At 32.4% G+C, this 72,089-nt stretch overlaps 5 protein-coding genes across 14 annotated transcripts; 3 read left to right on the top strand and 2 right to left on the bottom strand.

Annotated features, from left to right (window-relative positions):
* Positions 1 to 19,585: 19,585 nt before the first annotated feature.
* LOC112279119 ((S)-1-hydroxy-N-methylcanadine 13-hydroxylase CYP82X2) lies at positions 19,586 to 21,950 on the bottom strand. The gene is made up of 2 exons (XM_024513255.3): positions 20,871 to 21,950; positions 19,586 to 20,756 (listed from the first exon to the last, which is right to left on the bottom strand). The coding sequence occupies exons 1-2, from the start codon at positions 21,354 to 21,356 to the stop codon at positions 20,655 to 20,657; spliced, it is 588 nt and encodes a 195-aa protein (XP_024369023.1). The 5' UTR covers positions 21,357 to 21,950; the 3' UTR covers positions 19,586 to 20,654.
* Positions 21,951 to 26,830: 4,880 nt separating this feature from the next.
* On the top strand, positions 26,831 to 27,759 carry LOC112288991 (uncharacterized). Its single transcript, XM_024533884.3, has 2 exons — positions 26,831 to 27,181; positions 27,409 to 27,759. Exons 1-2 carry the CDS (start codon positions 26,967 to 26,969, stop codon positions 27,623 to 27,625), a joined length of 432 nt encoding a protein of 143 aa, XP_024389652.1. The 5' UTR covers positions 26,831 to 26,966; the 3' UTR covers positions 27,626 to 27,759.
* A 909-nt stretch (positions 27,760 to 28,668) lies between these two features.
* Positions 28,669 to 32,959, bottom strand: LOC112288808 (protein phosphatase 1 regulatory inhibitor subunit PPP1R7 homolog). Of its 10 annotated transcripts, none has more exons than XR_012218797.1 (10): positions 32,821 to 32,959; positions 32,156 to 32,334; positions 31,842 to 32,023; positions 31,453 to 31,533; positions 30,991 to 31,221; positions 30,500 to 30,646; positions 29,857 to 29,999; positions 29,462 to 29,576; positions 29,131 to 29,302; positions 28,669 to 28,820 (listed from the first exon to the last, which is right to left on the bottom strand). XR_012218797.1 is itself a non-coding variant. In XM_024533448.2 (9 exons), the coding sequence occupies exons 2-9, from the start codon at positions 32,250 to 32,252 to the stop codon at positions 29,219 to 29,221; spliced, it is 1,080 nt and encodes a 359-aa protein (XP_024389216.1). In that variant the 5' UTR covers positions 32,253 to 32,334; positions 32,821 to 32,959; the 3' UTR covers positions 28,669 to 29,218. The 10 variants fall into 10 exon arrangements, 8 of the variants coding, with proteins under 8 accessions (XP_024389216.1, XP_024389521.1, XP_090111285.1 ...); XR_016505954.1 differs by having other exon boundaries at positions 31,842 to 32,020; XM_024533448.2 differs by having other exon boundaries at positions 28,669 to 29,302.
* Positions 32,960 to 41,562: 8,603 nt separating this feature from the next.
* Positions 41,563 to 43,789, top strand: LOC112286063 (elongation factor Tu, chloroplastic-like). Its single transcript, XM_090255143.1, has 2 exons — positions 41,563 to 42,481; positions 42,735 to 43,789. The coding sequence occupies exons 1-2, from the start codon at positions 41,870 to 41,872 to the stop codon at positions 43,548 to 43,550; spliced, it is 1,428 nt and encodes a 475-aa protein (XP_090111269.1). The 5' UTR covers positions 41,563 to 41,869; the 3' UTR covers positions 43,551 to 43,789.
* A 20,427-nt stretch (positions 43,790 to 64,216) lies between these two features.
* On the top strand, positions 64,217 to 66,263 carry LOC112294237 (elongation factor Tu, chloroplastic). Its single transcript, XM_024544544.3, has 2 exons — positions 64,217 to 64,955; positions 65,209 to 66,263. The coding sequence occupies exons 1-2, from the start codon at positions 64,344 to 64,346 to the stop codon at positions 66,022 to 66,024; spliced, it is 1,428 nt and encodes a 475-aa protein (XP_024400312.1). The 5' UTR covers positions 64,217 to 64,343; the 3' UTR covers positions 66,025 to 66,263.
* Positions 66,264 to 72,089: the final 5,826 nt, after the last annotated feature.

Here is a 72,089-nt window from a genome sequence, read left to right as displayed (position 1 = left end):
CACATTTTACCGCAAAATCGATTGCTTGACTCAAAGTTTGAGGATCAGGTAAGTTGAGCATCAATTTCTTTACTTCGTATTGCAATCCATAAAGAAATTGACTGATGAGTGCAGCATCATCCCACTTGATGTCAATTGCAAGTTGTCGAAATTGTGAAGCATATACTGTTACTGAGCGATTTCCTTGTCGCAGAATTCGGATCTTATTTGTTGCAACACGAGTTGCATCGTGTTCACCATACATAGATCGAAACTCCGCCAAAAAAGCTTCCAAATTGTCCAATATTGGATTTCGTTGTTCAAGAAAAGACGAAAACCATGATAATGCAGAACCAGAAAGTAGAGTGCCAATAAACCTGACTTGTGATCCTGGAGTTGGATAGCTTTGCGATTGAAGTTCAATTGCCAATTGTACTTGATTGATGAACCCTCGAAACTTTGATCTCGTACCATCAAATTTCTCAGGTAAGGCAATTCTTGGTTCTCTAGTGCTTATAGGGTGTTGTACAATTGGAGAAGGAACGTGATTTGTTGTAGATGTTGAAGCAGCTCCGATCATCTCTATATCTCCACTTTCTGCTATTCTTGTTCTTTCCTGTGTTGGTGAATTGAGTTGATGCATCGCAAGCATTAACTCCCTCATTTGCTCTTGCATTTGTGCCATTGCACTCTTTATTTCAACAAGCTCTGCCATAATGACACTAAGAAGAAAAATTTGTCTGATATTGCTCAAGACAAAAGAAAAGAAAGACTTGATAACAAAGAAGATACTAAGAACAATATCAGTTTAGAAGTGGGTAATCCGCAAACTTCTAATACGCTTATGTCTTGTCAAGAGAAAGGGGTAATCCACTCTTACTCAAGAAAAAACAAAGCTCTGATATTGTAAGTATACTCTTGTCAATCTGTCAAGGACAAAGATTCAATGAGGAAAAATATACACCAAAAGGCTATCTCGATATAAAATATAAACAAGTAGGTATATTAAAAGGAAACTAGAATGGCTATTGCCACAAGACAAGAAACTAAAGACTCTTGAACCTGGACTAGAAGCAAGAAAGGAGTTGACAAGAGTGAAGAAGCCTTCACTCTTGTCTCTATATATACTATCTAACTAGGGGCTACGTGGCGACGTTCTATAGGACCTCCAATATGTGTTGACTTTGTAGGACACATGCCTTGACTTATAAGGCAAGTTTTTCTACGTGTGGGCCACATAGTTAGCTTGATCTTCAAGCTAACAACATGTGTGGTACATGGCCAACTTGTTGACCACGTTTCTAATCCAAAAAGTCAATTAAAGACACCTATGAAGTCAAAGCAGTATCTAGGAAGTTTCTAGGAAGCTTCTATATTAAATATTATACAATTAACTTACTTTTATCTACTTTTACTTACTTCTACCTATTTCTATATGTAATTATTAGCTTACATGATTATGGCCGTGACAGTGAATGGGTTTAGGTTTTTGTACTAAAAGAATCTTGTGATGCTTAATAAATTCTTTGTCTAAAAAGCAAGTAGATGCTCTTAAATCTAATAACGCTAAGGTTTTTAGTTTATGAGGGCCAAAAGATAGAAGAATGGTAAAGCAATGGGTAGGTTGAGTGGAAAGAGAGGAACTTGATTGTTGTTGTGGTATTGAATTTTTGAACCGCACGGTCCCTATTGTGGCTAGGCATCTTTGTTTTCCTGAACAAACATGCCTCTAGTCCTGACAATGCATCGATTTTGCTTCTTGGGGCAGTTTTCAGCTCTGTGGATTTTTTCACAGTAATACAAGCATAGTCCTTCCTCCATATGTCACTTTTTTTCTTCTAGAGTTAGGGATTTGACACGTACCGCATCAATTTATATGTCTATTACCTGTGAATGTGAATTCAGGCTACTTGTTGACATAGTTGGAGCATTATGAGCCATATATTATCTTGAGCATTGGTCTTAGTGACATTGGAACAGGCAGTTATCGTACTTCAGAGCTTGACTAATTACTTTGTAGAGCGTTTGCGGATCAAAAAGAGATAATAACAAATCCTTCATGTTGTCCCTCAAGCCCCAATAAAATTGACTCATCAATGCTTCCTCATCCTAATTGATGTCACACGCTAATTATCTCTAATTTGATGCGTAGACTGATGCGGAGCGTACCCCTTGTCATAGCAATCGGATCTTTGTTGTAGCCCATCACGCCTTGTCATATTTGCCAAATGCTTCCATAAACGCCTCCAAAAAAGTTTCAAAGTTGTTCAAAATTGACAATCTTTTCTCAAACAAAGGAGCAAACCATGATAGAGCTTGCCCCGTGAGCAAAGCTCCAACCAGTCCAACATGTGACTTCTCCATCGAAAAGCGTTCAAGCTGTAAAGCTGCTATCAATCTAATTTGATTGATAAAACCTCAAAATTTAGAATGCATACCATCAAACTTATTTAGAAGGCTAATTTGGGGCTCCTTTCATTGTATGACCAACGGTCCTTGTTGAATTAGAGGCAAAGCTGCTTCTCTTGATGTTGAAGCTTGAGGCTGGTGAATCCTCAATTGTGCCATCCATTATGCTCCATCATTATGAAGTCTTACAATGATTCCTTCAATCTCTATAGTTCTCTGTGATAACGTAGCAAGACCATTCATAATGGCATCCAACTTGGACTCCGAACTTTCAGTCATACTAATATCTTAACCTCTGGCCATTCTAAGAGAAGGAAAGAAATGACTCTATAAGAAAGCAGTATTGGTTTAGAAGAGGGTACTCCGCAACCTCTAAAATACCTTAAAACCTTCAAAAAGAGGCGTAATCCACTTTCTCCAAGAAAGATAAGACTCCAAGAAATATCAGTTTAGAAGAGGGTAATCTGCAACCTCTAAAATGTCAACACCTTCAAGCAAAGGGATAATCCACACTCTAACAAGAAGGAATTAGCTTTGATATGAAAGATGAGTGTAGTCTCAACAAACTGTCATGAATTTAGAATACTGACTGGAAATCTAAACAAGAAGCTTAAGAAGAATCAGCAACAACTAGATTAATCAGATGAGTACAAGAACAACACTAGAGATGTGAACTAGAGCTATAAGTTTGAAAGATCCCCTTAGTCTCGGCTCCTATATATACTACAAGCTAGGAAGCTTCTCAAGCAGCTTCTATGAATTAAGAAGCTTCTCAAGCAGCTTCCACGAGCTTGAAAACTTCTCAAGTAGCTTCTAGAAACTACAAAGCTTCTCTAGAACCTTCTAGAATCTTCTATAACTTTCTAGTGTATGTCCTTGATAAGTGTCTATAAAGCTTCTTAGAAGCTTCATAGAAGATATTATAGAATTAACTTACTTTTATCTACTTTTACTTAATTCTACTTATTTATACATGTAATTATTGGCTTACATGCATATGTCCATGACATTACCCTTTCTTCTAGGGACGAGTTCGACAAAGAGCGGTCATCATATGTTGAGGAAATCTATGATGCGATAAATTATATTTGCCACATACTTAGATCTTTGTTCTCTTCGAAGATGGTTGATAAGGCTACTCAACCATTGATAGTATCCCATAACAAGGTGAGAAGACCATTCTGTTATCTGATCATTATTGAAGCCTTCATAACTTCCTTCAAATAAAATATTTAAAACACCGTCAATAGTTGTTCCTACTTCTAATAAAATTACCAAACATCAAGAATCTCTTTTAAGGTGGTGATAACAAACGAGTTGTATCTCGCCATCTATTTGAAGAAAAACATGTGGTTTATGAGGATCTTCATCTCGATTACGTTATCTTGAAGGTTGTGACAATTGTAATGTCTTGTCTAGCAGGTCAACAAACAAAGGCTCTTCAATCGAATCCACTGATTATTGGTTTTCCATCTCTCAACATCACAACTACAAAGAAGCTACAAAAAAGGATTGAAAGTAGAATGTTATCTTGTCTAGATCTTATTTTTTTTTATAAAGAAGATTTTCATCTTGATTTTGATGGATGTTGTTGATAAAAAGCCTTTATCACCTTTGTTGCATTTGCAAGATTTTTTACTAGCTTCCATGTGCGTTCACTAATATCATATCTATGCAAATGGATAAGATATTCTAATTTATTTTGGTGCCACTGTCGTGATATAATACGACTATATAGTGAAATTAAAATCAAAATTGAATTTCTAATTAATTTTTAATTATCTTAGTTCAATTATAATTTGAGATATCTAAAAATAGCTTTTATAAAAGCCTCTTAGTTTATTTTTTATCTTAATAGTTAGTAGGTTGAAGGTTAGTTAGTAATTTTACCTTTTAGGTTGTAGAGACTTTAAATTGATAAAATCATATTAGAATAGGTAAATAATTAGTATAGTTGGTACTAAGATTAAGTTAAGATTAAGATTAGACTAAAGAATCTTTAGGATACTCGTAGGTCGACTGTTTGTGAGACAAGGTCGAAATTAGACCTCTAGCTACTAAAACAACGGCCTAGGACAAAATAGGATTTCATTTAAAGATTAGAAATTAGGATTTGAGAGCCAGCTTGAAGTTCTTTTCAGAGGCATAAGGGTGATTTTTTGAAAATTTTTGGAGACTTAGCAATTGTTGTTTAAAGTTAAGGTTTGAATTGGTGATTTGGGTTTTATACAATATAATTAGGGCTAGCAATTTTGGCTAGTTTGTGCAATAGGTGTAGCAACTACAGTTCAAAATTTGATATTATTTGGATTATTGAGTGTGCTAAATGTATACAAAATTTTGTAATAATCTAATAGTGTGGTTTAGAAATGTCTGGTTTTTAGCACAAGAGAGTTTCGGAAATTGGCAGTTTGTGGTTAAGTAGATTTTCTATGATATCTAGACATCTACTAGTCGGATCAAGCTGAAATTTGGCATGGTATTCAAGGACTTAAAGATCAAGTTGTACACCAATTTTGAGTCAAAGTTAATAGTTGGAGAAAGAGAAATCACTACTGGGATTTTTGCTTCACTTTTTAAGTTTGTGGCTAAGTGATATCAATGCAATTTTTAGAGGTTTCTTCATAATCTGTAAGTTGGATTGGGCTGAAAATTCTCAAGCATATAGAAGACTTACATTGACAATTGCATGCAAAATTATGAATCAAGTGGATAGTCAGATTAGATGTTACAGCTTGTTAAAGCTCACTGATTAGAATATGGCCTTATAAGAAAAATCTAAATTGCTTAAATGTAAAAGTAATAAGGTAATCACGATTTATGTATGATTAAGACTACTAAGAAGAGTATTTTTTAGCACTTTTGGATTGAAATTCAGATTATAATCTTCTCATATGGGTGAAACCTATTAGGATTTCTTAGATACTTGTGAAATACAACCTCACCTTCCACAACTAGGTGTCCGGTGCATTCCTAAACAAGACAATATATAATACGACACCACCTTAAATCAAGGACTTTTTTCACTTTGAACTCTTCATTATTGTCTACTTCTACAGGATGAGATGAAGCTTGTCTTCTTTTTGGTATAACCATTATCTTGTATGATTCAAGAAGAGACACATGGATTTTTAGATGGATTTTCATTGAATTTTGTAGGTGTAAACGATATGCAATTAGATTGATTTGTATAAAAATCAAAAATGGTCCAAACCTTCAATAGTCCAACTTGTCACAAGGACAAGTGGTTCTGATATTGTGACAAAATAACCATACTTTGTCACCTATGTCGAATGGTAGTTGTTCTTATCGATAGACATCCACATTGATCTTTCGTTATTTTTGAGCTTCTTTTAAGTGTGCCTTCATTGTTGCATATAGCTTTGATAAATGATTTGTCAAATCTTCCGTTGCATGACTATCAATTTTTCAAAAGTAAAAAGTATGAAGTTGTAGATGATAACCATAATTAGCAAACAAAGGTGTTTATTTTGTAGAAAAATATACCGTCTTATTATAAGTAAACTCTACTAATGGCAAAAGAATTGTCCAATCATCTTGTTGGTAGTTAATGGTACATCTTAAATACTACTCCAAAACTTGATTAACGCACTCCATTTGTCCATCAATTTAAAGATGGAATGATGAAGATAGTTTTATATCCACTTTTAGAATCTTAAAAAGAATCTACCAAAATCTTGATACAAACTAAGTTTTTCTATTTGATAAAATATCCTTCAGTAATCCATGATAGCAATAGATATTGCCTAGAAAGAGCTTGGCTATTTCTTGACCTGTGATAGATTTTGTACATGATACAAAATAAGCCATCTTGGTAAAATGATCTACTATCACAAATATAGAGTTATAAAAACCTAAGATTGAAAGATCAGTAATATAATGCATAGAAATAGAAGACCATGGTTAAATTAGAATAGGTAATAGTTGAAGAAGTTTGTAAGATAAATGATGACGAGTTTTTGATCTTGAACAAATGTTACATGATTGAACAAAGTCTTTCATACCCTTCTACATTTAACGCCACCAAAAATCTTTGGATATAAGCTCACAAAGTCTTGTTGTATCCAAAATGTCTTGTTATTGAAAAGTCGTGACGTGCTTGAAGAATACATAATCGTGCTTTTCTTTTTGGAATATGTAATTGACCTTCAAAATAGAGTAGGTTGTTTTTGCACTCAAACTTAGAAGTATCTTGAGGCTTAGAAAAATGATTCTTAATATTATGAATAAGAGGATCAAAAGACATACTTGATTGGATTTGTTTCATAAGGATTGAATCAATAATCAATGTTGATTTCATTACTTGAAGATGAAAATACTCTAGCTTCAAGAAAATTGTTCTTTGTTGATTATAAGATGCATCTCTTTCTTTTGATGCAAGATAAGAACATCTAGAAATGACGTTTGACAAACCTTGTTGTTTTTCAGGTCAATATGTGATCTTAAAATCAAAACTTAATAAAGACATGTTCCAACAAGCTTGGTGATAATTTAAAATACATGCTAACATAAAGTAATCGAGATTCTTGTCATTCATATATATGGTGATTGGATTAGAAGTACTTTCGAGATGATGACATCATTCTTAAAATGAATCCACAATTGCAAGAAGCTCTTTGTTGTGGATTTTATAGTTAATCTGAGCTACTAAAAATTTTTTGGAATAAAAAGCTACTAGATGAAGTTTATCATCTACTCCTATTTGTGATAATACAACACCCAAAGTAAAGTTTGATGCATCTGTTCTCATAAAAAATGCCTTAAAATAATTGATGCAATATAAGATTAGTGTAAAAATATAGGCTGAGTTCAAAGTTTCAAAAGATGCTTCAACTTCTTTACTCTACTCAAGTTTGTCTTTGTAAGTCAAACATATAAGTGGAGTTGAACACGAGAAAAGTTTTTGATGAACATCTGATAATAGTTCGCAAAACTCAAAAAAGATTAAACATCTCTTTCCGTTTTTAAAATCTTTTAATCCATAATCATTTGAACTTTTTTAGGATCCATTATAAGTCCATCATTTGAAATGATGTATCCTAAGAAGTTGCCTTGAGTAGTGTGGAATACATGCTTTATTATCTTGGTATAGAGTCTCACATCTTTAAATCTTTGTAAGATACAATGAACATGAAGTTTATGTTCATCTGTGTTTTAAGAATAGATCAAAATATTATCCAGATAATAAACAAAAAAATCCTCTAAAAACTCTCAAAAAAACATCATTCATTACATGTTGAAATGTTGCAAGTGCATTTGTAAGTCGAAAAGGCATGACATTGTATTTAAAATGTCCATACCTAGTTTCAAACGTAGTCTTCCATTCATCTCTTTTTTTCATATGTATTAGATTAAATGCTCCTTGTTGTCATATTATGTGTTGTTTTGCTTAGAAATGTAGCAGGCACTTAGTTGTAGAAGGTGAGATTATCTTTTACAAGTTGCCAAGAAATCCTAATAGGTTTTATCCATGCGAGAAGAATACAATCTAAATTTCAATTCAAAAGTGCTTAAAACACTCTTCTTAGTAGTCTTAACCATACATAAATCCCAATTATCTTATTACTTTCATATTTAAGCAATTTAGATTTCTCTTATAAATCCTAATCCTAATCAGTGAGCTTTAACAAGCTGTAACATCTAATCTGACTGTCTTCTTGATGTGGAATTATGCATGAAATTTTCAATGTAAGTCTTCTAAATGCTCAAGAATTTTTAGCCCAATCCAATGTACAGATTGTGAAAAAACCTCCAAAAATTGTACCAATGTCACTCGGCCGCCAACTTGAAAAGTGAAGCAGAAATCCCAGCAATGATTTCTCCTTTTTCAATCATTAACATTGTCTCAAAATTGATGTGTAGCTTGATCTTTAAGTCTTCCAACACTATGCCAATTTTCACCTTAATTCGATTGATAGATATTCAGATATCATAGAAATCCTAGCCAACCTCAAATTGCCACCTTCTGAGACCTTCTTGTGCTAAAAACTAGATATCACTAAACCCTGCCGTTAGATTATTACGAAATTTTGTATATACTTAGCACACCAAATAATCCAAACAACATCAAATTTTTAACCGTAGATGTCATGCCAATTGCACGAACTAGCTAAAATTTTCTAGCCCTAATTATATTATATAAAACCCATATCACTGATATAAACCCTAACTTTAAACAATAATTGCTAAGTCCTCAAAAACCCTCTCAAAACAATTCTTATATCTCTAGAAAGAACTTTTAGCTAGCTCTCAAATCCTAACCTCCAAACTCCGAATGAAACCCTATTTTTTCCTAAGCCATTGTTTTAATGGCTAGAGATTTGATTTCGACCCTGTCTCACAAACGGTCAACCATCGTGTATCAATCTATCCTATCCTAAGGATTTTTTAGCCCAACCCTACTCTCAACTTAACTTTAGTACCAACTATACTAATTATTTACCTCTTCTAACCTGATTTCATCAATTTATGGTCTTTCTAAGATAGTAGAAGAGTCTTTACAACCTAGAAGGTAAAATTACTAACTAACCTTCAACCTACTAATTATTAAGATAAGAAAATAATCTAAGAGGCTTTAATAAAAAGCCATTTTTAGATATCCTAAATTATAATTAAATTAAGATAATTAGATATTAATTAGAAATTCAATTTTGATTATAATTTTACTATATAGTCGTATTATATCACGACATCGTGGATCTATTTTTGTGTAGATCTTAGCTTCATTCAATTGATCAAGAAGTCTAGATATCAAAGGTAAAGAATACTTATTCTTGATGGTGATCTTATTAAGTCCTCGATAATCAACACACATCCACAATGATCCATCTTTCTTCTTCACAAATAAGATTGGAGCTCCAGCTGGTGATTTGGAATGGCATATGAAATCCTTGGCTATATTTTTTTTAATATATTCCTTGAGTTCAGCCAATTCATTTTGTGATAAACTATAGATTGGTCCAAATGGCGATTGTGCTCCTTCTTGAAGGTTAATTGAGTAGTCATAGGAACAATATTTTGGAAGATTATCTACATTCTTCTTTTCAAATATATCTTGAAATTCTTGATATTGGCTAGAAATGCCACTTGAAGTCTTCGCATCATTAGAAAAAGGTGTTGCATAAATAACTCAAGGTGATCATTTTTTTACAGCATGTAAGAAAGTTCTTGCAGATACAAACATAGGTTGAATTGCACTAGACTTATTACTTCCTACTGGATTAATTTCACTCTTAATCATGCTTTTAGAAAAGTCAAGGATACGAGAAATCCAATCTATGCAAGGATTATACTTTTCTAACTATAACATACCTAAAATGACTGGATTAGAGAGAGATCTAATTATATTAAAGATTATGTAACTACTATGAATATTTATTGCTACATCTATAGGAACTATTGCATGAGTAACATCTCCAGAAGACAATGAAGAATCATCTATAACTTCTATATGAATAGGTTTGGTTTTTTGTACTAACGATCTTTTATGATTTTTAACAAATTGTATGTCTAAGAAAAGAAGCTAAGACTCTTGAATCTATCAAGGTGGAGGCTTTATAATTATTAGGTCATAAATGAACATTTATTATAAAACAAGGAGAGTATAGAACCTTCATTAGAAATTGTATGAAATTTTTGCCGCACAATCCTTGTTGTTGTTAGACAAATTTATTTATCGACACATTGTCTTCTTTGACAGATGTGATTTCATTGCTTCTTTAGATAATATTAAGTAGTGTGTTTAGGTTTTCTATAATATAAGTATAATTCTTCTTAATGGCGACGAGTCTTTTCTTGCTTAGTAAGAGGTTTTAAAGGTATTGTATCAATTTACAAATCCTCTACTTTTGAATGTATGTGTTGAAGTGATGTTGGTATTGCCATCGAATTATAGTAATATTGATGCCCATTTGTGTGAACCTCAAATCAAAATTCAAAAAGTCAATTATTATATTTTACAGTAAATTTAATTACTTGACTCAATGTTTGAGGATCAGGTAAGTTGAGCATCAATTTCTTTAACTCATATTTTAATCCATAGAGAAATTGGCTAATAAGTGCAGCATCATCACACTTGATTTTACTTATAAGTTGTCAAAAATTTGAAGCTTATAATATTACAAATCGATTGTCTTGTCACAAAATATGGATCTTATTAGTTGCAACACAAGTTACATCATATTTTTCATACATAGACTAGAATTTCACCAAAAATACCTCTTGATTATCTAATATTGGATCTTGTCGTTCAAGAAAAGATAAAAACCATGATAATGTTGAACCTAAAAGAAGTATAGCAATGAATCTAACTTGTGATCTTGAAGTTAGATAGCTTTGAGGTTGAAGTTTAATCACAAGTTTTACTTGATTGATAAATCTTCAAAATTTGGATCATGTACCATCAAACTTCTCGAGTATGGCAACTCTTGGTTCTCTAACACTTGAAGCATGTTCCATCGTTGGTGGAGGGACATGATTTGGTACAAATGTTGAAGCAGCTCTAATCATCTCTATATCCTCACTTCCTACTATTCTTGTTGATCCTTGTGGTGATAAGCTAAGTTGATGCATTGTAAGCATCAACTCTCTTAATTGCTCTTGCATTTGTGCCATTGCACACTTCATTTCAATAAGCTCTGCTATAATAATATTCAAAAAAATATCTTATATTACTAAAGATAAGTAGAAGAAATGGACTCGGGGATTAAAAAAAATACTAAAAACAATATCAGTTTAGAAGAAGGTAATCTGTAACTTCTAATATGTTTATGTCTTATCATGAGAATGGAGTAATCCATTCTTAATCAAAACAAGACAAAGCTCAGATATTATAAGTGTACTCTTGTCAATCTATCAAAGACATGAAATAAAAGATGATGTATAAACCTATGAAATCAGTATCAAAGAAAGAGTGACAAAATAGAAATAAGGATGTACATATATTAAAAGAAATTAAAATGAATTATTACCAAAAGATAAAAAAAACTTGAGACTCTTGAAACTAGACTAGAACCAAGAAAGGAGTTGACAAGAGTGAAGAGGGCTTTACTCTTATCTCTATATGTACTATCTAACTAGGGGCTATAAGGCGATATTCTATAGGACCTCCAATATATGTTGACTTTTTAGGACACATGCCTTGACTTACAAGGCAAATTTTTCTATATGTAGGCCACATAGTTAGCTTGGTCTTCAAGCTAACAACATGTGTGGCACATGGCCAACTTGTTGACTACGTTTCTAATCCAAAAAGTCAATTAAAGACACCTATAAAGTCAAAGTAGTATCTACAAAGCTTCTAAAAAGCTTTTATAGAAGATATTATAGAATTAACTTATTTTTATCTATTTTTACTTTCTTCTACTTATTTTTATAAGTAATTATTGGATTATATGCATATATCTATGATAAAATCAAGATAAAGAGTAGTAAAATTATGTTATTAAAGAAATAAGATAAAAGGAAGATAACTTTCTACCTTTTATTTTTCTATGTAGTTTTTGTGTATTTATGATTCTAAAGTAATAAAGAAGCAAAAACTAGCAAATTCAACTCAAGAGCTTTCATTTACTGACTTAGTAGATAAGACATTGCAAGTTAATGGTCAGATACAATGTGTTTGGTATCATGACCTTGGAAGAGATTTATGATATTTGGTGATTTTATTAGAAGTAACAAAAATTCTTGACGGTATTTGAAATATTTTATTTTAAAGAAGTTACAAAGGCATCAATAATAATCAAATAACAAGGTGGTCTTTTTGCCCTGGTATGAAACACTATCAATGGCTAAGAAGACCTATTAACCATCTTTAAAGAAAACAAATATCAAAGAATATGACAAATATAATTTGCTACATCTTAGATATCATCAACATATGTTGACAGCTCATTATAGAACTTATCCCTAGAAGAGGGAATAATGTTACAATTATATATATTTATTCTAATAATTACCTATATGATTAGATAGAAATAGATTAAAATAGATAAAAATGAATTAATTTTATAATACCTTTTAAAAAACTTTTTAGAAGCTTCTTAAAGTCTACTTTGACTCTACATGTGTTTGTAATTGATTGGTAGATTAGAAACTTAGTTAATAAATTAATCATATATTGATAGCTTAAGGAGCAAGCTAATTATATGGCCCACATGTAAAAAATTTGCCTTATAAGTTAAAATCTGTGTCTTGCAATGTCAATACGTTTTGGAGGTCCTATAGGACATTACTACATAGCTCCTAGTTAAGAATATATACAAAAGCAAAAATGAAGCCTTCTTTATTTTTATCAAGGCCTTTCTAGTCTTTAGACTTCTTTCAAGACTTTCTATTTTTCTTATGTTTAGTAATAGCCATTCTAGTTTAATACCATATCATCTTTAAGTGACTTTTTAGTTCTTTTGAGTGACACAAGAGTGTATTAAGAATTTCTTTCTTCAAAATACATATCCTTGATATATATTAGGATTGTCACAACCTTCAAGATAATATAATCAACATAAAGACCTTCTAGAATGACATGTTCTTATTCAAATAGATGGCAAGATACAACGTATTTGGTATCACCACTTTAAAAGAGACTCTTAATTTTTGGTGATTTTATTAAGGGTGAAAAATAACTTCATGCAATGTTCAAAATATTTTATTTGAAAGAAGTTATAAAGACCTCAACAATATTCAAATAATAAGGTGGTTTTTTTGCCCTGATATAGGATACTATCAATGGCTAAAAAGATCTATCAACCATCTTTGAAGAAAATAAAGATCAAAATATGTGACAAATACAGTTCACTGTATCTTGGATTTCTTCAACATATGATGACCAGTCCTCATAGAACTTCTTCCTAATAAAAAAGTAGTATCACAGACATACATATTTATTCTAATATTTACCTATATGATTAAATAGAAGTAGGTAAAAATTAATTTGTTTCATAATATTTTCTAAAGTAGCTTCTTAAAAGCTTCATAAATACTACATTGACTTTACATGTATTTGAAGTTGATTAGTAGGTTAGAAACTTGGTCAACAAGTTAACTATGTGTTGATAGCTTATATAACAAGCTAACCATGTGGCTCATATTTAAAAAACTTATCTTATAAGTTAAGATACATATCTTGCAAAGTCAACACGTTTTATAGGTCCTGTAGGACATTGCCATATAGCTCCTAGTTAAGAGTATATATAGAGGCAAGAGTGAAGCCTTCTTCACTCTTATCAATGCCTTTCTAGTCCTTAGTCTTATTTCAAGATTTTCTATGTCTTTTTATCTTTAGCAATAGCCATTCTACTTTAATACTATATCATCTTTGAGTGATTTTTTAATCTTTTTGAGTGAGACTAGAGTGTATTGATAATTTCATTTTTTGAGATTCATGTCCTTGATTCCATTGATACTATTTTTAAAAATATTATGTGTTAAGATGACTTGATGGCTAATAAAATGTATTTACACATTCTACTTTATTTTTATTTTAAATAATTTTCTGGTGCTTAGAAATAATAAGTCTGAAAAATAATTTGTAATTTGTCTAAATTTAATAGTATTATTTTTATTATTAAAAAAAAATATTTTTTATTATTTTTAATTTATTTTAATAATTTTTAATTTATCCAAATACTTAAATATAAATTTTTTATAAGAATTAAAATTTATAGATTAATAAAATAAATAATTTTTTTTTTATTTTAATCATAATTAAATTTAGAAATAATTTATATTAAATAAATAATATTTATTATTAATATATTTTATTTTTAAAATATATTTATAATATATAGTTTGTATTTAAAAGAAATTTAAATATTCATTGAAAATTATTAGATTTTTTTAAGAAACATAGAAATTAAAAATTAAAAAAATAAAATAAAAATTAAATCTATTAATCTATTGAATTTTCTTTAAAAATTATAAATTAATAAAAATATATTAAGATTATACTAAGTATCTTTTCAAAAAATTATGTATTAGCAAGATAGCAATAAAAACATCTTCCAAAAAATAAAACTATAGAAAGTTATGTAGAAATTTTTTATTGATTTTAAAATTAAAACTACTAAATATAAATATATTTATATTTATATATATAAACTATATGAAAATTTATTATACACACTAATATTATGATAATTTCTAAAAAAATAATAATAAAATACTATAACTAAACTTAGGTAAAGAATAATTAAACAAATAAATAATAAATAAATAAAATACTATTTTATTTAATACCAATATAATAATTTAATCTAAGTATGTCTATATTTTAAGAATTTAAGCAAATTATCAGAAATTTTTGAAATTTTATCTTTTAAATCATATATTATATTTTTTTACTTTAAATTTTTAAATTTTTTCAAAAAAAATAATTTATTATATTAACTTTTTTTTGAATTATTCAAGAATATTTTTAATTTATTTTGAAATAAATAAATAAAAATAATTAGATACTTTTAAAAAAATAATTATAAAATAATATTATAGAAAAAATAATAATAATGTATTATAGAATAAATATTAAATTATATAAAATTATAATAAATATATATTAGAAAAAATATCATATATTCTTCTAGAATCTTTTGAAATATCAAGAATATTCTTATATTATTGATAATAATAAATATATTCTTAAATATGATAAAGTATCACCAAATTGACAAAATTACAACAATTGTTATAAATTCTGTTATTTTTTTTTTTTATCTTCTTATGGAGCCAAGCAATGATTCTTTGGAATATATAATTTGTTATACAAGCCTTCTCAACATTTCATCTAATTAGACATAAACACAACTACCTAGTCACTATTAAAAAGAACCAAATGCTATTTAAGCCACTAACTATGAATTTGACAAATTAATCTTATCAAGCTTAGAAACTTGCACTCTTAGATCTCTTTTATCACTTGGAAAGAGTTAATACAACCAAACATAGGCAGCTTTCATATAGTGTAGTAGTGCCTATCATTATTAACTCAAGGAATTCAAGCCAAAGAAGTTGGTGTAGCTTATGGATCCAACTAGATCCAATACATAGTTGTGCCATATTAGTATGATTAGCATATAATATAATTGATTTATGCTTCTTCAAGAGACAAATTGCCAATAATGTATTGAAGATTTGGAAATAATTTTTGACATAATGAAATTAGTCTTGGAAGTGCCGACAATCAATAGTCTCATAAAAAGAAGATATCTTGCTATATGCAGGATTAAGCAAAACATATATTTACTATATTGAATTTGGTGCAAAGAATCAATTTTTGCTGGATCATATAATCAACAAGAGATGACTATAGAAGACAAGAAGAGGCTAAAGATATAAGAAGAAGAAGTATAATTTGAACCGGACCTCAAACTTACCTAGTGCTTCACTACTTGCACCAAAAGAATCTTACCATCTTAGAGCATACAATTCAAAAGATGCAAGCACAACAATATAGAAAGCAATGTTTCAACCTAGCATTGGAATGATATTTAAAAAAAATAAAAAAATAAAAAAATAAATAGATGCCAAAAATCTACAAGGCAAAATCTATGAGGCAAAATGCTAAAAAGGCAAGTCAAGATTTAATTGCTTGTAACATCATAAAGGCACGTAATTTGGACTCCATGTAAAGGCAAAAGAAAGTAATGTAGTCCATAAGAATTATTATGCCTTTGTCATATTGGTAATACATTATCATATTCAAAGGTGTATTTGCTATTATAAAAAATGTAAGAATATTCTTAATATTTTAGCAAACTCAAGGGATATATATGATATTTTTTATTTTTTATTTTTTTATTAGTTGAGTATTAGAAATCAAAAACATATTTTATTTTTTATATCAAGAAAATTGAATTTAAAACTCTTATTATTAATACTTAATTTATATTTAATTTTTAGACATTTAAAAAATATTATATTATGTTAATAAATAAAATTTGTTTTTATAAGTAAACGAAGAGTAATAAAAAGAAGAAAATTAAACAAAGATACAACATCTTTGACAAGGTATCTATTATAAATACAATAGTTTGATAAATTAATTTAAAGATTACACAATTTTCATGTCTTTTGATTTTATATCAGGTTAGATTTAAATCTCATATATGGCTTGTACAAAATAAATTAAATAACCACCTGATAGATTATGTTATTATTATTATTATTATTTTTTTAATATTTAACAAAGAAATTAAGTTGGTATTTCTTTTCTACTATATGGAATTATACTGTTGCCTATGCTTTTTTCTTAAAGCCTTAGAATAAACCCTACATTTTAGAAGAAAATTTTGCTACCACTTCTAAGTAAAAACAGTAATAACATAAACTTTATAAATTGCTTAAGTTTTATTCTAATAATAGACTTCTGAATTATATTATTCATTAAAAGAACCGAATATTTAGTAACATAGTTTTAGAACCTTTATTTAATATTATTCATATATTTGAAATAATTCGTAATGTTTTTTAAATAACTTCATAAAAAAAAAGCTTAATAATGTGAATTATGTAAAATTAATGTTATAATTTAAGGAATTATAATATTTTTTAGAGGAAAAATGATAAGAGAAAATTAGAATAAATAATTCATTAATTTTCCACTATTTTATATCAAATAAAAAAAATTGTACTTTTCAAAATCTAACTTCTTATATTTATTTTTTTCTCTCACAGAATTATTTCTAAATTTAATTATAATTTCTCAACACAATAGTAAGGTCCCAAGCTTTGTTATTCATAATTAAAAATGTAAATCAATCACAATATTATCTACAATATTTCTTACATGCTGATTTTGAAAAATAAAATGAGAATCTTTGAATGCTACATAATATCTCAATACAAACCAATTTTGGTATTTAAATCAACAAAAAGACATACAACATTGAGAATCTTATTGCAAATTGCTAGTATAAAACCTAGTAAAATTAAATCATTTTCTAAAGATGTTACAAATAATTGAGATTTAATTAAGGTATAAAAACTAATTACTACTAAAAAAGAAGTTGTAGTTATAAGTAATGATTGAATAAAAGCATCTATTTTTTGAGCATGAATTAAAAAATAGTCTATATATTAGATCAATACTTTTACAAATCCTGAAATCATTTCATACAAAAAATAACTCATTACTAATACTTCTTGTGAAACTTTTTGTAAAAGAAAAACAAATTCAATAATGGCTTGTAAGATTTTTTTAAAAAAAACTTCGTAAATCATCTAATATATTTTGTACAATTTGTAAAAACCTTTATTATCATTTTTAAAACAATTGTAGAATTTTTTGTATTCTTCCAAAGGCTTCTATGTTTTGTTAAAAAATATATATGAGTTTCAAAAAAATATCATAATTTCTAGAAAGTTTTCAAAGTTTTTTCAAAGCTTCCTTAAAAAGCTATTTTGCACTTGTATAATTTCCATGATCTCTTCCAACTTTTTGTAAATGGTTCTATAAGGCTTTTATCTCATAATATAAAATTATACTATATTACGATACAATCAATCTGAAAATATAATTTATAGATAATTTTATTGTAATATTTTATTTCTTATTTGTATATTCATTTCAACAGTAATCTATTTTTTTTATTATTTATTTACTTATCTTGTAATAAAATTTTAAATTATTATATTCTTCAAAAAATATTCTTTGTATATTTTAACTATTTATGAGTAAGAAATATTCTAAGACATATAAATAATACATTAGATACAAAATATACTATGATTTGATGCTTTTATATGTGATAATTACCTTAAAATCCTAAATCCTACATATATAAAATATTTTTTAAAAGATAAAAATACAGACTTCTAAGAAATGTAATAAAATAACTGTTTAGTCCAAAAATATACAAGCCAAAATCAAATATTATTTTTTCAAAATGCAACTAGTTAAAAACCCATAAGTTTAGAAACTTGAGGAATGGATGACAATATGTCATTATGAGACCTTCTTATTTTTGGTTAAGGCAGCAAAATTTTCAAAAAAACTAAATCTAATTTTTATCCAAAAATAAGACGAACTATGTTTTTATTTATTAAAACAATTCCTTGTAGACTTGCTTAACTATCTGTGTATCTATATATATATATATATATACAACAAAAATCCATGCCATTGGATACTACAATTTTTGGCATATCCATCCATTTTCTCATTTATCCATTCTCTCTCATTTACATGTTCTATAGTTCTCATGGTCCCTTGTACCCATATTTCCCAAGTATCCCTTCACAACCAACCAAAAGACTTCTCTGTCTTTTGTATTGTACTTGAGCTCTCTTATATAATAGATATTTATTTATTTAGAATACATTAAAGAAAAAATCCAAAAAATCAAAAAAATATCTTTTAAAAATTTAGAGAAGTTTAGCCATGTCCTTAACAATAGTCTTCAACCAATATATAATTACATATGTATTGTACTACTATTTGTTTCCAAATAATCACCAAATTTATTATCCAAACATATTTCTTAGAATATTTAGGAGCAAAATTACAAAATAGTAAGTTGGGATAGGTTAGTATCCAGAACACAAAGTTACTAAAAACTGATTCTTTTATAAACAATAAATTATTGGAAAATCTCATTGTTTACAATGTTTAAGATTGACACTATAAAAAATATACCATATTTTCAACAATTGTTTGAAATGTAAAAGTTCAGAAACTGGAACTAAAATGACAAGTGGCATTGTAATATCAAAATATAATTGTTACATTTTCCAAAATTTTAGGAAACAATTCGGTACCAATTAAGTTTGTTGAAATTATGATAATTTAGTTTAAGATATATTCTAAAAAGAAAAAAATGAAAGTAATATTTCCATGATAAATATGCTTGTAAATTCCTCTCCTTTTGTAAATTACAAAAATTCCAGAAATTAACTCACGTTTTGATCTGAAAATAAGCAAATTTCGGTAAGTTCGGCAATTATAAAAAAATAACGAGGCATGGTCATGATCCATTGGTAGAAATATAATATATTTTTTATATTTCTTTTTCAAGGGTAGTTGACATCTTCCATCAATTAACTCAAAAAACCTTTAATAAAAGCAAGATCCAAACACACGACAACACCAAAACTTTCTGTGACAAATCATTAGTTCACAACATCGTTTCTTCTTTTTCTTCTTCCTCCACCTGTTTCAAAAAATATATATTATCTACAATTCGCATAAAAAAAAAAGAGATAATTTATAATTGAAATTTCACAAAAATGAACATGGAGAGGGAAGCTGCGTCAGAACATTCTGAAAAAATGAGAAATAAGAATTGAGAAATGGAGGAATCCTGAGATGGACTTTCATTACAAAGCCTTATCAATCAAGGACCCCACAAAAAGGGCTAATAAGAAAAAAGGAGCGTCAAATGCGCTGCACCAGTGCCGTCAACACGAAGAAAACTTCGAAAAGCCTCAAGCTCGGCATCGCAGCCACGACGCAACCAGCCCCATTCTCCGATGGATTGAAATGGATTTGGAAAAATAAGTCTCCGCCGCGACGTTGCCAAGGATTACCGCAACATCGATGCAGCTATCTGCTCATGCCATCGATGTGTGAGCTTCGCTGTGCCGAAGCAAACTAGTGTATGGGAAACGAGCTAACATCATCCCCGGAAGTGCTGTGTCCTACTCCTACACGATACTTCACTTTTAATCTCCATAACTTAGTCTGCTGATAATCGGAGGCCGGTGAGGGAGTTGATGTATTTTACTCCAGTTGGATGTCTCGTTGCAGGGGTGAGACTAGTTTTTTAACTTTTGGGGTATAGAAAAAAAACGAACCTTGCTTTTAGAGGTCGTCTTCTAGACATGTTGAATGCGGAATCATGTGCGAGCTGCGAGCGTCGTGAAAGTAACGAGCAAGGCCGGATTGCACGTACCGGATCGCTAGCTTCGTGGCGGGACATTGCCGTCGACCGCCTCCGAATGGCAGAAGCTGGTAGTGCTGGCCGTGCATGTCGATCCCTGGATGGGTGATGAATCGGGTTGGGTTGAACTCATTGGGGTTAGTCCAGACGGCAGGGTCTCGCTGTATAGTGTAGATGTTGATTAGCACCTGCGTTCGGGGGGAAACCTCATATCCAAAGATGTGGCAGTACTCGTCGAAGGATTCGTGGGGGAAGGAAAATGCGCAAGGTGGATAGAGCCGGAAAAGTTCTTTCACTACTGCTTGAAGGTAGGGCAGCTTCGCTAAGTCGGAGTCTTCTATGTGAGATCGGGAGCCTAGGCTACGTTCGACTTCCTCAGACACCTGCCACAATGCTGGGGTGGTGATGCAGAGCCTCCAACGCCCACTCGAACCCGCATATTGTGCCCTTGTCGAAAGGCGTCGAGGTTGTCATGTCCTGCAGTCAGATAGCAATCACTCAACGATCGTTATTTTCTAGAATTTATTAGTAGACAAACATTCTGAAGAACGCAAATGAAGAAGAAAAAGAGGGGATCGTACTTGCGCTTACCAGAACAAAACGGAGGTGCTTCCAGTAGGTTGCAAGAGGCGGAAAGCACGAGGAGTTGATGCTATTCGACAGAGTCACTCTGTTCATGGAGGAAGGTCTATCTCCGAATTCCATATCATGGAGTTTGTAAAATTCCTCAACTGCTGCAACCGAGGAAAGCACGAGCAAGTCTTGAGACCACAACTTCACATGCGTCACAGGTCCATACCGCTTCACTAGATTGTGTAACACTACGGTTGGGTTTCGCCGCAGGACGTGAGTTTGACACAAAAAATTCCACGCAGATAGCCTTGGCGGTATCAAGCTCGGCTCGTGTAGCCTTTGAAACACAAGGTTGAAGACGGTGAAAACAATCGCGCTTAGGAAGAACTCCACCACGAAATACTGCGATCCAGACACAGAATCTACCCGCACTCCGGGTCCAAACGATGAGTTGCCTAAAAGTTGCGAGCCTGCCCAGTAATCGCTCAACTGAGACGTCTCCATCTGTACAAATTGATTGAAACTCTGATAATGCGGCACGCAAGCTGTGGCAACACGCACCAACTCAATTGCCACACTCTAAATTCTCCATTTTTTCCTACTCAATGCTTTCATCCCAATCAGCAATCAGGACTAGAATCTCTCCGCTCAACGATCGCGCTGGACAGCTCAATTCGACATTATAGTGCTATGGCTCACACTGTGCATGGAATCAATCGCAATCGTTAACTCTATACCCCACAATTCCGAGACAAAACTACTGTTTTACGAATCATGCATACACTCTCCTCCTGTTTATCGCATCGCTCAGCGATCTCTCACTCTCTCAATACGACCCGTTACAAGATGCCATTTATTTCGTCCGCTTCCGAAGTCAACATGAATCTAAGCTCTCACCGTCCACCACTGCCCACCCAGTCCCCAACAGATAAAAGCTTCAGAAGGTTAGAATCTATTTGTAAAGCATCAAGAATGCCCCATAGAACAGGGACCTCCACCGCTTGACCATGATTGACCAGCTTGACGGCAAAAGCACCGACGCCACCTGAAGCCCTATATTTCACTGTTGCAAGTCATTGGTCATATCCGTCCAGCCACAACTTCCCAACTGACTCACAAACAATCTTTAGAGTTACTTGCCGTTAGAGGGCAATCACTTCTTACGATAACTCTCGAGAAGGACTTCGAAAGCAACAGTTTCCTACAACCCCACAAGCTCCAATGCTGAGAATCTGGGCTGGAATAACATTCCAGCAACAATTGCAGCTTCACACGTTAAGTCATGTATTGCATTTAGTGTGTTTCCATCTTTTTACAACTTTAAATCTGTACCAGAGACTTGTGGAAACTGTGTCACGAAAAGGGAGTAAGTTTAAATTGCAGAATAATTTAATCTAATTCATTAGATAAGTTTTGTAAATGTTTAATCTGCAGAATAATTGCACCCCTAGTGATCTTGCAATGCTACTCTTGACAATTTGCTTAACATTCAGATTTTGATCAAAAGTTGAGTTATTGCTTCACTTTTGATAAAAACAATCAGATTTGTAGCCAATTAGAGATGGTTTTTGTCTCCTATGGTTTATCTCATTGGTTTATCCCCTAAGATGTTTTATATAAGAGGTTACAACACTAATAATACAATGCATTTTCCAAGTTCATTGTCCATTGAGATTGCAAAAGCTTAATTAACATTGTATTTAGTAATTTATTGTAGGGCTTGTGCATCCAAATGTGAATATGGTATAGGTTTTAAGGTTACAATAAACCAATGGCATCCACAAGATGTCTTATGTCAAACAAGTTTGTAATTGTATAAAAAAAATCACTATTATGCTTTCTAAGACATCAATGTAATGGAGATATATTTGAATTGTTTAAACAAATATATGTTGGTATAATCATTTTCACTTCACCAAAAGATTAAAAGGTCATATTTGGTCTTATCATGTCTAGGTGATTGCTCGCTTGAAGGCTTTTAAAGAAATTAAATATATATATACATATTATATTTTATTTCAAACCAAATTTAAAGTTGTAGATATTTATAAGATGTGGTAAAAACATAAATAGAATACTTATTCAATAATATTATTATCTCTTATAATGTAAAAAATAAATCTTGATTAATTTTTTTTAATAATTATTTCAATTAGCTAAAACAATTAATAATACTTTGAAACAAGATAAAAATCCATGAAAAGAATTCTTCTACTTAAAATACTAAGATGAAGGAAATAATATATTTTTTCTATTATTCTTGTTTTATAAAATCATAATAAGTATATGTGTCTTCTAAAAAGAACAATTTTTATGCAATGAATATATATAATTAACATACAACAAGAAGAATTGGCTCTATTGAAACTTCTATATAGATCTTTATTAAGAAACTCTTTAAAAAAAACTCTTCAAAGTTTTTTTTAGTGTAGTGACTAACATGATTTAGCTTTTAAAAGAAAATGCATAAAAATTATGTCTTTGAACTAAGATTTTGTGTTCTATTTAATTTAAGAGAATGATACAAAATAAGAAAAGGAGTTACAAATCCAATCACAAATCAAAAAATATATATATATATATATATATATATATATATACTTATTGAGTATAAAAACTTAATAATCAAATTTAAATTTTATCTAGCAACATTTCATAAGTTAAGAATAATAAAAGATTCAAAAATAAATTGAGACAATAAAGAACCAGAATTTATAAATTCAGATTTTGTAAAAACAATTCTTGACATTCAAATTTTAAGTTTACAAACAAATCAAACTAAATATGACATTTTAAGGTATGAAAATTTTTCTATCATAACATGGACAATAATGGTTATATTTTGGTAGTAGAATGAAAAAAATAAAACAACCAATGATATATCATTAAACAACAATACATCATATGGAAAATCGTTAATCAACCTTTGAATTACACAAAATAAGGTAAAAACAACAAAGAATTGATATAATTTAAAATTCACATCTATATATATATATATATATATATATATATATGTATTCATCTAAAAACATGTAGTAGTATCAAATAAGAAGAATAAAAAAAATAGGATTAACCACTCTTTGATTTGAATTAGCTTATGTTAATGTTCTTAAATGCTATAAGCTTTGAATAATATGGTGTGCTAAATATTGAGCCTTCACTAATGTTAGAGCCATGTTTAATGAAATATGCTATCTAAGAAATTACATGCTTTGTATTTAAAAAGTACATATATTATTTTGCAACAAAAACAACTCCAATCTTACCTACAAGAAGGCCTAGATGTTGGCTAAATTAGTAGGGAGTAAAAAATATAACTAAAAAAATCTTTATAAACACAAAATATTTAGTAATAGAAATGATTGCAAATAAAATTTAAGAATAATGTAAAAAATATATATTTCAGTATTAGAAAAAATAATATATTATACCTTAAAATAAATCAAGAATAAAAAATTCAAATATAGTCTTTTAAAATCAAATAAACTAACTATGATGTTATAGAAAATTCCAAGCTAGAGTATAAGCAAAATAATTATAAGTAATTGTAATATTTAATTTATAAGGTATCTAATAAGGTATTTATTTAGTCCATTGATTAACACAATATTTTAGCAAACTACAAGAACTTAGCTAAACATAAAAGACTAAAATTATTACAAAGTAGATACCAAATAATATAATTGGAATTTAAAGCATGAACATTGAAAATATTTTGTTTAAGATCTAATAAAACAAGAAATTTTCTTTCTTAACTTATATAAAAGAAGCAAAGAATTGCCACAAAAGAATGTTAATATCAAATAGTTATAGGTTTTTATTCTTGTATGTTGTTTTTTTATTAAAAAAAAAAAAAAAAAAAAAAAAAAAAAACTTATTTAAATATCTATTAATTTTAATAAAATTATGATACAAAATTATCTTAAGAGAAGTTAAAAAATAATAAAAGAACAATAGTTTCTTATATTACTTTGTTCAATAGATAATCAAATAGTCACTTATAAAAGACATAATCTCAAAGTCAATTATAAGAGAATAAAAATAGATTCTATAAGCTCTATTCTCATTTTTACTTAAAATCATATATACTCTTATATAATATTAGCAGATTGAGTTATTATAAAAAAAAGGTTTTTCATTCAGAAATAATATCAAAAGCTTGTAATTAAGATATAATTAAACAATCTAACAAGAGAATAAACTTTGTAGCACAAAAGCACATGAATTAAATAGAATATTTTAGTTCAATGCATGTTATTATTACTCTTATCTATATATATAAATATAATATGACATAATTTTTTAATTTTAATTTTATTTTATTCAATTGGTCTTTTATCTCAAATTTTCAATTGATAATGTTAATTCTCTAATAAAAAAATCAAATCAAATAATTTATTTTTAAACATATGCTTCTATAAAATTTAGTTATTTGAACATTATTTTCATTCAATATCTACTATATAAGATATCTTGGATATAACACAAAGAAACAAAGAAGTCTTTTGATTGGCTATGAAGAAAGGAATATAAGAAATGTGGAGAACATGGGAATTAAAGAACATAGGAACATGGAAACATGAGAATAAGGGATTGTAGGAACAAGAAAACATTGCAGTTAGGCAGCACAAAGAACAAAGGAATAGTTGGATTTGCCAAAGATTGCAATGTCCAATGACACGGGTTTCTATTAGCATTGAGATAAAGAAGGTTAGGTATAAGACAAATGGACAAAGAAGCTTTCTATTGACCAAAATTGTTCTTATAACCAATAATATAAAGCCCTACATAACTTGCAAAAATACCTCTAGCTATCATTTGTAGATAGTTTTTTTGTACTCAACAAGACAGGTTTCCACTAGTAATGTATATATATTAAGAACACAACATTTTATAGACAAATTCTACAAACCACTTTTCTACTAATATCATAACAATTTGTAGAGGAGATTGAAATATGACTAAAAACAAAAAAAGACAAAACAATATGTTATGGCCAAAAAATTGGCTCGTGATAAAGCAAAAAATTGGTTAAATTTTAAATCCAGCTTCTAACTTATTAGTGTTTTAGAAAGAAATAATCACATAAAAGCATCATAGAATAATAAGCGCAATAAGATGCAAGTTCAAACAAGATAAGATAGATTTTATGTAAGATTTCACATCTTTTTCCCATTTCACTAAAGTTCTCACATTAAAAAAGTGCTTTCAGTGTCAGTGGGACAATACCCAATTTCACTAAAGTTCTCACATTAAAAAAGTGCTTTCAGTGTCAGTGGGACAATACCCAATTTCACGCGTTACACAATTTCACCTCATTGTCAATGACTATGCCGTGCTCGATCTTTGCAGACTCAGCCTGCTGATTGTCAAAAGGTGGATTGGGTGAGAGACATTGTGAAATGCAGCATTGCATCATTTACTACCAGCAGATGATTCAGTGGGATTTGTATGAAGCTTGTGTGTGTGTGCTTCGGGTATGGAGGGTAAGATCCACTGATCAAACTTTAACTTGGTGGATAAAAGAGTGGCCATGAAAATTCCATCTGTTGATTCGTAGCTGCTGTCGAACTTGTCGCCGTGGAAAGCACATGTCATGCTACGGTTTTGGACGACAGGACTGCTTGAGGATCTTGCGGTTTCATTATGAAATTGAGAAATGTGGAGTTGGAACACGAAAATTCAGTCGAAACAGCTTCAAAACCACCTCATCAGGCTAGAATGTAAACAATGAAGGGTATTAGGACCTAGGAAGCACGCAACCGTGGCTGGGGCGGCAAATAAACGACGGGGATGAATTCGGAAAAAAATAGCCTCAATTGACCATGACTCAAGAATGTGACGAATTGTCAATTGAGGCAATTTTTTTGTCAGCTCGTCACATCCTTGCAGCCATTACTGACGGGGAAGTCCACTCTGTTGCTTCCCTTTCTCTAAGCATGATCCATCATCCATACTGACAACGAACTCTCGAAAAACCCTAAGATTTGTCAGGATCTAGCAGCGATATGTAAAACATTAATGCCACTCACTCGAAACACTTCTAGACCTTATTCGTCTCTCACCACCGGACACCAAGTTTGATCCAAGAAAATCAGATACATTACTGGGATGCGTGTGTTGGTAGCTTGTAATTTGACGAGCTGGTTAACCTGCTCTCACCCAGTACACATGTTTTATAAAATCGCTCAAGTCGACAAGGGGATTATCAGCACTGCGTCACTCTGCTACTACAAATTCACAAGCCCAGCTAACATGCGTCCCAAATTCTCGTCTCCAATAACTGTGAATCTTCTCCACGTGCTCACCTCCCCCCTGTCGACATGGTAAGCAACAACGCAACGCACATATCACTAGCGAAGACGCAACTCACATCATAATTAGTTTGTACATGGAATTAACCTCAAGGTAGACTCAGGCCGATTGCCGCAAGTGTCCTCGTTCAGACGAATTGTCAATTGCCATTTCAAGCAAACCCTGCACCCAGAATCGATTCTGACCAAAATCGTAGCATGATATCCTAAAAACCACGCGGTGTACATGAATCAACTAGGTGGAGAAAAGAGCCTTCACTATGGGTCATGCTAGCTTCAATGGCATCGTCACCATTCTCCATGGAGCTCCCACCTGATGCTGAAGAGGATATTGTGCCCTACTTCGCAACTGCTGTTGCAAGCAGTGTGCTAACTATGGCGGTGCCGAGATGGCTTCACTGCACGGGCACTGGGGCGCGCACATGGGCAGCTTTTCTCAGTTCGAAGTCACTCTAATTATCATCGAGCGTTTCAAGCTTAGGAATGATTTGTCTGCCTTCTCTAGCTTCTTCGTTGTCTTTACTTCTGCCATCTCTTAGGAAAGTTTGAGACGAGGTAGTAAGCAGCATCCACTACCTGCGTATAATTGATGTCCCAGTTTACGCAAATTCATTTTCCTGCAACTCGTGGAATGAGATTTTGAGGTGCTTGGGTTGAAGTATCAGGAAAGGAAAGAAGAAGATGAAGATCGAGGGGAGAATTGCGGGAGTTCCTTTCCTGTCCAGGATGCCACAAATTTTGTAAGCAACCTGGGACGTTGTTACACTTGTGCATTTGTGTTGTGATACATCCAGAAAACAGTCGATGTATTTGAAAGTAGACAAACTCTGAGGTTTGCCACAGGATTTAGACAGTAAGACTGTAGATTGAAAAGTGTGATCCTCCCTCGTAATTGTGTGATTAAGTGTTTATCGCCTGCATCAAGTGTTTTTCATGAACACTTCAGGACATCATGTTTTAAATAAGAAGCGCAAGTACTTTGGTCTTCACCATGAAGTTTCATAAATGATTCACAATTAAAGCTTGGGATGAGGCATGAGACACGCACACTTATAAAGTTGCAACAGAAGACAGCTAGCAGTAGCCGATCAAATGGCAGCTAATGGAATTCCAATGAAGGTAAGTTGAATTGATTGAGGGAGATGGAGGTACTTTACCTTCAACAAACATGTAGTCGAACCCTTCGCAAATTTTATTGAGCTAACATGTAAAATTCATTTCCGGCAATTAGATTTGGCTCCCAATTTACACACAATAGCTTCATACAGCACTCGCATCCTTGTTTGTAGTTATTTGAGCAAGTTCACCATAAGCTAATTTTACACTGAATGATAGGTTTTGTCACCAGCTCAAATGGAAATTATTCGAGGACCGTCGGGGAACACAGACGCACGCATTACGATAATGAATAATCTAAAAATGCTAGGCAAGAAGTCTGAGATTACAGTTGAATGCGAGGATGCTGCTAATTGGGAAACAGATAGTGTTTCAGAGACGGCTTTAAATCACACAGGCACAATAGCGTGTTTATATAATTAAAAAAATGGACACAGTCCGCTGTCAGCAGTTAACTGTGTGAGTAGCCTTGGGTGCATGAAGTGGTAGCGGGGGGAAGGGCCCTTCAGAGCAGCATCTCAAATAGGTCCTGGCACTTCATTACAACATGCTTTTTAATAAGAAGCAGATTCAAAGGCCATACTATCCCCCTTTGATAGACCATGGTAAATCCCATGATGAAAATCTGTCACTTGATATTGACATGTATGAGATCCTGCTCTGTGCGACATCACAATGACCTGATATTACAGCACTACCAATATCTGTTTCATCCTAATTATTATTCAACCAAATTCTTATAAATTCCAACACAGAAGAGTTAATAATCTCAAGCCTGATACATGGTACACGAATAATGTAATTAGTGCGATATTCGAAGCTGCATGAATCACAGGCTGACCTACCGAAGTAATATTACTCAGGTGTCAATCTTGACCTAAATCGTTTAGGCGACGAAGAAACCTTTGCAAAAGATGCTTAACTTGTGACGTTCTAGTGTAGAAGCAAGTGGGAGTCCAACTGCTGCAGCTTGGGAAGAATGGCTCTCATTGTGCGCATGTACTTGGGATCAAGGGCCTGAAATTTTCAAAAAAAAAAAAACAGTACCAAATCAAAAACTGAAAATGGGGGGATAAGAAAGGACGTAATTTTGAAACTGGATGTAGCACAACTACGACATATGCCATAGAGATCACGACGGTAGGTACTAAGAGAGCGAAGTTTTGAAGTGCGCACACAGGGGTTTCGCTCCAGGTAGATTGTGGTTAGAGAGTTTTTACACCCTGCCAACTTCATTTCAATGTCATCCAATGAAGAAATACTGTTGTCGTTTAGCCACAGGTCTTCCAGCCTATTGCCAACACAAAATTCATAAAGTTAATGTGAACAAGAAGACTTCTGATGCAAGCCTACACTAATTTCAGAAACAGTGGAAAGAATCAAAACACGATGGCATCAGAAATTTCCAGCGTAAATGTCAATGTACGACTTCCACACTCTCCACTAAACCAGCCAAGGGATCAGAGTAAAAAATAACAAGAAGTTGATGGATAGGCCCCTTGTATGTAAATACACAAACTGACAGCCATCGTACATTGAATTTTAATGGTATGCCAAAGTAGTTAACACACCTGATGAGCTCTTCAAGATTGGAAATTTCTGTAATTTTGTTTGACGATAAATCCAGCACACGAAGATTCTGGAGCGTAGAGAGTCCTTCCATTACGGAAATGTGATTATGGCTCAAATATAATTCTGTCAAATTCACACAGTCCTGCAACAAAAGAATTCCAAAGAAATAAGTTGCCCGATGCCAGCAAAATTAATTTGTGTGGTCATACACAATGCAACCATGAACAAGCATGAACCACGCTCTTCCTAACCAGCTAAGCCGTATCGCCGCTTCACCTACTATTACAATCTATGCACATTTTAGGATTATAGCATATAAATACATTTTCACTGCTGAAACTTTAAGCAATAGGTCAAGAACAGTTCCAGCCGTGTTAGGCATTGCAGATACGAAAGAAGTGTTCACGCTTAAAATTAAAAGAACAGGTTTGTCCTCGTTCGAGTTCAGCAGAACAAGGAAATCACAAGAGCCTCACAAAATATTATACAGATCTGCCTAAGGACACTAAAATCTAGATAGGAACGCATCAATTTACGGAACCCATTCAAAAATACAAATGGGTAAACACAACTTCGAAGGAAAGCATTTAAAGCCAGCCAAACGCATTTACATTATAACAAGATGCATAACCAAGCAGAAACCTGGAATGCTGCCATTGAAGTCAGGCGGTTGTTCTGCACACTAATCTTTAACAATCCAGTCAACCCACACAAGTTGACACTCTGAATGCGATTGCGCCCCAGCCACAGCTGTTGTAACTCTTTTAGCTGATCAAGACGTTCCATAACCTACAAGACGAAAGAAATGACAAGCTTCAGACATGACAAATCAGAGTACAGCCACATCTTAAACCTTCGATTAAAAGAAAGAACATACGATAAATCACTTGAAATGACGCCTACACAACTTTCTCTTAAGAAGCTCATTATTATATTGATGTCAAAATCATTAGGCATTGATTAAAAATTACCAGCGACATTATGTGTTTGTCCAGATCAGAATCTTAAACCTTTATAAATATGACATACTGCAACACTACAATTGTCGCATCAGACAATATTCTACATGACAGGGACAGGCAGCATGTGCTCATTGCTGTAATCAACACCATGAAGTTACAGAAAGTGCATACCCGAATCTTGTTGGAGCCGAGCTCAAGAACCCGAAGATTCGTTAAATGCTCCATCTCTACAATTTTTTCAATTTCATTATTCGACAAATAAAGCTCAGTTAAAGACGAGGACACATCAGACAAGCCATTCATGGACGAAACTTTATTGAAGGAAACATCCAACAATAATAATTCCACAAAGGTGCTCAATCCTGGTATTTTGAGCAGTTTATTGTCGCGCAGCACTAGCTCCTGCAAAAGAAAGAGACACAGCAGAACCATCATCCAAGGGATTAAACGTGGCAGCATTACGCGCTAATTGCGATCGCTTGGAAAAAGAACACAGCGTAATTGAAACAACAACGAAGAAGCATTGATCATCAAATTCCGAACGACTACTCTGAGGACAACAGAATAGCAGGACCCAAAAATAAATAAATCAATCAATCAATAAAAACTAGGTGAAGTATAAAAACAACACACCTTCAAACCTTTTAGCGTTGTAAACTGATTGAACTCAGTCAACGCACTATCGGCGAGCAAATTCTGTTCAAAGCTCAATTTCTTCACATAATACGCACAACAGAAACACCATGGAACACTTCAAAAACAGAGGAGAACAAGGGATTTACAAACCAGCATTCTACACGTTAGTCAACGAAGGCGACGACGAAAAAACCAATGCTACTAAAATATATATATATATATAAGTTCGAAATCCACTTGCACTATCTTTGAACAAATCATCTCTTAGTTTTGGAACACAACGCTAAATCATGAGTGAAATCATAATATTCTGATGACTTGTACACGAGCAAACAAAGTGAAATAGGTATATAGTATTTGCAAATGAATGATTCATAGCGCATTACCTGAAGGTGCGAAAGATTGGAAATTCGAGGGTCAATGCTAGTGAGCCGATTGGCTGTTAAATCCAATTCCTCGAGAAAGGAAGGCAAATCCACGTCCGTCAAATCGTGCAGCTGGAAGCTAGTCAGGTCCAGTATTTTCTCCTCTTTCGCCAGAATCCTCTCCCCTTCTCCTCCTGCTTCTGCTACAGCCACAGGCTAAGACTCTATCGGTTCGGCAACGATCTCTTTTCTAATCAGAGATACGTCTCTGACCTCTGCTACAGCTATAATAACTGAATCATGATAAAAGAAAGTTCAATCTGGCGCCTACTCACCTCCTGCTTCAGTTCGATTTCCGTCGCTAGCCAAAACAGAAGCTGAGCTTGCGGAACTAGCCACCTGCTCCGCCTGGCTGTGCGGTACCGCCTCCATGACGACGACACTACCACGTCACCACTCGTTCTGCAGTTATCCTCGCAGCTATCTTCTCCTCTATTCTCCCATCCTTCAATTCCTAGTGAATCGTTCACGCACGGGGCACACAACACAGGGTTTAGGGTTCGGGATTTAAAAAACACCAGAAGCCGTGTCTTCGACGGAACTCTCGATCAAAAATACAGCAAGCATCCAGCCCATTCGAAATCTCCAATAACTGTGCGTCCAGAGCCTCTAGACAAAGTCGCTGTCGAAGGAACTCATTCAGCAGCACCGAATCCCGAGATCAAACACGAAAAGAAAAACACCATTCGAAAAAAATCAACAATTCGTGCTCAACTGTTCCAAGACAATTACTCTTCGCACACAATCACCACTTTTCCAACTCATTACAAAACTGCAATCCCCGAATCGGATCCCAAATCTTCAAATGAAGAAGGCACACACACTAACAAACTGCCAATACCTTCCTAGTCGTGCAAAACAAACAATTCATGCCAAAGAGGCAAGAAATAATAAATAAAATAAAAAAGTGGATCAACTTCTTCGCATTATTGCATCTTACCACTCGGAGCTTCTGAAGTCACGACGTGGACTTCGAAACTGAGAGAGCTGGTGCAAGACGCTTACATATTCGGTGACTGTAGGTCCTTCGGAGGCTCACTCTCTCGGGCACTAATCGGCGAAATAATAGGGAAACACACCACACGCCCTTTTAACATTATTATAGTTATTATTATATTAGGGGTAGCCACGGGAAGAGAAGAGACTTGGTTGGAAAATAAATCTTAAATTATTCTGTAATGAAGCTAATTAAGGTTTTCACGTGCCTATCTATGGTAGAATATAATTTGTTGCATGTAAGAGAGTTCCTTTTTTCATTCTCTTTTCATGAAAAATGTAGGCGAGGTGGTGCTACACATTGCCAGTAATACCCATAATGCCATATCATCGTGTGTTTGTGTTTTTATTTTGATAATTTAAAATTATTATTATTATTATTATTATTATTTATTTCAAATTGTAGCTTTAGCAACACTTACTGTCAAAAAAAAGATTTGGGAAGTTATAGGATTGAAATCCATAACCTCTTGTTTATATTGACCATCTTTCTACTAATTACATGTAGAAGAGGAGTAGATAGTACTTTCTTTTACCTGCTTCTTTCTAACTTTGTTTTTTTAGTGTATTTTGTTGTTTTGTTGTCTATAATTTATTCATTCATATCTCTTATATATATATATATATATATATATACATTCATTCATTATGGTAGATTTTGATTTGTTGTATAAATAAAAATATAATAAATCCAATTTATTCCTTGTAATATGATAATTATATATTTTAGTAAATATATGCAAAGTTCTTTTTTATTCATTTATAATGATTTTATTTAATTGAAACCATGAATTTTTATATTAAAACCATATTTAGTATTTATTACAATTAACTAATATTTTTAAAGTTAAGATTATATACAATAAAATTGAATTTATATTATAAAGTATGTACTAAGTATCATAACTATTTTTTGATTTCCACCAATATTTTTAAATTATACTATATATATAGACAGAGAGAGAGAGAAAAAGAGCAATAGATAAAATATATATATATATATATATATATTAAATAGATCTAAGTTTTTAATAAATTAATCCATTGATTCTAACTGTCATTAAAAAAATAGCTTCTAGATTCATTTCTCTACTATTAGATCTACAATCAATGAAAATCAAGTGCATTCATCATGATTACCATATTCTTTATCATAGTTACAATCATGGCCACCTCCCATTTTTCTTGCCTTCTTTAAGGAAAATCCTATTTTGTTGTTTAAGAGGGAATAAGAAATATACTTTAAATAATTTTCTTGACATACTCCCTATCTCTCTCTTACTATCTATCTTGTTGTACATAGTGTTGATATCTTATTCTTCTACTTTATATTCTATTTTCTCTTTATTCCTTCACAATAAGCCTTTTCATAAATTCTAAATACTATTGCAATTATTATAAGTTTGTAATTAGATTTACTTTGTCTCAATTTCTTGTCTATCTATGTCAAAGAAAAATTACAAGAAAATATGTGATATCTGAAGCTACAAAGCTTTAGTCAATATTTTAATAGTAACTTATCTAAAGGTGGTTACAAACCTCAACTCTCTATAGTCTTTTCATGTTTTGTGTATTTCAAGTAAATAATTGTTAATCCTTGGCTACAATACTAACTTCTTTTTTATCTTTGAAGTGCTTATCATCTTCAAGAATGAGTTTGGAGCATTGTTAATTAATCAAATCAAATAATTTTGTTGTTTTTTTGTAGTTTTGCAAAGTCCATAGAATATTTGGTTGTATTGCTTAATTTTCTAAAATAAAATTAGGTTCCATTTTGTTATTTTTTCATATGCAGCAACTTCAAGTAATAGAAGCATGTTTTCATTTCTATTTGTGTTTCTTATCACAATTTTCTATATATATTGTCGGTAATATTTTAATTTATATCAATGGTCTTTGTAATCATGCTAACAAAGAAGTTGATGTTATAGTTTCCAAGTTGTCAAACTCAAGTATTAATAGTTATGCAATCCAATTGGACTCACATTAAAGAGAAGATTGAGATCCTAAAGGTTGTATCTTTAATTGAAAAAGTTTAAAAACCTAAAAAATCTAAAAATAAAGTGAAAGCAAAACATGTTAAGTAAATAAAGCAATACATGGTTGAATGGGATATGATAATTGTATATTGTAAATCCATTTCTTAAATAGAGAAATTATTCAAGTTGACCAAGGTAGCACAACTTGCATGATATTCTCTATATAATTGTTTCTATAATGTTCAAAGACTATGCTTTGTATTATTAGGATTTTTGATATAATTTGTAGGTGGTTTTGAATTATTTTTGTTATTGTAGCATCTAATTTGATTATAGACATAAAAAAAACATGAAATAGACCATTATAATGAACAATTTTGCTAGCATTATTATGAAAACTTATTGTCAATGTTGCATATTGTAGGAATAACAACCAACTTACTTCCAACTTACTTGCAAAATATTTTTTAGATTTAGTTAACACATTTTTTTCAATGTACCAAATATAGAGTAAGACAATTAAAGTAGAAATGATAATTTCAATGATATTTATTAGTGCCAAATTCCATTCAGCATCAAAGTAGATAGATCCAATATTTTCATACAACTGAACTAATTAAGTTAATGCCCAACAAAAAAGGATTTTTTTTCTCTTTGAAAAAAAATAATTACAATAATAAAAGAAGTAATGAAATCAATAATTTCTATAATATCTAATATTTGCATTCTTTACTATTTTTTTTTATATATACAATCTATAAAAATGGATGATAAATATCTCTTAATAAGTTCAACATATTTAAATTTTACAGAAAAAAAAAAACAAAAAAAACAAAAAAAAACAAAACAAAATAAAATAAAAAAACAAAAAAAAAACAAAAATACTTTATAAGTATTTTATACATAAGTATAATTTTATGAATTCATAAGTAAATTGATGAACAATGGCACAATATTATATTACATGAAGTCTACTTAAGAATATACTAGATATTTAGTTGTAGAAGGAAAAAGAAACTTATAACAAGATGATTCTAACAACTTTAACAAATCTTAAATGAATTTCAATTAAATTATAATAATGCTATTCAATCTTTAATTATATTTCTAAATAAGTCTCAAGAACTTACAAAAGAAATATAAAAAAATCATAAATTAATTTTAATAAAATATATATTATAAATAAATCTTTTAAAAAAAATAAAAATAAAAATCCTAATCAAATCTTAATATAATCTTCAACAAATCTTAATAAAATCTTAAACCAATCTCAACCAAATCTTAATAAAATGCTAAATCCTAAACAAATTTTAATCAAATTTTAGATAAACTCTAAACTAATTCTAATTTTAGATAAACTAATCTTAAATCATAATCCTAGACCAAATCCTAATAATATCCTAAATCCTAAACAAGCCAAGAAAATTCCAAATAAATTCCAATAAATTACTATAATTATTTGAAACCTCAATAAATATTAATTAAATCATAGATCTTGACTAAAAGTTCACTAAGACTTCCTCCAACAGGCAATTAATAAGCACATAAGTTTTGAGAAGAATTGGATTTACCATTGTAAGAAAAGCTTTCAAAATCACTCGATCTTTGACCATCCTTCTTCTCTGACTTAAATATTAATCTTTCAACATTGAATTCTCCTTACTAAATCATTCAATTGCTCCAAAAATTAAGTTGTGTGTAGATATTCAAGACTTAATTCTCTCACCAAATTTTGCTTCAATTTAACTAGCAAATATCTCTAGATCTTGAAATCTCTTACTAATCCTATATGTCAAATTTTCAAGACTATAATCCACAAAATTTTCAATCTAACTACTCAATTGACCTCAAATTTCTTACACAAATTTATAACAAGTACAACAATAAATTTCCAAAATTTCACTTATAAATATGCCAAAAAACTTATAAAACCTTCAATTTTGTAAATTTATTTTTATTTTTTAAAATCTAAACCAACTAAATATATTATTAAATTTAAAAATCCTTCAAAATCTTAATACTAATCTAAATGACATGAAATTAACACTCAAAATTTTTTCTTGAGATTTGTTTCAAATTCTATTTTTTAATTGACAAAAGAATTTTGGAGTTGCTATAGATGCTTGGTTTTGTTTCTTGGGATTTGATTTTTATTCTAGTTGATAATTGGACCTCTTTAGGTATCAATTCTTATTTTTTTGAGATCATTTTTGCTAAAATCAACTCCTAATTTCTTTCTATATATGCTTATTTTTTTATTTTTCTAATTTATCTTATTTTGTCTTATTTATGGCTATATAAAGTAAGTAGAGTTTATTTTTATAAAAAGAAATTTTAATAATATAAGATTTTATTACTTACCTATCTTTTGTCCATGTTTTTTTATTATGTCTTTTTAATTAGGCTCTTTTATAATAAAACTTTTTTTTATATATTTTACTTAATGGAACTGTTATCACATAATAATATTAGATTTTTATTAGATGAAAAATTAATAAAAAACCATGAAAGACAATATATTGCAATAATTGGTACGTATTATAAGTAGTACAAGTAATTATATGTCTTTTAGAGTCTCTTTTATGTGTTGCAATTACTATATTTTTTGGCACTTCTTCCATAAGAAGAATCCAAAGTACCAATTCTTTTTCTACTGGTTGAAGTTGTGAAGTTATGAAATGACTTATAAGTGATATTGAAGATCCTTGAATACAATGATAATTTTGTACTATTCAATGCTATTGTGTACTATTGTACAAACATTATGCATACAATTCAAATGAACATCACATAAATTACCTTGTTGAGTTTTTTGATGGATGAAGTTATTTTGCCCATTGTAAAAATATCTCCTATGACATATAAAATCTATGCAATGCTTGTCAAAGCATCATTTACAAGTTACATACCGTTGGATACATGCAAACTTATCTATATTTTCTTTCATGTGTTAAAATCAATCAAGAGATCCCTCTAGTAGAGGAGATATGTACAATAAATTTTTTATTTCAAAATGCAAATAATATTTGGATAGATAGTCTCATCTCTCTTTCTTTGAACACTCGACATTCTATCAAAAAAATTGCAAGATTATAGTGGAGGGTGAAAAGAAAGATGATTGACTACATAAGAAGTTATAGGCTTAACAAGGTGGAGCAAAGTCAAGAAATTATTTATTATAGATGTTGTTCAATAATTATTATTAGCAATAATATCTCCATGATTATATCAATCCAAATGCAAATGATGGTTATGATAACAAAGATGAGTCCAACAATCTATGTGCTAATTTATAATAATAGGTGGATCAATTTAATAAGAGCTTGGATTAATTAATTAATTATTTACATATATATATATATATATATATATATATATATACATGTTTTGTAAAATATAATAATAATAATAATTATTATTATTATTACTATTATTATTATTATTTTTAAATTAATACATTAATTTTTTCATTCTATCTTGCACCAAGAAATTGAATTTAGACTTGTGTTGAATGATTAACATCCAATTAGTAGTGAACTTTTTAGCTTATTTGTATTCACTTAAGTTCTGCAAAATGAGCAACTTCAATATGAAAAAGGATTAAGATACTAAGGTCTTTTGTAGAAGGCTATGCTTCATGAGTAGATAATTCAATATACAGATTTAGTACCCACTGCAACACCTTCAACTAGTCAAATATCCTAATTCTTGAATTTTTTCACGATTATAGACTTATGGTGGTTTCAATTAAGCTTGTGAGTGGAGAGTCAACCCTAATTTTGGACCTTTTATACTTAGTACAACTAAGAAACAATTATACAAGTGGATTTTGTGGTGTCTGTTTAGAAGAACAAAACTCTTGCATAGGCACTTCCACTATTAATCAATAACTTTGTAATTAGTGGAATCAAGTAATCAATTTCAAAGTTTCTTAATGTTACCTTTTTTGCAAGAAAGAACTTTTTCTTTTTTACAATAATAAGCTATTGTATGTTTCTTCATACCTATAATAATAATAATAATAAATAAATAAATGAATAAACCCATTATATGTTGGCCACTTCTCATTTGTTCCTTATGGTTCAATTATTAACATTTATTGTTAAGAGGATAAATCTTCTTTTTCCCTTTCATGGATGGGACGGATGCCAAGTGGTAACCTACCTCTCCGATTTGATGCAAAGGCTTGTCATAGCGTGTGAGTGTAGATATGTGATTTCCCTGTCGAGTCGAAAGTCAACACAACTGGCCATAGTAGGTAGCACATTGTTTGCTGGCCATTGTTCGTTAATCATGAAGCACTTCAAGTACATAAGAATAAAAATGCAATTTCAACTTGTCATTTTGCTGTGCGCGCGTGTTCTTGCTTTTCCTATGAAGTGCTGAGAATGGTAATTACACACAAGCATTAATAGGAATTTAATCACAAGTCTGGTGATTAGCATGTATCTGCTCGGAACCAGCACTAACAGTTGCCTTGGACCACTACAGAAGGGAAGATGGTTATACCTCAGTTTGGAATCTTTTTCTATAACGTTGGGTTGATGATCAGAGATGCCCGAGTCATGTGGACTCAACGGTTTGGTCGCTACAGGGATTTCGGTTTAGTTCTAGTCAGGAAGTAAGTTACGTCATTCTCTCTTCCAGAGCAGCTTTAAGAAGGTCCAAGCAGGCCTTGGTAGACTGTGGGCTCTCATTTATACACGTGTAGCTCACTTAAAAGTATGAGATCAAACCAACTGCCTTAAGAAAATTGTCTTATACACAGTTATTTTTCAATATGGTTTTCATCCATCGCGACTTTGAAACGACTGACTGAAGATTAGAATTAAATCTAGCATTAGAGGCACCTTACAATCTTACATTTGACAAACTTACATTTTTTCACGGTCTGGGAGCCACTCATGGGTTTATGGGTTGAGTTTGAACCTGTTATTTCTGCAGAGAGCATGGGATGCGAATACACGATATACGAGAATTTTTAGGTTTATGACTTTCTGTTGCGCACTGCTAGCCCAACAAACATGGATGCCGAGTACAAACCTGAAAATCTCATGTGAGAGACTTGCGAGCCCTGTGAGCATTGGACTTCGACGAAATGCTGCAAATGCCAATCCATCTCTTCTTATTCACCTTCGATCTGCGAGCCTAAAATCCAAGCAATGCAAATATGACGATAGTAAGTCCCTGACAATGTTAGAGAATTGTGCGGTGTCCGTTGGGCATGAATCCTATTCAGGCAGGGTCGTCCTCTGCAGCTCTCCCAATGCCTTACTGGAGGGTCTTTCTCGGGGAAATATGACGTTTAGGTTTGACCTTGAAAATGCAAAAACCAATCTCTAAGAGTATCAAACTTTGACACTCGCGGATGCTCGTCATACTCTGATACCACTTCCTCATCAAAGTCAGCGAATGGGCCAGGGCCAAGGATCTGCTCTAGGAGGTCTTGTAAGTCCGGGAGTTTATAATGCCTTCCAGCTTGGAGGAGGATTGACGCCCAATTAACTCTCGACGGGTTGAAAAATCACGTAAACTACCCGGTTCATTAATTTGAATGCGTGAAATCAAGTCCGACGTTAAGAGATTCACAAGGGTCTACAAGAACCCGGCATTCCGAAGTCTTTTGACCACCCCAATATTTTGTAAAGATCGAACACGCTGTATTGAACCCTAAGTTGCTCCGCCAAAAAAAACAATAAAAAAAACGACAGCACGTGGATGATTTTACGAAGAGACGCTACAAAGAAACCAAGACCAATACGTTAAAACACAAACTTGTGCTGCGATTCGTGCTTGATTTCGACCAAGGCTGTGGCAGAATTGCACAGATGATTGAGCTCTAGTGCAGCTTAAGATGTGAGTCCATCCTTGAGGTTGCCGGAGATGTGCGCTAGAAACAGAACAGTCCTCAGTACTCGCACAGTCATTGACTGTTCAAAAAGTTGTCCTTTGACACAAGCAACTTAAAAAAAACATACCGCAACCACTCTCCTCCACCACAAGCTCGATTGGACCTTGTTGTACACGAAAGTGACGACGTCACGGTATACACCGACTTGAAACAATTGAGCGGGCGATAGCAAAAGTACCTTGATGTCGAAAGGACCACAGAATCTGTTATTTCCATGTGCAGAAAATTGCCAATCCTCAGAACGATAGCCCCCAAGAAATAACTTTCCTTTCCTGCAAACGTCGTACATACATTCCGAGTGCAGCCCAATGACTCGGAACTTCAAAGACACAATACATGTTGAAGATTAAAATTCACAGCATAATTCCCATACACCTTTATCAGAACCCTTGGCGAACGCAAGCAGAGCTGCACCACGTGAGCTAGGTTATATTGCTGTAAAAATGGGTCTTCGGATTCCTAATGGTAAATCTCCACACAATTATTCCAAAATCGGAGTCGACGGGGTGCGCTAAAAGCTACGACAAATTGTAAAATTGCCAACTTCACACCTTACCGGAAGCCATTATTATAGCAATCCTCGATCTCATGACCGACTCGATTACGCAAAACTACAGGGCGATAAAAATACCTTCGAGATCTTCATCCACAAATACTGCATGATCTCATGGCGTCAACGGGTGACAGGTGTACAAAAAGACCTTGAATGAGCACATTAGAAGCACCTGCAACTCATGAGTCCTGAAAACGAACGAATTCAATGCAAGGGCAAAAATCTATCCGCAATAAACTACATTATCGTAACCAGACTGAATGGAAGTCGGGTGAGGCTTATCCGGATCGTAGGGTTCAGAAGACGGACGAGTGACCAGTGGAGTTGAGCTGCTTCGGGTGGATGGGCTCGAAGCCACCAGCCTCGTCCTAACCTTGTGCTTTTCTCCCCCCTGCCATCTCACCCTTCACAGTCCTCCCCACTTCACTCAGACACTCGTGTTACGAAATTCTGCCTCTTTCTCCTCAGTCCTCCCCTCGTGTTGGCCTTCTCCCTCCCCGAGAGAGAGTTCTACACACAGGGTCGCGGCTTCACACTTCGGCTTGAAGGCATGGCTTGCGTCGCGGATGTCAGCCGCGCTGCGGTTTCTGGGTGCGTTGCCGGCAGCAGCGCTGCCCGTGGCAATGCCGCGCCCAGCGTGAGGGTGGCGGTTCTGAGCCCGTCGTCGTTCGTGGGGCAAGTGGTGATGGGAGGCGCCGCGGAGGCCAAGGGCAGGAAGGGCGCGTCGACATTGGTGGTGCGCGCTGCTCGTGAGAAGTACGAGAGGACGAAGCCCCATGTGAACATCGGCACCATCGGGCACGTCGACCACGGGAAGACGACCCTGACGGCCGCGCTGACGATGGCGCTGGCCGCTGCGGGAGGCGGTGTGGCGAAGAAGTACGACGAGATCGATGCCGCGCCGGAGGAGCGCGCTCGTGGAATCACCATCAACACGGCGACGGTGGAGTACGAGACGGAGAGCAGGCACTACGCTCACGTGGATTGCCCCGGGCACGCGGATTACGTGAAGAACATGATTACGGGAGCGGCGCAGATGGACGGAGCCATCTTGGTGGTGTCGGGCGCGGACGGGCCGATGCCCCAGACGAAGGAGCACATCCTGCTTGCGAAGCAAGTGGGCGTGCCGAACATGGTGGTGTTCATGAACAAGCAAGACCAGGTGAGAGGGGCGGGGATTGTGGTGAATTGGGATGGGAACTGGGGTTTTGTTTGTTTGTGTGTTTGTTTTGGTGGGGGCAGGGGGATGGCGCAAGGTGTGGGGGCGAGGGAGGGAATAGGGTTTAAGGGTTTGCAGGGGGGGTGGGGGGTTGGGGAGAGGGTTTAGGCAGGAGTGAGCGGTGGGTGTGTGAGAATTGTTGGGGCAATTGGCGGGAGTGGGGCGCTGACGGGGAGGGGCACTGGGGAATGCGCAGGTGGATGACGAGGAGCTGTTGGAACTGGTGGAGATGGAGATTCGGGAGCTGCTGACCTCGTACGAGTTCCCCGGAAACGACATCCCAATCGTGTCGGGATCGGCGCTGCTGGCGCTGGAGGCGCTGATGAAGCCGGAGAACAAGAACATCAAGAGGGGCGACGACAAGTGGGTGGACAAAATCTTCGAGCTGATGGACAACGTGGACCAGTACATCCCGGTGCCGCAGAGGATGACGGAGCTGCCGTTTTTGATGGCGATCGAGGACGTGTTTTCGATCACGGGGCGTGGAACGGTGGCGACGGGGCGTGTGGAGAGGGGCGTGGTGAAGCTGGGAGACGTGGTGGAGATCGTGGGGCTGCGGGAGACGAGGAGCACGACGGTGACGGGTCTGGAGATGTTCCAGAAGCTGCTGGACGAGGCGATGGCGGGCGACAACGTGGGGGTGTTGCTGCGAGGTATCCAGAAGGTGGACATCCAGAGGGGGATGGTGCTGGCGAAGCCGGGGACGATCAAGGGGCACAAGACGTTCGAGGCGTCGGTGTACGTGCTGAAGAAGGAGGAGGGCGGGCGACACTCGCCATTCTTCAAGGGCTACAAGCCGCAGTTCTACATGAGGACGACGGACTGCACGGGAGGAATTCTGAGCATCCAGACGGACCAGGGCGAGGAGGCGAACATGGTGGTGCCGGGAGACAGGGTGAAGCTGACGATCGAGCTGATCAACGAGGTGGCGTGCGAGGAGAAGATGAGGTTCGCCATCCGGGAGGGAGGCAAGACGGTGGGCGCGGGAGTGATATCGAAGATCATGACGTAGATGGTGGGGTGAGGGTGAGGGTGGTGAGGGTAGGGGGCTGGTTAGAGTGTGTGTGATAGGACATTGGAGGATGAGTCTGGCAGCGGGGGGAGTGTAGAGGCCCGTCGGTGCGGTGCGGAAGGCTCAGACGAGTAGGGAGTGAAGAGAAGAAGGTAGAGGAGTAGGGAAACGCAGCCACTGGTATGGGCAGTGGATATCTTTGTGGGACTGGATGAATGGAACCAGTAATTTTTTTGCAAGTGTGGGTGGTGTGGGAGCATATGTGCAGTGGTATGAATGCTGCTGCGATGTGGAGATTTGTTTGCAGGACGGCAGGTTTTGGTGTTTGTGTGCTTGAGGAGCAATTTGGTTTTTTTTGATGGATGTATGAGGACATGTTTGTCCTGGCAGGTGTGTGTTGCGGGGAATGAAGAGACCGTTGGTTTAGGTTGCCGGGAATGCAGTAGAAGGATTTACATGGATTAAGGTTTGGTGTTGTCGATTGTGCGTTGTGGGTAAAGTGAAACCCACTAGAATTTGAGATTGGTAATGTGGCATTGGAGTAGTTGGTGAATGCATGCTTTGTCGAATCTTACAGGCATTATGTAGCGGGGAAAGTCTTGTTAGTTTGAAAGTGTGCTGGCGGCCTCTTCGTAATGATGTTTGCTTCGATCTTCAAGATGTAACTGAGACACGTATCGTCTTGTGAACGCTTGTTACAGGTGAACCGGTTGAGACTGCTGGGGTTGCGTTTGCGTGATCAAGAGCGTTGATTTGCCTTACGACGAGAAATGCTTGTGTTGAAAGGAGGGGTTGAATGTAATTTAAGTTATGTATCCGTTGGTAGGTTTCGCGGGTGGTGTAGTTCCCTCTCCTTGTCGAGCAGTGAATGTTTCCATGTTGGTATTGTAATATGTATTTTCCCGCGCGGTGAAATCGACAACAGATAAAGTGCTGGGACTTTTCTTAATTGAACCATTGTTGAAAGTGCAGTTTTGCCACTTCATGGCGTTGTTTCTCTGTTCTGTGATGCATTCCTGCTTGATTCATTCACTTTGTCGTCTTTCGATGTCCCTTCCTGTGTAACAGAATATGGGCTGCAGTTAATGAAGGACCAAATGCACCTAATCTATTTCAAGACAACGCATTTTTCATTTTTATTCTTATTTTAGAATCGTATATATTTGGATATTGATATTTTTTTCATATTAAAAAATACTCTCTTAAAACCGACTTATTGCAGAAATAAATTTAGACATAGAAAAGTCTTAATAACTTTCTTTTGTATGTAAAATAAAATCTTTCTTGTTATGTGTAAGTTTCTATGTGGCATTTTTTCTTGCAATCTATCTTTTAATGTATTTATCCTTTGATTCTTATGAAATTATTAAATCCCTAAGAAAAGTTATTAAGAATTTGTTTAAAAAGAAGAATTTATATTAGAAAATTTAATAAGTTTTTTTTTTTTTTTTTTTTTTTTTTTTTTTTATCAATCCAATCATAGATCTCTTTAATTAATTATATTCCTTTTTATTTAGCCAAAGATAAGATTGGTCATTTCATTAATATGCTATGTAATTTAACTTTGATTAATACCAATTCTTCTTTGTCATCAATTAAACATCCAATCTATAGGAAATGCAATTAATATTATAATCTTGTTAATAAATATTCTTATTTCTTAAACATACTTAACTAAAAAGTTTAATAGATTAATTTAAAGTAATCTATTTTTTTTAATTAAAAAAATCAATTGATACAAGTCAAAAAGTTTTACAAAAAACTATTGTTAGATATTTTATTAGATATAAATTATTAGATATTGAAGTATTAAAATTTCATAAATATTATATGTCAACTAAATGTATGTGTGAAGTATTTTTTAATATTTTAATAAGTATGACATACAAAAATTATATAATTTTGTTTATATCTAATTGTGATGCATATAAATTTTGATTAGTATAGATTTAGAAAATATTGAATTTTAGAAGTTAAGATAAAAATCTACAACTTTTAAATCCTTTGATTGATTAAAACTAAGAAACATCTAAATTTTAGATAATCAAAGAATTCGAAAGTTATAGCTCCTAACATCATTTTTTTAAAGTATAAATATTACTTTAGTTTCATTTAATATTACAAATATTATAATATATTCTTATATAATATTATAGACATATAAAGAATATTCTAAAACTTTTAAAGAATCTTTCATATCATGGTAGATCTTTTTAGAACATTTTAAAAACTAAGTAGAAGTGTATAGTATGTAACTTAGAAACTAAACTATGTCATAGTGTGGTGTTGTAACACATCCATTAGGTGAAATAAGAAAGGAAAAATCATATTAAAGAAGAGTTTAAATGAAAATATTTAAAAAAATTATCTTAGAAATATAAATAATAACTAAGGAGGTGGTAAAAATTAATAAGTGTCTTCTTATAAAAGATACTTCTATTTATTTTGTAAGGCCATAATTAAGGCAAAAAAAAATAGATTAAGAAAATAAATCATATAAGCATCTTAAGGAAGAAGTTAAGAATAGGATTTAACAAAATTTATCCCAAAACACTAAGAATTGATACTCAAAGAGGACCAGTTGTGAACTAGGATTGAAATCAAACCTAAAGGCTCAAAGCCATGTACCTACAGCGACTCCATAGTTCTTTAGTTGTTTAAAGAGTAGGATTTGAGAAAAAAACTAATGAAAGGTTATTTTGAGAGATTTTTTAATGTGATTTGGAGATATATTGAGTTTTTGAGGACTTTTTAAAGTGAAAGATGTATCCAATGGTTTGAGATTTTGAGAAGTAAAATGATGTTTATAATTTTAGGTATTGTATAAGTGTCATTGCACATTTACAAGTGAGATTTTGAGAGTTTTTCATTGTGCTCGTCTTCAATATGTTAATACAATTTGATATCAATCAAATCATTAGATTGAAGGATATGAGAGTTTTATTGGGTTAAGATCTCAGATATTTGAAATTTAGGGTTATTGAGGATTTTTATACTCGTGAAAAATCTACTAGTTTGATTGAAGCAAAAGTTAGTAAGAGCAATTTTGATATTGAAATCTATACACCAACCAATTGAATAGTTCAGCAAGGAGAAATTAGTACTAAAAAATTAACATCTATGTTGAAAAAGGAAGGCAACCAACGTTTGAAAGATTTAGGAATTTTTTCTTTTGAATCATGAGTTTGATTTTTTAAAATTTTTTATATGCATGTTAATTGCTTATAGATTGAAATGTAGGTGAAATTTGAGTTGAGATCAATGATTTGATTAGTATTTATTGAAATTTTAAAACAACTACAAGAATTGTTTAGAATTTACTTGATTTTTCTTGGATTTGTTTAGAGTTTGTTTAGGATCTCTTTAGGATTTTATTATGCTTTGGTTTGAATTTAGGATTTAGGATTTAATTAGGATTGATTTAAGTTCATGTTAAGATTAATTTAAGATTTAGGATTTAGAGTTTATTTAAGATTTATTTAAGATTAGTTTAAGATTACATTAGAGATTGGTTAGGATTTTTTTAGGATTTTGTTAAGATTTCACAAGGATTTGGTTAAGGTTTTGTTAGGATTTGGTTAGGATTTGGATAGTTTTGGTTTAGATCTTATTTAGAATTTGGTTAAGATTTAAGATTTGATTATGATTTAGTTTGGATTTGGTTAGAATTGATTTAGTATTTTATTAAGGTTTATTTAGGATTTCATTAGGATTTTATTATGATTCATTTAAGGTTTTCATTTTAATTTTTTTCAAAGATTTCTTTGATATTTTTTAAAGATATTTTTACTATACATATATTTTTAAGATTAAATTATAATTTCTTCATGTTTTTTTTTGTTATTTCTTTAAGACTTCTTTTTTATTTGATTAAAAATTGATTAGTATTATTAAGATTTAATTAAATTTTTTTTAGGATTCTATTAGAGTTACTATGACTTTCCTGTTGCAAATTCTATTTTATTTTCCACAACAAAGTTCTAGGTGCATTTTCAAGCCAACTTCATAGAATATGATAATAAACATAATTGATATGAGTAATTACTTAAATAAGAAGAATTATGTAGAAGGAAGTAAAATTAAATAAATACTATAATATCTTGTAAATAAGCTTCTTAAAAACTTCATTGATAAAAATTTAACTTTATATGTTTGTAGGTGATTATAGATTAATAACTTGACCTATAAATTGGCCATGTATTGCTTATGTTGAATACTTATGATACAAGTTAGTCATGTGGGGTAGATATGGAAAATTTTCTTTGCAAGTTAGATACTTATTCCTCAAGTTGGATACATATTGGAAGTTCTATAGAATATCACCACATAGCTCCTACTTAGATAGTATGTATAGAGGCAAGAGTGAAGCCATGCTTCATTCTTTTCAATTCCTTTCTTACTTTTAGTCTAGTTCTAAGAGTCTATAGCTTTATTGTCTTTAGCAATAGCCATTCTGCTTTCTTCTTGAATAAACATACATCATTATTTTTTTATGTTGTTTTTTAAAAAATACACTTCATCTATTTATTTTTACTTTTAAAGTTCTTATCTCTGATACTATATTAGGTGGCGCTCTATGAAACTTCTAGAATAGCTTAATATTAATCATTTATTTTAACTTTGACCATAGATCTTTTTAAGAAGTTTTTTGAGGGACTTCTTGAGATTTTGCCAATAAGTTATATATTAACTTTTATTGCAAGACATAAAAGGCTTTGACTCTAAGACTTACAACTTGCTGGTGATATAAATAAAAATAAGATTACAAACTTCATTGGTTTTGTTAATTCATTTCTTAAGTTAGTTCTTCTTATGACCTTTAGACCTTTTTCTTAATAATAATTATTAGTTATTATCTTCTTAGCCATTCATTCTTTTTTATACACTTCATTGCTTTAATTATTCTTTCGTAATTGAAGTTCTAAGTGTGTTCATGATAGTTTAATAATACTATTGTTTTTTTTTTTTTTTTTTTTTTTTTTTTTTTTTTATATTTATAGTGTTATTTTGTATTAAAAAATATATGGACTACTATTTTTCTTAGATATTTTTTTGTATTGAGAAGTGAGCAAATGTCAAGGACAAGAACTCGATGAAAAAATAGTTCAGACAAGTAAGCCTTCACTCAAAGAAAAGTAACAAAATATGAATAATAAGTATGTATATTGAAAAGAGAAACTAGAATGGCTATTGCCAAAAGACAAGAAAACTAGAGACCCTTGAAACTAGACTAGAAGCAAGAAAGGAGTTGACAAGAGTGAAGAAGCCTTCACTCTTGTCTCTATATATACTATCTAACTAGGGGCTACGTGGCGACGTTCTATAGGACCTCCAATATGTGTTGACTTTGTAGGACACATGCCTTGACTTACAAGGCAAGTTTTTCTACGTGTGGGCCACATAGTTAGCTTGATCTTCAAGCTAACAACATGTGTGGCACATGGCCAACTTGTTGACCATGTTTCTAATCCAAAAAGTCAATTAAAGACACCTATGAAGTCAAAGCAGCGTCTAGGAAGTTTCTAGGAAGCTTCTATATTAAATATTATAGAATTAACTTACTTTTATCTACTTTTACTTACTTCTACCTATTTCTATATGTAATTATTAGCTTACATGATTATGGCCGTGACATTACCCCCCCTTTTAGAGACGAGTTCCACGAGGAGCGGTCATCATATGTTGAGGAAATCTATGATGCGACGAATTGTATTCGCCACATACTCTGATCTCTGTTCTCTTCGAAGATGATTGATAGGGCCTCTCAACCATCGGTAGTGTCCCACACCAGGGCGGAAAGACCACCCAGTTATTTGATCATTGTTGAGGCCTTCGTAACTTCCTTCGAATAGAATATTCGGAACACCATGAGGAGTTGTTTCTACCTCTAGCAAAATCACCAAACATTGAGAGTCCCTTCCCAAATCGTGATACCAAACGCGTTGTATCTCACCATCTATTCGAGGAAGAACATGTCGTTCTTGAAGATCTTCATCTCGATTGCATCTTCTTGAAGGTTGTGACAATCGTAATGTCTCGTCCGACAGGTCAGCAAACGAAGGTTCTTGAGTTGAATCCGCTGGTTGTTGGCTCTCCATCTAATTAGCGTCACAAATGCAAAGAAGTTACAAACAAGGATAGGAAATTGAATGTTATCTTGCCTCAATCTCGTCTCTTTTATAAGAGAGATTTTCATCTTGATTTTGATGGATGTCGTTGATGAAAAACTTTGATTTTAGCTGATGCATTTGCTAGATTCCTGGATGGCTCCCATGTGCGTTCACTAATATCATATCCGCGCCAATGAACAAGATATTCCAGCTTATTTCGGCGCCGCCTTGAGTCTAATATCTCTTCCACCTCAAATTCTTCATTATTATCTACTTCTATAGGAGGCGGTGGCATATGTCTTCTTCCTTGTATATCCATTGTCTTATATGGTTCAAGAAGAGACACATGGAATACAGGATGGATCTTCATTGACTCCGATAGATGTAACCGATATGCAACTGGGTTGATCTGTTCAGAAACAGAAAAGGGGCCAAGCCTACGATAGTCCAACTTGTCACAAGGTCGAGTAGTCTTGATATTGCGACGAAGTAGCCATACCTTATCACCCACGTTGACTTGTGGTTGCTCCTTACGATATAGATCTACGTTTATCTTTTGTCGTTCTTGAGCTTCCTTCAATTGTGTCTTCATTATTGCATATAACTCTGACAACCGATTTACCATATCTTCTGCTGCAGGATTATCAACTTTTGAAAAATCAAAAGTATCAAGTCATGGATGATAGCCATAATTGGCAAAGAAAGGTGTTTGTTGCGTGGAAGAATGTACCGTATTATTATAAGCAAACTCTGCCAATGGCAGAAGGGTTGTCCAATCATCTTGTTGGTAATTGATAGTACACCTTAAATACTGCTCCAAGACTTGGTTTACGCGCTCTGTTTGTCCATCAGTTTGAGGATGGAAAGCCGAAGATAGCTTTATGTCCACTTTTAAAATCTTGAAAAGGGTCCTCCAAAATCTTGACACAAATTGAGTTCCCCTATCCGATATGATATCTTTAGGTAATCCATGATAGCGATAGATATTATCAATGAAAAGCTTAGCTGTTTCTTCACCTGTGATAGATTTTGTACATGGCACAAAGTGTGCCATCTTGGTGAAATGATCTACTATCACAAATATAGAATCATAAGATCTTGAGCTTGGAAGATCTGTGATGAAATCCATAGAAACAGAAGACCATGGTTGTTCTGGTATAGGTAATGGCTGAAGAAGTCCGTAAGGTCGATGACGAGGAGTTTTTGATCTTGAACAAATATTACATGATTGTACAAAGTCTTTGACTGACTTCCACATTTGTGGCCACCAAAAATCTCTTGATATGAGTTTCAAAGTCTTATTATATCCAAAGTGCCCTGCTGTTGGAAAGTCATGACGTGCTTGAAGAACAAGTAAACGTGCTTCTCCTTCTGGAACATATAGGCGTCCTTCAAAATATAATAGATTATTTTTGAACTCGAACTTAGAAGGATCATGAGACTTGGAAGAATTATTCTCGATATCATGAACAAGAAGGTCTGAGGACATACTGGACTGGATTTGCTTGAGAAAAGTTGAATCAATAGTCAATGTTGATTTCATTGCTCGGAGATGAAATTGCTCCGGCTTCAAGAGGACCGTTCTTTGTTGCTCAAAAGCTGCATCTCTTTCTTTTGGTGCAAAATAAAAACGTCTAGATAGGGCATCGGACAAACCTTGTTGTTTTTCTGGCCGATAAGTGATAATGAACTCGAATCTTGACAAAGACATACTCCAACGAGCTTGACGACGATTCAATACGCGTGCTGACATGAAATACTCGAGGTTCTTGTGATCTGTATACACAGTGACTGGACTAGAAGCGCCTTCTAGATAATGACGCCATTCTTGAAAGGAATCCACGATCGCAAGAAGTTCTTTATCGTGGATCTCATAATTGATCTTGGCTGCTGAGAATTTTCTTGAATGAAAAGCTATCGGATGAAGTTTGTCATCTGTTCCCATTTGTGATAAAACTGCACCCAAGGCAAAATCTGATGCATCTGTTTCCATAAAAAATGCCTTGGAAAAGTCAATACGATATAAGACTGGTGCAGAGACAAACGATGTCTTCAAGGCTTCAAATGCTGCTTCCGCTTCTTGATTCCATTGAAATTTATCTTTACTAGTCAAGCGTGTAAGTGGAGCTGCAACTCGTGAGAAATCTTTGATGAAGATCCGATAGTAATTGGCAAATCCCAAGAAACATTGGACATCTCTTACCGTCCTTGGAATCTTCCAATCCACGATTGTTTGGACTTTCTTAGAATCCATCATGAGACCATCATTTGAAATGATGTATCCTAAAAAGTCAACTTGAGTAGTGTGAAATACACACTTTTCCATCTTGGCATACAATCCTGCATCTCTAAGTTTTTGTAATACTTGACGAACATGTATTTCATGTTCTTCGACGTTCTTGGAATAGATCAGGATATCGTCTAGATAGCAGACGACAAAATTGTCTAAGAATTCACGAAATATATCATTCATGAGATGTTGAAAAGCAGCTGGTGCATTCGTGAGTCCAAAGGGCATGACATTATATTCGAAATGTCCATACCTGGTTCGAAACGCAGTCTTCCATTCATCTCCTTCTTTGATCCGTACTAGATTATATGCTCCTCTTAGATCTATTTTTGTATAGATCTTAGCTTGATTCAACTGGTCAAGGAGTCCTGATATCAAAGGTAATGGATACCTGTTCTTGATTGTGATCTTGTTGAGTCCTCGATAATCAACACACATTCGTAAAGATCCATCTTTTTTCTTTACGAATAGAATTGGAGCTCCTGCTGGAGATTTTGAATGGCGTATGAAATTCTTCGCTAAATTCTCGTCAATATATGTCTTGAGTTCAGCCATCTCATCTTGCGATAAACTGTAAATTGGTCCAAATGGTGGCTGAGTTCCTTCCTTGAGGTCGATTGAACAATCATATGGGCGATGCTCAGGAAGAATATCTGCATTCTTTTTCTCAAAAACGTCTTGATACTCCTGATATTGACTTGGAATGCCACTTGAAGTCTTTACGTTTTCAGAAATAGGTGCAGCATAAATAGCAAAAGTTGATCCTTCTTTTGCTGCGTGTATAAATGCTTTTGCACCTATCAGTACGGGTTTTACTAAACTAGATTTATAACTTTTTACTTCGTCGGTAGAACTATTAATAATGCTTTGGGAAAAGTCAAGTTTACGAGAATTCCAATCTATTCGAGGGTTATATTTTTCTAGCCAAGATAAACCTAAAATAACTGGATTGGACAGGGATTTAATTATGTTAAAAGTTATCTAGCTATCATGACCGTCTATTGTTACTTTTATAGGATGAGTTTCATGAGTGACATCTCCAGAAGACAAGGGACGACCATCTATGACTTCTACATGTACTGGTTTAGGTTTCTGTACAAAGGGTATTTTACGACTTTTAACAAATTGTTCATCTAAAAAACATGCTGAGGCTCCCGAATCTAATAGAGCAGAGGCTTTGTAATTCTTAGGTCCTAAATATAAGTCTATTATAAAACAAGGAGAGGGTTCTGAGGAGAGGATAGGACCTTCATTAGGAATTGTACAAGGTTCCAGCTGCACGGTCCCTATTGTAGCTGGACGAATCTGTTTTCCGACATGTTGTCTTCTTTGACCGTCTTACCCCTCATTTTATAGTTGCGTCGTTCCTTTGGACAATGTTGAGCAGTGTGCTTAGGTTCTCCGCAATATAAACATAATCCTTCTTGACGACGACGAATCTTTTCTTGCTCAGTTAGGGGTTTAAAACGTACCGCGTCAATTTGTATGTCTTCTACTTCCGAATGTACGTTTGGCAAAGATGTTGATGTTGCCATTGAGTAATATCGTTGAGGTTCCCGTGAATGATTCTCAGATTGAAATTCAAAAAGTCGATTATCACATTTTACCGCAAAATCGATTGCTTGACTCAAAGTTTGAGGATCAGGTAAGTTGAGCATCAATTTCTTTACTTCGTATTGCAATCCATAAAGAAATTGACTAATGAGTGCAGCATCATCCCACTTGATGTCAATTGCAAGTTGTCGAAATTGTGAAGCATACACTGTTACTGAGCGATTTCTTTGTCGCAGAATTTGGATCTTATTTGTTGCAACACGAGTTGCATCGTGTTCACCATACATAGATCGAAACTCCGCCAAAAAAGCTTTCAAATTGTCCAATATTGGATTTCGTTGTTCAAGAAAAGACGAAAACCATGATAATGCAGAACCAGAAAGTAGAGTGCCAATAAACCTGACTTGTGATCCTGGAGTTGGATAGCTTTGCGGTTGAAGTTCAATTGCCAATTGTACTTGATTGATGAACCCTCGAAACTTAGATCTCGTACCATCAAATTTCTCGGGTAAGGCAATTCTTGGTTCTCTAGTGCTTACAGGGTGTTGTACAATTGGAGAAGGAACGTGATTTGTTGTAGATGTTGAAGCAGCTCCGATCATCTCTATATCCCCACTTTCTGCCATTCTTGTTCTTTCCTGTATTGGTGAATTGAGTTGATGCATCGCAAGCATTAACTCCCTCATTTGCTCTTGGATTTGTGCCATTGCACTCTTCATTTCAACAAGCTCTGCCATTATAATACTAAGAAGAAAAATTTGTTTGATACTGTTCAAGACAAAAGAAAAAAAAGACTTGATAACAAAGAAGATACTAAGAATAATATCAGTTTAGAAGTGGGTAATCCGCAAACTTCCAATACGCTTATGCCTTGTCAAGAGAAAGGAGTAATCCACTCTTACTCAAGAAAAAACAAAGCTCTGATATTGTAAATGTACTCTTGTCAATCTGTCATGGACAACAACTCGATGAAAAAACAGTTCAGACAAGTAAGCCTTCACTCAAAGAAAAGTAACAAAATATGAATAATAAGTATGTATATTGAAAAGAGAAACTAGAATGGCTATTGCCAAAAGACAAGAAAACTAGAGACCCTTGAAACTAGACTAGAAGCAAGAAAGGAGTTGACAAGAGTGAAGAAGCCTTCACTCTTGTCTCTATATATACTATCTAACTAGGGGCTATGTGGCGACGTTCTATAGGACCTCCAATATGTGTTGACTTTGTAGGACACATGCCTTGACTTACAAGGCAAGTTTTTCTACGTGTGGGCGACATAGTTAGCTTGATCTTCAAGCTAACAACATATGTGGCACATGGCCAACTTGTTGACCACGTTTCTAATCCAAAAAGTCAATTAAAGACACCTATGAAGTCAAAGCAGCGTCTAGAAAGTTTCTAGGAAGCTTCTATATTAAATATTATAGAATTAACTTACTTTTATCTACTTTTACTTACTTCTACCTATTTCTATATGTAATTATTAGCTTACATGATTATGGCCGTGACAGCAAATCGTCTCACTTTTTGAATACTATTTTTACTAAGAAAACTATTGTAAATGGAAGTAAAGCATAATACACATGAAGAAAGTAACAATAGATTTGTTACAATTGCAAGTCTTCATCATATTTTTAATATAATTTTAATTAAAATTTTGTATTTAAGAAAATTCAAATTTAGAAACCCTGTTTCAATATCTATAGAAGATGTTTACAATTAATTTCAAAGTGTATATTAAGAAATTTTGTAGTTACAAGAAACAAGTACAAATGAATATGCTACAAAATTAGATTCTATAGTTTTTTTTCTAACAAGTTTAAAAGATATAAAGATTAATATACTGAAAAGAATTAATGGTATAAGATCTAAATTTATTGTTGTACTTAAAAATAATATTTAAAACACAGTAGCAAAAACCGAACTTCAATCTTTGCAATTAGAATTATATTTTTTTGTCATATAAGCTATTAGATTTCAATAACTTACATGTGATATGAATTAGAATGACAAAATCTTTATCTAAAAAATTGAAATAGATTGAAAGACAATATAAGATTTATTATTGATAATACCAAAAACTATATCTTTAGAGTAATTTATTTCTCAAGTAATTGTATGTAATAATTGGCTATTTAAAAGCCATTAAGAATAAAGACTTGGTTGGAGATGAGAAAACCAAACAATGACGCCTCATTTTAAGAGTATGGAAATTTATTATTCAAGACATGAATCCATGAAAATATAGATAATAGTCGAGGTAATAAAACTAATAAGTGATAATACTACTTTTTTTTATATAAATAAGCTTTTACATATTTTATATAGCTAAAATGTAACAAAATAAGGTAGATTAAAAAATTATTATTATAAGCATCTTATGATAGGAGTAAATAATAGCTTTTAGGAGAAATTACCTAAAAAAAAACTAGATGTTGATACTTAGAGAAGATAGGTTATGAACTTGGGTTGATATTAGATTATATAGGACAAAAGTATGCATCGATAGCAAATCTAAGGTTCTTTTGTTGATAAAAAAATAATGTTAGAGAAAATAATTTTTAGAATTTAATTGATATATTATTGAGTGATTTAGATTAATATTAAAATTTTGGTAGTATTTTAAAGTAAGAGGTGTTTTAGATGATTTGAAGTTTTGAAAAATAAAACAAAGTTTATATATTTAAAAATATTGTAAGCATTCTAATATATTAATGAAAATTTATTTATAGGCTTGTGCATCTATTTATCTTAAATTTATTTTATGAATTTAAATTCAATTTAATGATTACATCAAAGTACCAATCTTATTTAAAAAGAAGAAAGATGGTTCTCTTTAAAGGTGTATTGACTGTTATAATCTTAAGAAGATTATAAAGAATAATAGACATCCCTTGGCATTAATATCAAGATTTTAAAAATAACTTAAAAAAGCTCACATCTTCACAAAGATTCACCTTCAAGGATCTCAAAATATTTTTCACATTAAAATAAGAAATAAGTCTAAAATTTTCTTTTGAACAAGGTATGGTCATTTTAAATATAATGTTATGCTATTTGGCCTCATTCACGTCATTTTTATTTTTCAACACATAATAAATGATATATTTAGATATTTTAAAAATGATTTTATAGTCATTTATATAAAAGCTATCTAAATATATTCAAATAATGATGAAAAATATAAATAATTTATAAGACTTGTTTTGGAGAAGTTATAAAAAATAGTATCTTAAGCCAAATTAGAGAAATATCTCTTTTATAAGTTTTTGGTGAAATTTTTAGAATATATTATTTTCTAAAGAAGAAATTACTATGGATAAGAGGATACAAAAGTTTTTAGAATAAAAAATGCCAACATCAATATAAGATGTTTAATATTTATATAATTTTGTAAATTTCTATTAAATATTTATTAAAGATTATTGTAAGATCATTTTCAAGGAAATGAATTTCAAAGAAAGAATTTTTTTAATACACTCTTGTGTCACTGAAAAGATCTAGAAAGTCACTCAAAGATGAAATAATATTGAACTAGAATGCCTATTGCCAAAAACAAGAAGACTAGAAAGTCTTGAAACAAGACTAAGGACTACAAAGGCATTGACAAGAGTAAAGAAAGCTTCACTTTTGCCTCTATATATACTCTTAACAAACAACTATGTGATAATGTCCTATAAGACCTCCAAAACATGTTGAATTTGCAAGATACATATCCTAATTTGCAAAATAAGTTTTTTATATGTGCGTCGCATAATTAGCTTGTTTTGTAAGCTACTAATATGTGATTAACTTAATGACCATGTTTCTAGTCTATCAATCAACTATAAACACATGTTAAATTAAAGCAGTATCTATCAAGCTTCAAGAAAGCTTCTCTAAAAGATATCATGAAATTAAACTACTTTTAAATATTTTTACCTACTTCTATCTAATCATATAGGTATTTATTAGAGTACATATGTATATCTGTGACAATCATTGTATTACTTATACAACTAAATGAACAAAAAATATTCTTTCAAGATGGAAAAATAAAATATGTTTTGAAGATATTAAAGAAATCTTTTATACCAACTTCAATATCAAATTTTTCAAATTTATTAGAACCATTTTTTATGGAGGTAGATGCATCAGAATTTGCTATAGAATTAATATAATTTCAATATGGAGAAGATAAAAAATTTCATTACATGGCCTTCTAATCTTTTAAGTTCTTTGCAACTAAAATATACTATGAGTTCTATGATAAAAAACTTCTTACCATTATTGATACATTTGAAGATTGACAACATTTTTTTGAGAGGAATTCAATATACAATCATAGGATATACAAATCATAAGAATCTTGAGTGTTTTATAAGTGAATAAGTTTTGAATTATTAGCAAATACATTGGAGTATGTCATTGTTATATTTTTATTTTTTAATTCCTTATAAATATAGAAATCTTAAAATAAAAAAACCCAAATATTCTATCTTAACAATCATATATGGTTCTAAAAATCAAGTGATGATATTTTAGATAAATAAAATTCAATAATATTGAAGCCATCCAATTTTCAAATTAAAGCATTGACTTTGCCTTTGTCTAAAGACATGCAATATTTTAAAACTATCAAATAACATCTATCTATTGTGCATATTAAAAAACCTTTAAGTATTAAGAAAAGTCTTTTTAAAGGTTTAAAAGAGATTTAATTTATTAAAATATACTTTTATATGTATTTTTTAGATTGATACACTTGAAGATCTTATAATTATGATTTAATTTTTTAATTGCTTAATACTTTGATTCCTACAAGATTATAGAATTGATATCTAAAAATTATTGGTAGCCTCAAATGTAGAAATTTATAAAAGATTTTATAAAACCATGTGATACTTATTTAAGAGCAAAATTACCAAGACATCAATAATATAAGCTCCTTTATCTACTTTCTATACTTAAAAGCCAATAATTATTTATGTATATAGATTTTATAATTAGTCTTTAAATTTTTAATTCAAAAGATTTTATTTTTTTGGTAGTCAATTGGTTATTCAAGATAAAATAATTTATATTATATATTACATTTTAAACTAAAAAACAAATTTCTAAATTATTTTTTGATAATATTTATTTAACTTTATAGACTTATTAATGATATTGGATTAGAATAAAGTACACAATTTATCTCTTACTTTTAGAAGAACTTATTTTAGATCTGAAAAGATAAGATCAATCTTTCTTTACGATATCAACAGCAAATTGATGATCAAAACAATATTCAAATTTAATTTTGAAGCAATAACTTTGTTGCACATAAATTATCAAAAAGACAATTAAACCAAGTTTTTACTTGTAGAATTTTTTTATAATAATACTATAGATTCACCAATTAAACAAACACCATTCTTTGTAAACTGTGCAAAAATTCATTAAGAGTTGATATATCAACTACAAACGTTTAAGATTAATTCAAAGACTATATAGATTGTCAACAAAAAGTTCAACCAATTTTCAAAATGGGAAGTAAAGTATGAATTTTGAAAAAAAAACATTCAAACAAAGCAACTATTAAAGAAGTTAGACTATCAAAGGTTGGAACCATTTGATATCATACAACAAATTAATGAGGTTAGTCATTATCTTAAACTTTCAACAACTATAAAAGTCCATCTAGTCTTTTATATTTCTTGATTAAATATTAATAATCATTCAAAAATTTTAAGAAGAAAACTTCTAATTCTATCTTTAGTTAAAATTGATTGTGAAGATGAATATGAAATTAAAGAAATTATTAATATATAAATAAAAAATAAAAAAATAAAATATATTATAAATTATAAAAATTACCACATCAAAGAATGATTATGGGATCCTTCATCTAATTGTATTATTATATTAGTGAAGATATCAGACTTTAATTATTGTTATTATTACAAACTCAAGCCAAGTCATCAAAGATCATGATGTCATAATTATGATTTTAATAAAAATGACTTCAAGAAGAATCTCCAATATCAAATCAAATATAAGAATGAAAGATTCAACCAATAACATCATTAGTGCATTATATTTTATATTTTGATTATTTAGTATTTAAGTTGTATTTTGAAATTATATTGGTGTAACTTTAATATGTTAAATTAGAAGATTCTTATAGGGCTTAAAAATCATAAGCTCGAAGTTTCATTGAAGGATCAACCACATCAACAATCACATCAATTACTATATAGTAGACATTTTTAATATGAAGTTGGATCATCAAAATATTGGAAGAATCTATTCATCCATTGAATAGAAATTTTTAAAAAATAAATTTTAATTTTAAAAAATGATAAATATTGGATTTTTTACAAATACAAAGAAAAAAATATCAATTCTTGTTGTGGAATTTGTTGCTCAGAGTTAGGCAATGTAATGGACATACTTAAAAGATTTTAGAACCTTTAAAGAATCTTCTAAAGTATAATAGATCAATTCATTTTTTGAGTTAATTCTTCTTGTGGTCTTTAGGCCTTTTTATTCTTGACAATAATCATTTATTATTATCTTTGTAGCTTTTCCTTCTTGATTGAAGTTCTAAATCTCTAACATATAAATTATAAGAAGTTAATTATTGTATTAGTGAATATATTACACAATTGTTTTTTTATTTTCAAGTTGATAGATGATAAGAGTAAATTAATACTTTAATTAGATGGTTCAATTGCTTATATTTATTTATATTTGAGTTTTTTTAGTTTCATCTACAAAAAAATTTATAATATTACATATTTTTAAATAAATTATTTTATGTGATTCTTAAAAAAATAAAAATTGACTTACAATATTAGAACTGAAGATTAATATGTATAAGATAATATAAAAACTTACAAGTAATAGAAGAAACTTGGTCTTGCAATTTATTCTTAAAAATAATTTACCATAATTTAATTGTTATGAATGTTATAATAATATGTATAAGATTATAATTAACATATATTTCTAATAAAACTATTATTTATTACATCTTTGAGATTTATTTAATATTTTTTTATTTAGTTATATTTTTCATAAGGTTCTTTAAAAAGGTTTTGAATTTGGCACATATTTAATGTTTTTCTATTTTATAAGATAAAACTCCATTTATTGATATAGTATAAATAATATTGAATTTTGTAATATTCAAGAGTTATAAAACTTCTACAAGAATTTTTATAAACTAAATAATTCTAGTGTTATATAAAAAAAACTATAATAAAAAATTTTAATAATTTTTCAATAACTTTGAGTTATCTTAAATCAATCAAGAAAGAATCAATAATTATAAATAAATTATAAGATACTCTAAATAAAGGATAGAAAAATAATAATAATAGAAATTTTATATTTTAAAAAATAAAAATAAATAACGTGGTTATGTTAAATTAAAAAACCATAAATTTTTCATTCAATAGCTAAAAAAAAGATAAATAAATTAAAATTAACGAAGATAAATTTTTTATTGCTTCATACAATAGATAAAGAAATAGCATTTAATTTTTTAAAATATATATTTAAAAGAAAATATATAATTTGTGAGATGCTTTAACTATAAATTTTAAGTTTCTAAATTTTTTTATAAGTAGTATTTGTGTTTGCAAATCAATTAGAGACAATTATATGTCAAATGCTTAGTTAGAGAGCTTTTGTGATATTTAGTAAGAAGAGTTTTATCAACCAAATATATATTACTTATTTCTTATATTATATCTATATATATATATATATATATATATAGTTATATTTAAATAATTTTTTAATGTTTATTTCTCTAATTCTTTACTCAAACTTGGTTCTATGCAATAATTTCTTGGTGTTAAGGTCAATAGATTATTGATAATACTTAAAAAAATTAATCAAAAGCCAATTATGATTGATGAATTTATTGAAATTTTATTTAAATATGAAAATTTTAATTACGATTTTTAGTTTATTATATTTGTATTTATGTATATTAATTAATTAATTAATTTATGATTTATTTTAAAAAAATCAAGATTATATAAAAATTATTTAAATTTTTTATCTTCTAATATTCATTATTATTTTTTAAAATAGTTGTTTACAGGATTTTTATGTCTTATTATTTATTATGTAAAAATAACTTGATATGCTAATATTATCTTGTATTATATATTAAAGTTTTTTCATATCTTAAAAAAAAATTATGAATCTAGTTACTTATACATATATTTAGAATTAGAATAATAAAAATTAATTACACATATTATTCATTACACATGATTGAATTTTTGCAATAGATTTAAAGGTAATATTTTTGAATCTTAGAATAAAAAACTTACAAAACTTGGTAACCAATGTCCAATTAGATGACCTCTTAATATGTACAAGATATGTAATGTGATATTAAGCAGATGTATTAACTGATATTTTATATAATCATATGATGATTACGATTTATTACATTTACTATATATATATATATATATATATATATATTATGATTAGATAAATTTCAATGAACTTTATTGTCAATTTTTGGATGTTAGTTTATTAAATTAAAGCTTTGCAAACATTATTGTAATGGTCTTGTGCATATTACAAGACATTAGGAGAATCTAACTAGTATTGACTTGAATGTAAAAATGAATATTCTTTATTTATTATTTACATTATAGAATTAATAAATTTTGATATTTCATATTATCTGTTAATATTAGACATTATTATAATTGATATTAGACCTTTTTAATATCAAATATTAGATATTTTCTAAATTTGATCCGATTTTCCTGAATTTTTGGCATTATTTAATAGGCAAGATAGGTTTAAAATGTAGGCAGGTAACGAAGGTTAAATTTAACTTAAGTTATATCTAGGTTAGGTAGTTTTTAAAATATCTAATATTAATAATTTCTAATAGATACAATAGAAGTTCCCACTTAAAACTACCTTGCCTAGATTTTTGGCATTATATTTTAAAAAATAAAATATTAACTATCTAAAATTTTAATGTAGAGGTTATGTCTTGTTAAACTATAATTATTTTTGTTTTTATTTTTATTTTGGAAGTAAAAGAATATCTCTTATTATAAATGAATTTTTAAATTTTATTTTTCTAAAAAATAAAAAATAAAGTTAACATCATTTTAAAATTAGGTTAGCATCATTATTGTTGTAGTTATCAAAAGTACATCTTCGTAGGTCTTGATTAAATTTACAACTCATTTACAACTTATTAGTATGTCATTGGTCATTAGTTCAATTGTTTGTCATTATTGTAGATGTTTTTTTGATTTGTAAATTTTAATATAAATCATAAATTAAAAAAAATCTGATTTTTTTATGTTGATTTGAACTACTATCTAAAAAATAGTTTAAATAAATAAATTTCCTTTGAATTTAGAAAAAGATAATCTTTTTAAATTTTAATTGAATCATAATAATTAAATATAAAAGTGAGAAACTAACCTTAGTACTTAAGAATAGAAAATAATTTAAACAACCATATTTGATAGATTGTAATCACTCATTAATATTAAAAAATTACACAAAGTATCAAATCTTATAGACTTTAGTTTACTTATATATTAATTTGAATTGATCCTTAAGAAATAAATTATTTGTATTAAAACTTAGTACATATTTTCATCACATGGTATCTATTCTCAAATACCAATTTTTAATTCAAGTCATTCTTTGTTGTTTTTACAAAGTTTTATTACTAAGTCATGGATATGAAAAAAGAATTTTAACTATGAGATGCATTCTAATATATTCAATGTAACTTTTACTTTTTAATTTAAGATATCATTTACAGCTATTTACAATTGATTTTGTTAATTAATTATGTAATTGACTTGGTGAAACTAGAGTATCAAACTTCCATAGATTCGTCCTAATGAATTTCATAAAAATTCAAGATTAAAGAATTTTTTCCGTTTAAAAACCATACAATAACTTCTACAATTATCGACATGACAATCTGTCTCTTTATATGATATATTCAATATTTCCATTTGGTAAGTCAATCCGATCTTCACTGAAATCAAATTTAATACCAAAATATCTAACTAGTATTACTGTGTAAAATTATATAGCAATCAACATTTTAACACATGTAATTCATGTTTCATGTTTTCAAAAAATATATTACAAGGATAGTGAAGGAAACGAATAAAAAAAATAAAAATAATGGAATTCATTAAGCATTGATGCATGCAAAATGCACACAGAAACTCTTGCTAAAAGCATCATAGGAAGCTCCGAAGCATATTAATTTAAACAACTTATTATGCATTTTTCGTACATGTTTAAACCCAACAATCATCCAAACCAAAACCACTCAACCACAATGGTCCTTGATTAATATATAGGCAGCTCAAAATGTGAAAATGTTTCAGTTCCCAAGCCTTGGAACAAAGGCGAGCAATTACAGTCCTAACTTTGAAGGAGTAACGAAGGGCCGGCATGGTTCCACAGGCACACAAGGGTGCGAGAAGCGTCCGTGTCCACCATTCGCCCCGCACCCTACTTCGCGAACTCAAGCAGGGGAGCGCGAAGTGGGCAAAGCGCAGGGCGTCACCGAAGAGGATGAGGTCGCTAATCCAAGCCAGGAACAAAGTTGGAGCGCCTTATCCACATCCTGGGGTGCACAGACCCATGGCACCACCCCATCAGCAGGCTCGCTCCCCTGCATACAGCACCCCCCCATGTCCTCAATGCTCTCCATTGCGAAAAATCAGTCTTGCCTCACGGCCCTGCGCTCTTTCGTCTGAGTGGTGCTCTCGCAGACCCATCTTCAATTTAGAGTCTTCTGTCACTCAGTCAGCTAGGCTTCGTCAAGTTTGAGATTTGAGATTTGAAGGCATGGCTTGCGTCGCGGATGTCAGCCGCGCTGCGGTTTCTGGGTGCGTTGCCGGCAGCAGCGCTGCCCGTGGCAATGCCGCGCCCAGCGTGAGGGTGGCGGTTCTGAGCCCGTCGTCGTTCGTGGGGCAAGTGGTGATGGGAGGCGCCGCGGAGGCCAAGGGCAGGAAGGGCGCGTCGACATTGGTGGTGCGCGCTGCTCGTGAGAAGTACGAGAGGACGAAGCCCCATGTGAACATCGGCACCATCGGGCACGTCGACCACGGGAAGACGACCCTGACGGCCGCGCTGACGATGGCGCTGGCCGCTGCGGGAGGCGGTGTGGCGAAGAAGTACGACGAGATCGATGCCGCGCCGGAGGAGCGCGCTCGTGGAATCACCATCAACACGGCGACGGTGGAGTACGAGACGGAGAGCAGGCACTACGCTCACGTGGATTGCCCCGGGCACGCGGATTACGTGAAGAACATGATTACGGGAGCGGCGCAGATGGACGGAGCCATCTTGGTGGTGTCGGGCGCGGACGGGCCGATGCCCCAGACGAAGGAGCACATCCTGCTTGCGAAGCAAGTGGGCGTGCCGAACATGGTGGTGTTCATGAACAAGCAAGACCAGGTGAGAGGGGCGGGGATTGTGGTGAATTGGGATGGGAACTGGGGTTTTGTTTGTTTGTGTGTTTGTTTTGGTGGGGGCAGGGGGATGGCGCAAGGTGTGGGGGCGAGGGAGGGAATAGGGTTTAAGGGTTTGCAGGGGGGGTGGGGGGTTGGGGAGAGGGTTTAGGCAGGAGTGAGCGGTGGGTGTGTGAGAATTGTTGGGGCAATTGGCGGGAGTGGGGCGCTGACGGGGAGGGGCACTGGGGAATGCGCAGGTGGATGACGAGGAGCTGTTGGAACTGGTGGAGATGGAGATTCGGGAGCTGCTGACCTCGTACGAGTTCCCCGGAAACGACATCCCAATCGTGTCGGGATCGGCGCTGCTGGCGCTGGAGGCGCTGATGAAGCCGGAGAACAAGAACATCAAGAGGGGCGACGACAAGTGGGTGGACAAAATCTTCGAGCTGATGGACAACGTGGACCAGTACATCCCGGTGCCGCAGAGGATGACGGAGCTGCCGTTTTTGATGGCGATCGAGGACGTGTTTTCGATCACGGGGCGTGGAACGGTGGCGACGGGGCGTGTGGAGAGGGGCGTGGTGAAGCTGGGAGACGTGGTGGAGATCGTGGGGCTGCGGGAGACGAGGAGCACGACGGTGACGGGTCTGGAGATGTTCCAGAAGCTGCTGGACGAGGCGATGGCGGGCGACAACGTGGGGGTGTTGCTGCGAGGTATCCAGAAGGTGGACATCCAGAGGGGGATGGTGCTGGCGAAGCCGGGGACGATCAAGGGGCACAAGACGTTCGAGGCGTCGGTGTACGTGCTGAAGAAGGAGGAGGGCGGGCGACACTCGCCATTCTTCAAGGGCTACAAGCCGCAGTTCTACATGAGGACGACGGACTGCACGGGAGGAATTCTGAGCATCCAGACGGACCAGGGCGAGGAGGCGAACATGGTGGTGCCGGGAGACAGGGTGAAGCTGACGATCGAGCTGATCAACGAGGTGGCGTGCGAGGAGAAGATGAGGTTCGCCATCCGGGAGGGAGGCAAGACGGTGGGCGCGGGAGTGATATCGAAGATCATGACGTAGATGGTGGGGTGAGGGTGAGGGTGGTGAGGGTAGGGGGCTGGTTAGAGTGTGTGTGATAGGACATTGGAGGATGAGTCTGGCAGCGGGGGGAGTGTAGAGGCCCGTCGGTGCGGTGCGGAAGGCTCAGACGAGTAGGGAGTGAAGAGAAGAAGGTAGAGGAGTAGGGAAACGCAGCCACTGGTATGGGCAGTGGATATCTTTGTGGGACTGGATGAATGGAACCAGTAATTTTTTTGCAAGTGTGGGTGGTGTGGGAGCATATGTGCAGTGGTATGAATGCTGCTGCGATGTGGAGAGTTGTTTTGATGTGGTTGTGATGGGGTACTTTTGGGGTGTCAGGCTGGTGCTTGGTTTTTATGGTCTCTCCTATAAAGGTTTGGATTTGGTTGGCTTGCGAGGGACATATTCAGATCGTATAGAAGTGTGGTGCAGTAAATATGCTAGAGTACATGTGATGGCCGCTTTTATGTGCTTGTATGTTGGTTTGGTGATGGTATTATTCTCGGATAGAGAATTGTAATTGCGATGTTGGACTGGTTGTGGACAGGAGATTCACTTGTAGGACAATGATTAGGTGCACGCTGTCGCATTAGACTCTACAGGCGAGGCTGTGGAAGGATTATGCAATTTGGACCCTGCAGCTTCACGTTTATAATTTTAACACAAGTAGCACTCAATGTGAGGTTTGAGAAGTAAAATCATTCCTTGCGCTGGAATTCGCAAAATTAACCTACTTTTACAGTCTGAAGCTTGTTCAGACAACCACAATCCCGTGTCATAGGACTTTTACTCGTCTTACAGCATCCTGGTGTCGAAGATGAATATTCTAACTAAACCTGGGATATTGTAGAATAAATAGCAGCCGACACTTACTAAGAAAGGTCTGGCATAGAATATTTTGAGAGCTTTTGGCATGAAGATATAGCCTGGTATCACAGTATAAAACCAATGTTCTGGAAGGACAAAGTTGTCAAATAGAATTGGTCGTCCTTCGAGGATTGATGGCCTGGTGAATCTTCCTTATTTTACCTATTTCCGGACAACGTTCACGAATAAAAAGTAAGTAACTCTAAGTGGAAACTTAACGTATTTGTTGTACTGTGAAAGCATGAAGTGTAATAACCGAGACACAACGTGATTGTACTGTAATAAACTAGTAACTAAGGTGAGCCTCTGAAAAGGATACGTGGGGCAGATAGTCTGTGTTGCTTTGAAGGTTTTTATTGTATCCTGGAAAATTTTAAGCAAAGTTGATGTATAAGTGATTTCCATTTTAAAGCTGGGAGTGAAGGAAGGAGTCGTTGGTTTTTTCTTTGTTGAGTAGAGGATGATGTTGACACAGTTCTTTATCAACCTGCGTTCCTGCTCCCTTGCTTGCATACTACCTACCTTGTAAGACCAGATCTGGCACCAGTGCTGGTCGGGCTTAGAGGACCGATTTAAAAATTCGGAGAGTAGGAGTGTAGCATACGACCATGCAGATTGTAAAGAATTTAGAAAGGAGGAGCAATAATTAGAGATTCGAGATGGGACAGTCAGAAAATGTAGAATGTAACTGTAGAGACGGATTATCAGAGCATAGTGATCAAGGTTCAGAGGACTCAGCAGACGAATAATCTACAGGACCGAGTGCAAACTGTGGACCATTTTGATGACATGATTTTCCTCAACCGGAAAGTTTCCATCTGGTAAGAAATATTGATGTTTGGTTTTAATATGAAATATTTCAGGTAAATGACGAGTGCATGCAGTGCCTAAGGGTCAGCTCCTACCAAGCGCCCCTTTATGGGTTAGTAGCTGCAAGGTTGGACAATTTCAAAGTTGAAATATGGAACCAAATTGGTTCCTTGCATGTTAAGCAATTATGTCTAATATTCTTGCATTAATTGTATTTAAATAATTTTTTAATTCTTTCCATATCCTCTGTATAGATACAACTTCATGTCAAGGGTGGTAAGTTTGGAGCAACATCAATTTTGTTGTCACTCAATTTTGGTTAATACTCAATGGATGGTATTGAAGTGATAGCTATTCCATAAATTCCTTGTTAGGCTTGAAGACTATGAAAGTAAGTAGTGTATTTGACAATTGATTGTTGTGTGAAGAACATAGCACTAATTACATGCATACATGGAATTCTAGATAGTTACCATTGATTGCAAGTATATGTATGGTTTTGTAAATCTAAGTTATTAGATGATTATTTTAATAGGCATTCATAGATAGTATCTAAGGAGGGGATGTGCAATAGCCAAGTGCGAGTATTTGTGACCATTTTATCTCTTTCTTTGCACTAACTAATAATAATTCAGTAATTTTAATAGCAATGATATGTCACTCATTGTACCATGCCATGAGCTACCTCCAAATTATTTCTAGTATTGGAATTAATGGCATCTCATGCTCTTCTAATATCCATGAGTTTAGAGATTCCATAATATTATATTTGAAGTCATGTAGCCAAATCAGTTCTTGTCAAATTGTAACGATGTCTCTTATTTTGTTCATAAGGTATTCTGCAACTTCTTTGAATACAACTTGGATTTTTGAGAATTTGATGTTGAAATCTAGAATAGTTGGTGCCATTGTTGATGCCCAGAGATGTCATATAAGTATTAGATTTTTGAATTGCTATTATAAGTTCTAAGTTGAATGGCAAATGCAAAATGCATGTTTGCATGTCAAAAATGCATGGTTGATTGCATCAATGAGACCTTTTTATCAATCAAAAAAAAATGTGAATTTTAGAAGTTTTTAGTTCACTAGATAAGATGCAAGAAAGTTGTCTTTAGCTTTTGAAAAAACCATAGCCAATTGTTGTCATTTTTAATATTTACAATATTGAATGTAATAGAAAATAGTTGTTTCTTTCCATTGATTTTTATAGTAGCTAGGATTATCCCACAATACTTTTCTTTTGAATAAATGCTATCTATGCCAATGACAAGTTGACAATATTATAAGCCATATAAGCTTGCATTGTAGGTAACAAACAATTGAAGAAAGTGGTTTTTTCATTAACTTTTAATTCTATATAATTCTTTGGATTTATTATTTTGATTTGATGATAATATGCCTTTAAGTTGATATAGCTATGTTAATAGGAACTAATTAGCTCAAAAATAACTTTTTCTCTTCTATACAATGCCATCAAGTAGGATATCATAACACCCTCATTACATCAAATATCTTTTTGGATATCTACAACTCTAATTGGGAGGTGTAATCCAACTTGTTTTTTACATTGTCTATTATCCAATTGATGCTAGCATGTCATTTGTTCTAGTATTTAATATTAATGCATGTGTATTTAGATACAAATATCCAAATAACAAATTTACTTCTACTTGTTGATTGATATTGTGATGCATGCAGTCTCTATTTGTAAGTGTTGCTGCAACACTTCATAGTATATCTCATTTGATTGGACTTGATAATAGATGTTTTATAATGGTTGTTGATTGCATCTTGATAAAAGACTTCTTTTAATATGTTACTACTATTAAAAATAACATCCATAGAATTGGTCATTTTGAAGTATGATTATTGCTTCACACTTCTTTTCTTTACCCCATGTTGCATTGCATTCTTTCAATTGATTATCACCATCTTTGTAAGGACTATTGTGTGAATAACCTTAGAATTCCAAAATTTCTCTACCTCCTTGTACATACTTGTACGAACTCCAGAATTGTTCCTTGTTCCTCTTCCTTATTGCATCTATTAGCAAGAATCAAAAAATTGCTCTTTTTTGCAAGAATTCCATAATTGCTTCTAGTTTCTCTTCTTTCTAGTACAAAATGAAATTCTTGTATAAAGTATTTGTATTTTTTGTCAGCAAGATTAACAACACAAATAAAATCATTGCACAAATATACTTAGTTTACAATATATATTCAAGTAGAAGGATTTGTGAAGATATCTAGGATTTCAATTATTGCCTCTATTTTGTTTTTATTTTTTTGTATACATGCAAAAGAAATCTACACTACTTGTTTGATTCTTCTTGTCAACTAAAAAAAATAAAAATATAGTTTTTGACAAATGTTCATATTTTTTTTCTTGTAAAGATTTATTCATACTTCATATTTACTTTAGTACCTCATATAAATTATGCATCCAATTCCAAATGGAATATAAGTGATCGTATAGTATTACAATATAAACACCTTCATCCTATACAACAAATATAAAATTGTTACATTTATAAGTAAGTCAAATATAACAAGAAAAAATAAATAAATCAGGGTGGCTTCACATTTCTTTGGCTGTGAGGCATATAAGGCAGTTTAAGAATTTGCTAGGAGAGAGGATGCAGATGTGGTGCAGGATGTTGGGGTTGTAATGTTGATGTGGTCTCAAAAGAGATGGGATTTTGCTTGATGGTGCAGCAGGAATAGGAATTCAAAGGCGTGGAAAAGAAAGGGTAGAGCGGCATGGAATAGTGGCATAGGGACCTACAAGGATAGGAAGGGGATAGTGGAGTGGAAGGATTTTGTCAAATAAATAAAAAAGAGCTCGCATGCTATTCATTGTCAGGCAGCTGTGGAACATTCCTTCTTTTTTTTAACAATTTTCTCCAAAATGTACATTATGGAGGGTTTTTTTTTTAAATTTTTAAAATTTTTTTTCTTACAGTAAATCATAAAAGTGACTATTAGTGCCCATGTAGAGACAAAAATATTAATGGAATTGTTAGGTTTCTAATATCTTATCAATGTGGAGGATATATATGCTATTATCAAAAATTCTAGCAATATATATACTATTATTAAGAATGCATGGATATTTTTGATATTAAGGCATATTTAAGAGATATATATGGTATTAGTTCTAAATTTAACTATATTAGATAATTATTGGGATTAAAAAATTTAATTTTTTTTAAAACTTATCAAAAAATACTTTATATTAGAAAAAACCTATGCTTCTAGGTACAAAAATATTATAAAATTTTATATTGTGGTTACTAAGTCAAAAATCAATCACTTCTAAAAAATAATATTTTAAAGAAAAAACAAAAAAAAATTAAATATATCATAATAGAACCATTTATATTTATTTTAGTATTTATTTTTTTAGTTTTATTTTTTATAATAAAATTAAAAGATATCGATTTTTAAAAAACCATAAATAAATAGCTAAATAAAATAAAACTATTTTGACCAATCTAAAATTTATGAAAAATTGAATTAGCTTCACTCAAAAAATATATTGATGAAAACTTAGCTAAGAATTTTTTACCATTCAAAATTTGTAACAAGAGTGCCTATATAATTTGTGAGGAAAGAAAGATAGATTATTATAAATGTATGTAGATTATCAAGGATTTAAGAAGATTATTATTAACAATAGATATCCTTTGTCATTGATATCAAATTTTCTTAATTAATTACATCAAGCAAAGATATATACAAAGATAGATCTATGAAAAGCATATAATCTAATACACATTAAAGAAAGAAATAAATAGAAGACTACACTTCAAACCACATATCTATTCTATATATACAAAAGAGTATGAACTTTATATTTGATGTAGTAAAAAAACTTCGAGATGTAAGACCATATGCTAAAATAAAGTAGTATGTATTCTTCACAACTAAGGTTTAATTTTTTGAATGAATCATTTCAAATAATGGTCTCATAATGGATCCTAAAAATATTTAATTCATTATAAACTAGAAAGTTTGAAGAAAAATAAGAGACGTTCAATGTATTTTTTTAGTTTTTTAAATACTAATAAATCTTAATTAAGAATTTTATTAAGTTGTAGATTTATTTACACATTTGATTAGTAAAATCAAACTAAAATGGAATAAAGAAGGTAAAGTAGTATTTGAAGCTTTATAAACAAATTCAAGAATAATTTTATATTTTGTTGGTTTTTCCAAGGTATTTTATATAGAAAAAGATGCATTAGACTTTACATTAGATGCGGTGTTATTACAAATGGATGTAGATGACAAACTACACCTAATAGCTTTTCATCCAAAAAAATATTTTAACATTTGAGACTAATTATAAGATCTATAACAAAGAATTTTTTGCAATTGTAGATTTAT

This window comes from Physcomitrium patens, chromosome 1 (genome assembly GCF_059467195.1).
Source record: "Physcomitrium patens ecotype Gransden chromosome 1, ASM5946719v1, whole genome shotgun sequence".
NCBI lineage: Eukaryota > Viridiplantae > Streptophyta > Bryopsida > Funariales > Funariaceae > Physcomitrium > Physcomitrium patens.
Note: the sequence above shows the minus strand (reverse complement) of the source record. Positions and strands in the feature narration are given on the sequence as shown.

Coding starts and splice junctions, on each gene's coding strand:
- LOC112286063 (XM_090255143.1), top strand. CDS start 41,870: ATGGCTTGCGTCGCGGATGTCAGCCGCGCTGCGGTTTCTGGGTGCGTT. Junction 42,482..42,734: donor TCATGAACAAGCAAGACCAG/GTGAGAGGGGCG, acceptor GGGAATGCGCAG/GTGGATGACGAGGAGCTGTT.
- LOC112294237 (XM_024544544.3), top strand. CDS start 64,344: ATGGCTTGCGTCGCGGATGTCAGCCGCGCTGCGGTTTCTGGGTGCGTT. Junction 64,956..65,208: donor TCATGAACAAGCAAGACCAG/GTGAGAGGGGCG, acceptor GGGAATGCGCAG/GTGGATGACGAGGAGCTGTT.
- LOC112288808 (XM_024533448.2), bottom strand. CDS start 32,252: ATGGAGGCGGTACCGCACAGCCAGGCGGAGCAGGTGGCTAGTTCCGCA. Junction 29,577..29,856: donor AATCTTGAAGAGCTCATCAG/GTGTGTTAACTA, acceptor TGTTGGCAATAG/GCTGGAAGACCTGTGGCTAA. Junction 29,303..29,461: donor ACCTGGAGCGAAACCCCTGT/GTGCGCACTTCA, acceptor TGAAAATTTCAG/GCCCTTGATCCCAAGTACAT.
- LOC112288991 (XM_024533884.3), top strand. CDS start 26,967: ATGCGTGTGTTGGTAGCTTGTAATTTGACGAGCTGGTTAACCTGCTCT. Junction 27,182..27,408: donor ACCTCCCCCCTGTCGACATG/GTAAGCAACAAC, acceptor TGAATCAACTAG/GTGGAGAAAAGAGCCTTCAC.
- LOC112279119 (XM_024513255.3), bottom strand. CDS start 21,356: ATGGAGACGTCTCAGTTGAGCGATTACTGGGCAGGCTCGCAACTTTTA. Junction 20,757..20,870: donor AGCACCTCCGTTTTGTTCTG/GTAAGCGCAAGT, acceptor ATCTGACTGCAG/GACATGACAACCTCGACGCC.